This window comes from Schistocerca gregaria, chromosome 8 (genome assembly GCF_023897955.1).
Source record: "Schistocerca gregaria isolate iqSchGreg1 chromosome 8, iqSchGreg1.2, whole genome shotgun sequence".
NCBI lineage: Eukaryota > Metazoa > Arthropoda > Insecta > Orthoptera > Acrididae > Schistocerca > Schistocerca gregaria.
This window is the reverse complement of record NC_064927.1, coordinates 333418991-333491079: the sequence shown is the minus strand read 5'-3', so window position 1 is coordinate 333491079 and position 72089 is coordinate 333418991.

Sequence of the window (72089 nt, the reverse complement as noted above, 5' to 3'; positions counted from 1 at the left end):
GGGGGTTCCCGTGTCGCAAGTGCGTGAGGTGCCTGAGCATTAGTGGTTTGATAGTCGTGCGGTTTATCCCTTAAGATGGAGAAATGAGTGCAGTCATGCGACAGTGGTTGTTGCCAATCTGTCCTTGGTTTCCTTCTTGGAGGATGGGAACACGGAACACGTCATAGTCTTGTGATATAAAGGGCAATCCTTCCAGGAAGCCAATTGGTGGGGGTCGTGAGTGATACCCAAACAGCAGGCGTTTGTGTATTTTTCTGAGGCTGGGAGTTTGCAATCCTCCGACTAATGAGTCGACACACTTGACACACTGAAAAGGCAGTGTTCAGTAATCGCTGATGTGTGACAATCGTTAAGACCTACAACAGATGGAGTGGTCATTGCTGCTTTCATATAACTGAATACACACCTTGGTGCCAATGAGATAAACGATTAGCTAAATATGTTCGACCGCCTCTCTGCTGATAATGGAGAAAACATGTGTGAGCATAGATATTAAATTCAAGGCCTGAGGATCTCTGTTGTTTTATTGATGGACCAATGGATCCAGGAACTTGACATGGAGTATTTCATCCCTGATGTCTGTTTCTCTAACTTCCCATGGAATCTCTTTGAAGACCATTTTTGTTCCTCTGTTGACAGAAGCCTGGTGAGTGTGTAACGTTCGCGTGGGGGACACAATACTCGTTAAAGCCTGTAGTATGGTAAGTGAGCGGGTTTTTTTTATTTTTATTTATTTATTTATTTATTTAACCTGGCAAGATTAGGGCCATCAGGCCCTCTCTTACATCTAACCAGGCATTCTACTTATTTTACAGTCATATGTTTCAGTAGGCATGTTAAACTACATCTAATACAAAAAGTGAGATAAACAATTAGAAAGGTACACCTCGAAAAATACATTATTGAAGAGAAAGATTCAAGATAGGAGTGCTGGCAGCAGGGAGTATGAGGGAGACTCATGGTGAAGCGAGGAGAAGAATAGAGAGACATGATGAAACATAATTAAGGAAAATATAAAGGAAAAGGAGACTGCGTGTCTAATAGAGATAGATGAAGAGGAAGGCATCTCAGGAGCAAGATAGGAGACACTAGCTTTGCTATTTGACAGATGAGAGGATTGGCCTTGCACATTAATTTTGTGGAGAATTTTATGCGGATGATAGTAGGAAATGCTTCAACTTCTTCTTAAAAGCAACAGGAGATTGAATTTTCCTCAAGGTAAGGGGCAGTTTGTTCCAGAGGCGGACAGCGGCAACTGAGAAGGAGTTTGCAAAAGTTTTTGTTTTGTGAGTGGGCACAATTAGGATACCAGATAAGAGTGACCTCGTGTTTCGATTATGATGGCATGACAGGATTTTAATCTCTGAAGCTAGGTACTGGGGTGCTTGCGCGATGAGGAGTCGGTGAAGTAGACATAGAGTGTGGTGGTCACGCAGTTTGTCCGGCCGCAGACACCCTAGCTCGGAGTATGAAGCACTAACATGATCATATCGGCGAATGTTGCAGGTGTAACGCACACAGGCATTCATGGTTAGCTCTAGCCGTCTTTTGTTTTCACTACTCATGCCTTGTTGAATCACATCACAATAGTGGAGGTTCGGTAGAACGAGTGCTTGCACGAGCTGGCGTTTCAAGTCCTGTGGGTATATGTTCCGAAACTTTTTGAGAGCATAGAGACAAGCAGACGTCTTTCGGCACACTTCACCTTATGAGAAAAGATTTTCGTATAGATATCGACCGCGTGTACCTGAATGGTGGCAAATCAAGACTTACCCCACTCTGTAATAAAAATGATCCGTCAAGCAAGTTCTAAATGCAATTACACGTCAGGATGGACCAAACGCAACACTGAAGATGCTACCAATTTAACAATATTACGGTCGCCAGCCTAATTAGGCATTAACTGAGTTTCTTCCCTGTACAAGTTGGTGTATATTCATGCAAAACAACACGTAGTTACACTGCATAATATAGTAGAATTTTAGAACCAGAAAATCTATTGCACTGATAGTCTCACGTTCTGTACTGATGTGGAAAAACCATGAATACATAACACTACCCTATATTGCATACTACAAAACTTTATACTGTCTATTAAGCTGATTTAAATCGGGCATAGGCTACCCTAGAAATAGCACTTTCGAGCCACACACGAGATGTCAATTTTGATAAAGATAAATCACTGATAAATTTTGGCTTTTATATTGACTTTAACTTTGGCTGGTCAAACCAATGTAGAACACTTCACAATTCAAATGAAAAAAAAGGGGAGGGGGGTTCTTGAAACTTTTATGATCACTGTATTAAAAAATTGATTACTGAATTTATTATACGTTCAAGATTTCCAGTATATAAGTTACTACTGTTTTCATCTTATTTACTGCTCATTTAAATAACTTTATATCTGTCTCGAAATAATTAAACTTCATTACTATATCAATATTAAAGTTATCTTTCAACTTCATTAGACCTTCGTTATTCATTTACTGGTTCATTAACAAAACACTTCTTTAAACACCATTCTAACATATCTAGGACTGCAAATAATAATTTTTATTATTAACACACAATTTAATTTTTTCATTTCGGGACACTCGGATTGCACAACATTTGGAAAGGACCCTGTCTAGCTTAGTTGTGAGGATAATTAAATGATGTTATAGTTCTGGTAAAATTCAGGTTGTTATTGAACAATTCACTCTATGGTCCATACGAATACAGTACTAAGAGTTTCAACCTGCTTGTATCGATGCGGTGGTTGGCGGGCGGCGAGATGGCGAGACACAGAGCACACATACAACCACAGCTATTGCTCTTGACGTATCGGCACTTTAATTCTTCTTTGCGTAGCAATACTCTTCCATTTAGTGCCCATGGACTTTTGCCATGCTGTGTGGGCTCAATGAAGCTACGTCTTCCAGGAGAGCCTCCTCGCTCCAGAAGGTGTTGCTCAAACCAGTGCCAAACTCCAACTACTACTGCTGAGCCCGTTGTGCCGTGCAGTGGCCGCATTCATTTTCCCCGCGTTCGCCTGCCATCCACCTTTTACCGCTCCCTTACAGACAGGGTATTCACCCGAGGTTTTGCATTCTACATATCCTAACACATTGCGTACGTATGGACCAGACGCACAGTTACAATTTTAAACAACAGTTTCAACATTTGTTACATTTCAATTCTATTACAATATTGCTTGACATTTGACATAAACATTAATATTCACAGTGAAACTCGTTTACAGTTTTCTTAACACAATGGAATGAAACAAAAAAGAAATGAAATCAAAACATTAGTTACACAAGTTTATCGAAAAATCAGAAGAAAAAAAATTACTTATATGTACAATAGTACAGCGTCGTTGTTGTTACAAGTGTAGTAGCCCATAACCCTGGACTTCGTACAGTTCAAGACCAGCAGATAAACATGCTTTGTGTGAAGCAGCTACTGGATGTGGTCTTTCCTGGTAAACTGCCCACATTTGGCCTGCAATAAGGCGATGCAGTTCAGTGTTTAATTTAATGTAGTTCGTGGGACTGTAAACCGTAATAGAAGTGACCTTCTCCTTCTTTGGTGGTGATGGCACTGTATTCTGAGAAGTGGGGTCAGGAGGCGGCACCAACAGTTGTAGCTGCTCCAGGTGTGGAGGCATCTGTATCCAAATCACGGCCACTGCGATGTGCGTCAGGTGAAGATGTTTAAACATTCAACCATTGGTGGGGGGGGGGGGGGGGGGGGGGGGGAGGTGACCGACAGGGTTGGAGTCCCAAGAAGGCCGATGGCATGGAAGAGACCAAACGGCACCTGGTGCGGCGTCTATCTGTTGTATAAATGTTGGGGGTCTGACACAGCGTGACCGTTATTGGGTGAGAGGTATACCAACAAGCAGCAATGGGAGTCATCGGATGATGACCAGTCCCTCACGAGGGGCTGTGGACAGAATCCACCGTCAGTGATTATCGGTGACTTGTGACGAGAGGCACGTTACACTCGGTCCTTAGCCCATTGGGTGGCTCATTATCAGCGCCTTGGCAGCTTTCCAGGATGGCCATCGATCAGTCATTGTCATATTGCCACATGAGAGGACGGTGGAAGAGACGCATAGCAGCAGATTCCTGTCCTAATTCCTATTCGCGCTTTGCCTCAGATTTACTAAAGTAGCCAGGACTCCGGCATATAAAATATACTAACTCTGTCGCATATAGATGACAATAAAGGGAAAAAAAGCACAACGTTCAGCCTACGCCCGACGTCGTGGGCTGTGCAAGGCGAGTGTGGCGTTCATTTTCAACGCAACTTCCATGTACTGTGCTTATCGATTGACCTATGTAAGCCATGCCACGTTAGCAAAGAATTTTTTACATTACGGCCTTCTGCAGACCCAGATCGTCCTTTACCAAGTCGAGAAGGACACTAAACTTCGCCGGTTGCCCGAAGATTACTTCCACTTGAAGTTTCCTTAGGATCCAGCCGACACTGGAAGAAAGGCTGCCGATAAAGGGAAGGAACATCCTGGAACTGAACAGCACCTTATGTTCTTCATATTGTGGGCGGTCACGATTCTTCCTCCTTACAGCTGGTCACGTTTCTTCCTTCTTACTGCTGCACTAATCTATTGTGGAGAGTAACCGTTGTGCTTGAACACCGGCTGCAGATGTTCTGTCTCCTTTGTAAGGCTGTCTCCATCAGAAATAACATGAGCCCGTTGCGCCAAAGTTTTAAGGACGTCGGTAGTTTGAAAAAAGTGTGATGGCGATGCTTGCAGATAAAGTTCCATATGTGTTGGCTAAGGGTAGACAGAATTTTCTGATGAGCCATCCACTCTCCTCGTAACCAAGACGTCCGAATGTTGTAAGCATCGAACCTTTGCTAATTCCATCATAAACTTGGTGTTCTTGTGTATTGGATTCACATGTTACCAGAAGCGTTACAGCTCTACTTCACCTTGGGGTCACACTACAAAAGTGTCATCTACATATCACCAGAATATTCTTGATTCAAATTCTGCCGAATCCAGCACCCTCTCTTCAAAATCCTCCATAAAAAAGCTTAGTAGCAGAGATGGGAGAAGAATGCCCATGATAACATCGTCAGTCTGCTCAAAATATTCGTTCTTAAATAGAAAGCAGGTTGAGGAAAGCACAGACGAGGAAGGGCTGTTGTATCGGTCTTGAACTTCATGCCGAAAAGTGACAAGGAGTCCTAAGAGGAACCTTAGTGAAAACTGAGATGACATCACAAAGACGAGCTGACTTCAGTATATTGAGTTGTGAACATGATGCGCGCACTTCCACGCAAAAGGTCTCAGTAGAGAAGCAAAGTGTTTACCAAATCATACGTGGGGGCGTCGATGTTACTGACAATCTGCCGTAACGGAACCTCTTTCTTATAAATTTTCGGAAGACAATATAACCTGGGTAGCATAGAACTACGAGATCTTAATCTTTTGGCCACTTCTTGCGGAATACAGGAATAAATTAGCAATGCTGATGTTTTCCTTTCCACTTTTCCTGTGGGTCTTTTTCAGTCCTGTTCTTCTGTTCATAAACCTCATGTAACAATAGCACGGTGGCGTTTCCCTCAATGATGCTCTTCTTTTATATTGAGAAATATAAAACCTATACCCACCTGAAAATTTATTAGAGTACTGTGAAAAAATTGTGGACTCTCGGACGAGAACCTCTGGAGAATATTGCTAGTAACCGCTTTTGTTTTATGTATCATGTATGTACCTGTACACTGTAAACATTTTACAGAAGGGAGCATATATCCGTCTGTACATTTAAAAGAGTATCATGTAAAAATCTTATTTTCGTCAGGAACATTTGGAGATTTTTGTAACAGCCCTTCCCCATTATTTATTGTGTATGTACTTATGTAGCACATATACAGGGTGAAATGTATTTAAACCGACAAACTCTGGGAGTTTGTAGGGGACATTTAAACTAATATTTTTCCCTAAAGTAATTTTTTCCTATGAGGAGTATTTAAAATGGTAGAGGAAGATTTCTCTGGCGGCAAATTAATTAAACCAACAGTTTTCCATTTTTTATGACCAAGAGACAACAACTAGGTAGCAGATACGGCCCAACTAAACAATCCCCAACAAAACCGACCCACACGTTAACGAAGAACCGCACCTGGTGAGCGCTAGTAACTGTGGCATGTGGGCTATCCTCACTTCAAACATGCGAATTGTGCATTTTGAAGACTGCATCACCCCCGAACGTTGCTTCATGGGTAAACAACACAGAGGATGGATATGTAGGATGCATTTCACACTATTCCAGGTACCACTGCGAAATCTGTGCTCTGGGTGGATAATCAACTGGTTCCAGGTTGTGGACACGCTGTAAGTGAAATGAAAATAACAATTACTCTCGAAGGACTGTTCTTACATTCGTTCTGATTGGTCCCCATGTTACGTGCAATTGCGCGGCTGCTCAACGAAGGATCCCGCTCCACATGCTGCAAGACAGCTTCTTCAACTTGTAGTGTTCTTACCGTGCGACGGCGTCCCTGTCTGCTAAATGACCCGGCCTCACCCAGACATTGGTACACAGCAGCAAAGGTCGTATGATGCGGGATACGGCGATTAGAATATAGTTGTTGATAAACCCGCTGTGCAGCTCGTCCGTTGTGGTGCGCTACGTAGTACGCACCAACCATATCAGTGTACTCACTCCATTAGTAAATAGAGACAATGCAGTACTGCACTGGTGGACAGCAGTTGCCTACAACTGAAGATCGTAATACGGCCTTCACCGGTTTAAATAGTTCTCATAGGAAAACATGGTATTAGGGAAAAATATTTGTTTTTATGTCCCCTACAACCTCCCAGAGTTTGTCGGTTTAAATACTTTTCACCCTGTATATAAAAACTTTTATTAGAATGTCGTCTACAAATATGAGCTAAATCGGTCACAAACCTTTCGGGATGTTTTAATACCGTATATATTTTTTAAAAAATTTAGGCTATGCTTTTCCGAATGTGTATTAGAGTCTTGTGTAAAGATATGAAGTAAATAGGGCAAGAACTTCCCGAAATTCTTGGTAAAAATGATATCCTTTTTATATGGTGTAAACTTATTTATTTACCATACACAGTAAAAAGAAAAGTAGCCCATGTCCATCGGAACGTTTATTAAAGCACAAAGTAAAATTTGAAGTAAATCGGTCACGAACTTCCCGAGCTTACTGATAAAAACGTTAAACTATAACGTTTCTTTGTACAGTAGTATAGATTTGATGCCCTACGTGCATCGCAATCGGCAGCTATTAGAATGGCGTGCGCCAGTTGTCTGGAATTGTGCGAACTTTATTCTGTTTGTGACCGTATTTTAACTTCAGTGTATGGCATTTTCTGGGGCGGAAATTCGGGACCCGTCCAGTATCTACTTAAACTACTCTTGGAGATGGCATAGACAACTTATTTATGTTACCTAGTGCACCTGGCAGTGTCCTTAATACGCCACGCGTAATCGATCCGGATGGGGCAGAGGCACCTATCTCGGAAACCAGCGCGCCGCCCGCTACACTACACGAGCATGAGAAACTATTCCCGTCGCTCGCTGTACGGGGTGGTTATAATTAACGCACAGTTACTTACGGAGGTGCGTTGTGCGGTCTTACTATCACATGGTCACATGGAAGCGTCTCTTGGTAGATATGGTAATGGGTTAATGCCGGACCGAACTACGCTAGTAAAAAAAAAAAATAATTCCAATGTTGGCCACCAGGTGAAACCTCTCGCTGTGAATGCGGTAAAGACGTATACTGTAGAATAGATTAGGAACGGCATGTTAGCAGAAAAGTTCAAACAAATGAAATCCCGTTTATATAATTTGCTCAATATGAGCAACGGAGACGTCCACGAGATGCTGCACCCCTAAAATAACGTGATCAACAGTTGCTCGCAGCAATTTGTAACACCGACAATGCGGATAATGCCTTTTACACGATCCACAACTTTTCGCCGTATAATATCTGTTGATAACCTGTACTGTACTTCTGATTCTGAATCCGTAAGCTTTATTGCAGACTCTATACATAATATGCAATGAATGTAATAGTGTATTTATTTGTTAATATATATAATTGATTGTAATTGTCATGTAAATATTGTAAATTGCTGGGTAATAGCCAAGGGTACCTTATTTAAATGTATCACATCAACGACGAAATGGCAGTAGCTGTGCCGTTGTTTAGCTGTCACGCTGCGAGCAAAGAGGAAGCAGACCAGCTTGAGTCGTGAAAGAGTGTGGAAGTGTTTGTTGGGCGCTCCCGCCGACGCGTTGTGCAGCTATGATCGTGCCAGCGCAGGCGTACGTACTGCGTTAACCCGCGAGTGTTGAGAGAACGGTAGGAGTGAACAGGTGGTGGATGCTGAAATTCCAACTACTGTCTGCACCGTAATTATCCGTGGCTCTGGAGACCACTAGAGGTACACAGCAGTTCAGCATTGCGTCGGTTACATTCTTCGTCGTCCGCACAGCTACGTCATCGTAAGACTGCTAATTCACCGAGTACAATAGATGTTGTATTGGTATCACCCAGTGGAATTTTTTCACTAACCTCGACCAACTTTCTTGAATAATAACCTCCAATAGTTTAAACCTGTAGGGCACCTGTGTTGCCTCAGACATTGCTATGAAGCAGGGTCCCTCTCAGTTCCATGCAATCACCGATTGTCGTAAAAATATGAAAATTGGTTAACTATTTAGTGCCAGTTTTGTTTGCTTGCTAATGAGCAGTTCTAGTCTAATGTTTCTACGAGGTAACTTTTCATTGTTGCCTTGCATTACAGAGGCTTAAAGGATTTTCTATTTTGAGCATTAACTTCACTCGCTTACAGTAACGTAAAATTTCACTACCAAAATTAGTAACTAAAGATACAGCAGAAATTAACAGTGCACAATTTCATTTATTCTGTATGTAGCTTAGCGAGTGACATCTGCAGGCTTGGTAAGTACTTTATTGTTCTCATCTTAAAAGCAAAATCAATTGTTAATTTGCTCAGAGTAGATTCAATTCAATGTTTCAATAACGAAAAGTAAATTTCTTGCCTTTTTTCCAAATTGTGCGTTAAGTTACGTTGCGGTTACTAAATGTGTCTTTCTTTACTTAACAAAGATTCAGTTACAATCAGTCATTTATTTAACCAGGAACTTCATTTAACATTGCTTTAAAATTTAGTGTTTCACATTAAGTAACGGCAGACTCAGTGCTTTCTGATTCGTTTATTTTCTAGTGAACTGTTGTGTTGTGGAAAAGTGTGGAAACCGTCAGTTGCCACGCCATTGATTATTTGTTTAAATTTCTTTGCTCTTACCTTTCTTAGGATTCTGCATATTCATTGCCCCAGTGAGCTGGTGTCAGTTTTATTAGCCCTTCCCTGTTAATCAATATTTTCCTGTATTGAGTATTATGTGATACGCTTTATCCACTGTGTAGTTCGTGAGCGATTGCACTAAATTCCACCCATTTAAATATTGTTATCAATATTTAGATTAAGTTTAGAAAAGTTTCTTCCTTCAGAAGTGTCTGTTGTAGACTTTCATGCTACTAACCGGCATTATTTTCATTCGGTAAAGATAGCGTTACTCACAGTTAAATTTCATTAGGCATACGCTATCACTGTCAGGTATACCGCAGTCCAGTAGCCGAATGAGAAGGGGTAGGTTACAAGTTCCGATGGAATCTGAGCAACGTGTTCCAGTATACTGGCCTTCAGATGATAACGAGACCCAACGTGTCCCTGAGAACCACGTTAGTTTAGATATCCCAAGAGCCAAACGTCATATGGATTCCGATCAGGCCATGCACCTACAAAATCTCTGGAGATAACACATTCGTGGAAGGTTGCTTTAATCAGATCTTAAACTGGGAGAACGATATGAGGCGCTTCGTTATCTTGCATGGGCCGTGGTTTCCATTCAGTTTCCACACAGTTGTGCTCTCCCAAAGCAGGAATCAGATGCTGTTAAATGAGGTCTCGACACTGTGCACACATCGCGGTAGACCTGGCAGGCCCTCTGGGTGTATTCTCTTCAAGAGAAGCGGACCGAGCATAGAGGCGCTTTTGAATCCAAGCAACACGGCTACATAGGACGATTGCTACGGCTTTTTTTGCGCAACACGCGGGTTAACAATGCCCCAAATTCGGTAGTTATGATTATTCACCGCACCCTGTAGTGTAAAATGTGCGTCATTACTCTATAGAATATTGCCGAGTCATGTGTAATCAACTTCTGTCCGTGCCAGAAACCGAAGTGCCAATTCAGAACTCTGCTACGGATCATGAAGTTTCAGTTGATGGACTGCCCAGATCTTGTGCGTGTGCTGGTGTGGTACAGACCGCAAACCTTCCCTTGCTATTGATCATATATGGAAAATCTTCGTGACATCGCAAGGACACTAGCGCTACCTTGGACACGTGCTGCATGCTCAATTACAACAGGAACCTCGTCAATGACTTCCACCGAGACAGAATACCATCCTCTTCCAGGTGCCACATTAAGCTCAACTTTGTTTTTGACCTTCATTATCACCTTCTACAAACCATTTAATGCCATCGCGCTTCTCTTCAGAACTTTCTGTCGGCTATTATTTCTCAGTGCAGTGCCACCGTTCACATAAATCAGTTTCGCTAACAACGCACGGTCTCCCCCCGCAGTAACTTATAACTTCTCTCGTGTGTAATCGCATGAAAATAATTTCTGAAAAAAGTGATTAGTTATGCCATGTACTGTGCTGTTGAATGGAACATTGGAGTATTGCCTGGCGTCACAGAGGAGAGTTCTCCACATTTCAAAAAATATGCCAAAATAAAAATAATACAAATTAAATATAAATGAACTATTAAATTTCGACTGAATAAATTATTCAAGGTACTTTAAATCCACTGCAGATTTACATAGCTTGTGAAGCAAAACCCAGAATACGAAAAACGTTTCGACAACGGACATACCGCACTTTCACTGACGTTTACTTTGTATAACAGGAAAAAAGCTTCCAAACTGAATGTAAGATACCTGATCTTATCACTGTTTAACTCTGTCACGATATTGTTCTGCATATAATGTGTAACTGTATGACTGTGTGTTGAATTATTCATGCACTTAGGTCGTACGGTAAAAGTTTTCACTAGAAAGTGGAGCATAGCATGTAGCGTCGCGGTAAAGATGAATTTAAATGGCAAGCTAAAAATGAAATTAAAAGCGTGCAATGCAGACTCAAGCAACATAGGATTTCTTGCATGGGAATTATTTTGGGTTCTAACTTTCTACAAATGATTTTTTTAAAACAATTTTATAGCAGGGAATTACTTTATAACTTCACTTTGAATATCGTGAATAATATGAACTTTATACAAAAATGATTGGTTTTAGAAAGAGTTGTAACTGACAGATTATTAAAAAATTTACTTTGCACAAAGATTAACCTAAAGAAAATGGTCTCCATTTTTTAAAAAAATTGTGTAAGTGGGGGCGGTTCAAATGGCTCTGAGCACTATGGGTCTTAACTTCTGAAGTCATCATTCCCCTAGAACTTAGAACTACTTAAACCTAACTAACCTAAGGACATCACACATACATCCATGCCCGAGGCAGGATTCGAACCTGCGACCGTACTGGCCGCGCGGTTGCCGACTGTAGCGCCTAGAACCGCTCGGCCACTCCGGTCGGCAGTGGGGGCGGGGATGAAACTTTTCCAAGTGAGCAATCCATGGGACAAATGCTTCAATCAAACCTCGGGACGATAATTCATTATACTCCAGAGCACAACTTCGCGCAACTAACAAAAAATGAGGATTTATTGTGAATTGCAATTCTTCACACAACTCGTCTCAGAATCCGTAAATACTCTCGTTGTCGTCTTATTCAACAGTCTCTAGCAAACCAGTATTCATTATTTCGTAGCTCAATTCCACAGAGAAATTTCCTGAGCACTCAATTCCACGTCGGATTCCCTACACACGTTTACTAATAATAATGTCTCTCTGAGCGCCCTCATCCAGAGATGTTGTAACAATACCACCAAAGATCTCAAATCACCATCACTTGCTCTCAGGTATGTTTATATCGAAAGACAAAGGCAGAAATTCTGTATTAGCCAAGATGACATTCACACCTCACAAGCCACACTGTTCACTCTTTTTGTGGCTTGTCAGATGACAACGTGAATGTCATACTGTCTTAAAAACAGCGTAAAGTGCCAGATTTGCACCTGGTGGCCAAAAGCGTAACTAAATCGGTTCGGCCTTAACGCACTGAACATCTACCAAATTTCGCTACCTTACTATGATTCCATCCCTCAATGGATCTCTGTGAGTAATTGCAATTTAAAATATAACCATTCGGTATACGCAAATATTTACAATTTTCAGCAAACTTTCTGTGGTCAATGCTTCTGTTCGACCGAGAGATGGACTAGAATGAAACTATCACATACGTAGTTTGTCCCGAAATCACCTTTGTGACAGTACTAACAATTTACACGATGAAAACGTGAACATGGAAAATGAGTTGCTGCAGAGGAGTTATCAGCTCCGAATAACTTATTAGCCACGCACAGGATCAGATACGAAATTGGATATGCAAGAGGAAATTAAGCTTTTGTATGCACTGAAGTGCTCTTCCCACCGATTATCTTTATCCTCTTTCAGGGATGACGGAAAAGAGAATTTCTTTCTCCAGGCAATAATACGTTTGCAAAGGTCACTTTACAAGTGCGGATGCTGCATTAACTATTGGTGCTGCATTAGCTATTGGTCCCAAATATCAGTCATATCAAACCCAACATTCGCACCGACCTTTCTATCCATGCGCACATCTCCCCTATGTTAATGGAGCCGTAAATGACCCGTACGCCGTTTAACTGGAAGACGTAATGATCTCAGTCGCCCTATTCGCGGCTCGCAATAGGTCGTTAATCAGAGCAATGCTAGTTAACACCGCCGCTTTAATTGTCTTACGCATTGTTCCAGCAGACTACATGCATGTCGGAGCTTAAATTATGGGCGAATAAAGAGACCCTCACTGAATAATGTGTCCCCGCATTCATTAGCATTGTCATTCCACCTTTTCCCTGAATTTATGTAGATGTCATCAACCTCTACTATTGCCCGTAATATGGTCATATTAAGCATATTGCTGTCGCATAGTTCGCTGCCAGTCATTTCTTTCCGATCTTATCGTACCATAAAGCCTTGCTGTAAATCATCTGGTGACTGAAGGACGAACTAGTTAAAAATCTGTTTATCTCCCATGCTTCTAATTTGGAAGGAGCATTAAATTTTTCAAGAAATTCGACACTGCTAATAATCTGGTAGAGATAAGCATTAAATAGTGATTAGAAATTAATGGACGATTTAAATGATCTGTGTGCCTAGCAAGACACAACCTACACTGCTTCACAGTTGTTAAGGAACAATTGAAACCTAATAAGAATAATCGACAATTGCTACAGGACATGCGACCAATGATAGTGGAAGGAATTGTAAGGACTGGGACTTCAGCGAAGTAAGTGCACGAACTCTCCGTTTGCATTCAACAGTTGATGCTGTACAGTGCTTGACGAATTTTGTTGTGAAACCGACTAGTGTGAGATTTCGTGTGATACGGCAACATGTCTGCAAACCGAGCGAGGTGGCGCAGTGGTTAGGACACTGGACTCGCATACGGGAGGACGACGGTTTCCGTGATTTCCCAAAATCGCTCCAGGGAGGGTTCTCTTCAAAGGGCACGGCCGACTTCCTCCGCCATTCTTCCCTAATCCGATGAGACCGATTGGCTCGCTGTCTGGTCTTCTCTAACCCCCCCCCCCCCCCCCAAAATAACACAACCCAACCCATGTCTGCAAGACACCATTTGAGTGCTTACGATCGTGATGAGCAACTGGACGACTCGAAGCAGATCAAAGTATCACTACTGCCGACACAGCAATGTCCAAAATTTTCATCTAGTGATTAAAAGGTGGAAATTCTATATGAAAGCATGCCGGTGGCGGTAGACAGGTCACCACTTGGTTACAGGATCGATACGTAGCCCTAGTGGTGAAAAAGACCGAGACTAATCGATATTGACGACAGATTGGTGGGAGATGTGGAGAAAGAGCTGGCTACAGCATGGTCTGAACAGCGAAGGCAATCTGCGGCCTCGCATTAACATGTTGAAACATGACATCACAGAAACCTCGTAAACGGCTCACAGGCACCGTTCTCATCACGTCAGGGACGATGGACTGCTGTCTAAGTATCCTACTATGTGAACCAGACATTATCGTTGCATCTGCCCAATGACACTTCATATCATCCCGGCAGATGCTGGGCTCAAAGATGATGACATAATCAATGATTGGATACAAAATGGAAACAGCACGAGAAAGGCACGCATCAACATAAATGCAGATGTTAGCCAAGCCTGCAAGTTTTCGCTGTTTTAGTTGACCACCTGTGTAATATACTCAATACATTTCAAGTGCCATCCATGGTCAGAACAGTATTCTGTGTAGTTGTGAGCGCATTTTATCGTTTTGAGTTAATTCAGATGTCGCAAATGGATTGGTGCTTCCGTAACCAAGGAAGCCCGGGGTGTTTTGCATTTCAAAAGACGTCGTGTAAAAGAGCTAAACCGCATATAGAGAAGACACAAAAATTTCATCTGTTAAGACACAACATGGACCAAAAAGTGTGCTGAGTGACTGTGACGGATGGTCATTGAAGAAGGTGGTGACGAAAAATAAGAGGACGCCAGCTACAGAAACCATCGCAGAACTGAATACCACCCTCGCGACCCTGACAGCAACGGATCTTCATGAACATGGAATTCCAGAGTGAGCTGGAATTACAACTCCACTCATCTGTACTGAAAACGACTGTGACATGAAAACGTGGAGCCGAAGCGACAAAACCTGCACTGCAGAGCAATGGTAAATGTCAGTTGGTCGTTTGAGTCTTGTTGGACACTGTTTCCAACTTCTGCGCGAGTTTACGTCTGTGGTGAGAAAGTGGCGGGCGTTTGGTGGTGATTTGGGCAGCCACATCGTGGTATTCCATGGTCCCCATTGTTTCTCGGCCAGGTCGCATTTACTGCCAAGACTTATAAGGCCATTTTGGATGATCAGGCCGATACCATGTTACAATGTTGGTTCCCTAATCGTGATAGTGTGTTCGAAGAATTCAGAGTCCCTGTTCACACAGCTCACGTCTTCCAGGACTGGTTTCGTAATCACGAGGATGAATTATAGCATCTTCAAAAAATGGTTCCAATGGCTCTGAGCACTATGGGACATAACTTCTAAGGTCATCAATCCCCTACAACTTACAAATACTTAAACCTAACTAACTGAAGGACATCACACACATCCATGCCCGAGGCAGGATTCGAACCTGCGACCGTAGCGGTCACGCGGTTCCAGACTGTAGCGCTTAGAACCGCAAGGCCACCTCGGCCGGCTATCGCATCTTCCCTGGCAACCTAGGTCACCCCACCTTAATATTATTGAGGCTTTGTAGCGTATTATGGACAGAGAGGTGAGTGATCGCTATCCACCTATATCATCGTTACTCCCAGATGACAATTATTGCAGCCGGCCGGGGTGGCCGAGCGGTTCTAGGCGCTACAGTCTGGAACCACGCGACCACTACGGTCACAGGTTCCAATTCTGCCTCGGGCATGGATGTGTGTGATGTCCTTAGGTTACTTAGGTAGTTCTAAGTTCTTGGGGACTGATGACCTTAGTAGTTAAGACCCATAGTGCTTAGAGCTATTTGAACCATTTGAACAGTTATTGAACTATATAAAGGAAAACGTAAATTAATTTCAAACTACGGCGTGCACATACCTTATTCAACATGTAAACATCTTCAGATATTCGTATTTAGCTTATAACATTTTCATGGCATCATTGACGATGATGTGGCGCAGACGAATAGCGAAATTCTGTATAAGTGTCGGAACATCAACGTTGTCGATGACCTCCTGAATGGCTGTTTTCAGCTCAGCAATGGGTTTTAGGCTCTGGCTGTACACCTTGTATTTATTACAGCCCAAAAAAAGGCTGTCACGTTTTTTCAGATACGGAGAATGTGGCGGCCAATCGTGGTGCAGGCCAGTAGCCTCTGGGTTCCCCAAAGCCAGAATGGGGTCCCGAAAGTGCTCATCCTGCTTCGATGGAGTCGATCGCCGCCTTGCATGAACCACATGTGGTCGGAATCTGGGTCACTTTGGATATGGTGGATGAAATCATCTTCCAAAACCTTCATGTACCGTTGTGTAGTCACCATACCATCAAGGAATACCGCATCGAAAACTCCGTGACAGGGCACTGCAAACCACACAGTCACCCATTGAGGGTGAAGAGACTTCTGGATCAGGAAATGCGGATTCTCAAATGCTTCAGTTTTGTTTACTGCAAAAACCACCCAAATGAAAGTGGGCTTAGTATATAAACCAAACCATGCATGCGCATACTAATTTCCATCATGACCCGCGGCCAACCGTGCAGTTTGAACGTCGTAACGCAAACCGTTATGGAGTTATGTTCCTTTTTTCAATCATCTGTCTGCTGACTGGTTGCAACCTACGTCCTCAGTTACTTGCATGACGTATTCCAATCTCTGTCTTCCTCTACAGTTTATGCCCTCTACAGCTCCCTCTAGTACCATGGAAGTCATTCCCTCATGTCTTAGCCAACGTCCTATCATCCTGTTCCTTCTCCTTACCAGTGTGTTCCACATATTCCTTTCCTCTCCGATTCTGCGTAATCCTCCTCATTCCTTACCTTATCAGTCCACCTAACTTCCAACATTCGTCTATTAGCACCACATCTCACATGCTTCGATTGTCTTCTGTTCCGGTTTTCCCACAGTCCATGTTTCACTACCATACAATGCTGTACTCCAGACGTACATCCTCAGAAATTTCTTCCTCAAATTAAGGCCGGTATTTGATATTAGTAGACTTCTCTTGGCCAGAAATGCCTTTTTTGCCATAGCGAGTCTGCTTTTGATGTCCTCCTTGCTCCGTCCGTCATTGGTTATTTTACTGCGTAGGTAGAAGAATTCCTTAACTTCATTGACTTCGTGACCATCAGTCCTGATGTTAAGTTTCCCGCTGTTCTCATTTCTACTACTTCTCATTACCTTCGTCTTTCTCCGATTTACTCTCAAACCATACTGTGTACTCATTAGACTGTTCATTCCGTTCAGCAGATCCTTTAATTCTTCTTCACTTTCACTCAGGATAGCAATGTCATCAGCGAATCGTATCATTGTTATCCTATCACCTTGTATTTTAATTCCACTCTTGAACCTTTCTTTTATTTCCATCATTGCTTCCTCGATGTACAGATTGAAGAGTAGGGGCGAAAGGCTACAGCCTTGTCTTACTCCCTTCTTAATACGAGCACTTCGTTCTGGATCGTCCACTCTTATTATTCCGTCTTGGTTGTTGTACATATTGTATATGACCCGTCTCTCTCGATTCCTTACCCCCACTTTTTCAGAATCTCGAACAGCTTGCACCATTTTATATTGTCAAACGCTTTTTCCAGGTCGACAAATCCTATGAACGTGTCTTGATTTTTCTTTAGCCTTGCTTCCATTATTAGCCGTAACGACAGAATTGGCTCTATCGTGCCTTTACTTTTTCTAAAGCCAAACTGATCGTCACCTAGCGCATTCTCAATTTTATTTTCCATTCTTCTGTATATTATTCTTGTAAGCAGCTTCGATGCATGAGCTGTTAAGCTGATTGTGCGATAATTCTCGCACTTCTCAGCTCTTGCCGTATTCGGAATTGTGTGAGTGATGCTTTTTCGAAAGTCAGATGGTATGTCGCCAGACTCATATATTCTACACACCAACGTGAATAGTCGTTTTGTTGCCACTTCCCCTAATGATTTTAGAAATTCTGATGGAATGTTATCTGTCCCTTCTGCCTTATTTGACCGTAAGTCCTCCAAAGCTCTTTTAAATTCCGATTCTATTACTGGATCCCCAATCTCTTCTAAATCGACTCCTGTTTCTTCTTCTATCAGACAAATCTTCACCCTCATAGAGGCTTTCAATGTATTCTTTCCACCTATCTGCTCTCTCCTCTGCATTTAACAGTGGAATTCCTGTTGCACTCTTAATGTTACCACCGTTGCTTTTAATGTTACCAAAGGTTGTTTTGACTTTCCTGTATGCTGAGTCTGTCCTTCCGACATTCATATCTTTTTCGATGTCTTCACATTTTTCCTGCAGCTATTTCGTCTTAGCTTCCCTGCACTTCCTATTTATTTCATTCCTCAGCGACTTGTATTTCTGTATTCCTGATTTTCCCGGAACATGTTTGTACTTCCTCCTTTCATCAATCAACTGCAGTATTTCTTCTGTTAACCATGTTTTTTTCGCAGCTACCCTCTTTGTACCTATGTTTTCCTTCCCAACTTCTGTGATGGCCCTTTTAGAGATGTCCATTCCCCTTCAACTGTGTTGCCTACTGCGTATTCCTTATTGCTGTATCTATACCGTTAGAGAACTTCAAACGTATCTCGTCATTCCTTAGAACTTCCGTATCCCACTTCTTAGCGTACTGATTCTTCCTGACTAATGTCTTGAACTTCAGCCTACTCTTCATCACTACAATATTGTGATCTGAGTCTATATCTGCTCCTGGGTACGCATTACAATCCAGTATCTGATTTCGGAATCTCTGTCTGACAATGATGTAATCTAATTGAAATCTTCCCGTACCTCCCGGCCTTTTCCAAGTATACCTCCTCCTCTTGTGATTCTTGAACAGGGTATTCGCTTTTACTAGCTGAAACTTGTTACAGAACTCAATTAGTCTTTCTCCTCTTTCATTCCTTGTCCCAAGCCCATACACCTTTTCTTCTACTCCTTCCCCTACAATTGCATTCCAGTCGCCCATGACTATTAGATTTTCGTCCCCCTTTACATACTGCATTACCCTTTCAATATCCTCATACTCTTTCTCTATCTGTTCATCTTCAGCTTGCGACGTCGGCATGTATACCTGAACTATCGTTGTTGGTGTTGGTCTGCTGTCGATTCAGATTAGAACAACCCGGTCACTGAACTGTTGACAGCAACACACCCTCTGCCCTACCTTCCTATTCATAACGAATCCTGCACCTGTTATACCATTTTCTGCTGCTGTTGATATTAGCCGATACTCATCCGACAAGAAATCCTTGTCTTCCTTCCACTTCACTTCACTGACCCCGACTATATCTAGATTGAGCCTTTGCATTTCCGATTTTCTAGTTTCCCTACCACGTTCAAGCTTCTGACATTCCACGCCCCGACTCGTAGAACACTATCCTTTCGTTGATTATTCAATCTTTTTCTCATGGTAACCTCCCCCTTGGCAGTCCCCTCCCGGAGATCCCAATAGGGGACTATTCCAGAATCATTTGCCAATGGAGAGATAATCATGACATTTCTTCAACTACAGGCCACATGTCCTGTGGATAGACGTTACGTGTCTTTAACGCAGTGGTTTTCATTGCCTTCTGCATCCTCATGTCGTTGATCATTGCTGATTTTAGGGGCAGTTTCCCACCCCTAGGACAAGAGAGTGCCCAGAACCTCTATCCGCTCCTCCGCCCTCTTTGACAAGGCCGTTGGCAGAATGAGGCTGACTTCTTATGCCGGAAGTCTTCGGCCGCCAATGCTGATTATTTACAAAATTTAGGCTTAGAGTTCAGTAATTGACACCTTTAAAAATTTCTCCAATTTGTCCGAAGAATGGTAAACGTGTTGTCTATCTCCTGTATAATCTTGTAACTTCTGTTTTCCTCCAAGCACATCCGCACAGATACATCCACCAAAATGCTACATGCAAAACCGTGACTCGTCTTTCTAGACGCGTGGTGACACTCTTGTGTACTGTGCTGTTGTGGTGTGCGGCCACTGACGGCGTTCCTTTCTGACTTGTCCTGTCACAAGAATTTACAACAGTTATCGCCCTGTTAAGAGTCTGTGCTACTTCAGACCTCGGCTCACTTCACAAGTGTGTACTAGTTTTGTTGCAAATAAGTCTCTTTCCTCACTCACATTACGATTTTGCATGGCTGAGCGATGTACAAACAGCTTGCCGCGGGAGGAATGGTCACTATTCAAGTATTTGACAGGAACCACCACTAGAAGGAAAAATTTTCGTGTTGACATACTTCTTATTCTAAATGGTTTCCCAGATGGAACACGTTTAATAAACACTGATTTTTATTATTGCGTTTTCGGTACACTGTTATTATTTACAACATACCATAGTAGTCTAGAGGAAGTCGTGGCGAACAGTTCGATATAGGGTACTTGTAGTTATCATGTTGTGGCAAGGTGAAATTTCTTTCCTCCAGCCAGAACTATGGATTCTTTGATTGCTCTGGGGGAAGGCTCATCAAACTAGAACACATGAAATATTAGTTCATATAATTACATTAATGAATTAAAGAGTTATTTAACTTTGACACAATTCTTTTCCACAAGACTGCTGGATAATTTACTACTGTCATGGAGCAGCCAAGCATCACTTTGTAACGTTTTTTTAATATTTTGTTTACTGATTACGTTGAATGAATGTCTCAACCGTAGAATGGATACAAAACTCAAATTATAGGGAGGGTTATTGTAGCAGCAAGTGGTGTGCTTACTCTGTGTTATAGATAGCAAAACTGTATACAAATTGGTTTGGCAATGCAACTCCCAATACCGATAAAGAAATACCGTCACTGCAAAATACATTCAGTCCCTTAGGCACTGAATCGTCCGGTTTTGTTGAAAACTGATAACTTTGGTACCTGTGCACATAACAAATAAATTGAATCGTCGTACCTCTGTATATTCTGGTCTCTTATGAAAAACAAAAGTATGTTAGCTACAGGCTCAGCATTGTACAAGGCTGACCAAAATACTCTGAAATGCCTATGAAACTTTGTTCAGTGATAAACAAGAAAATTTAAGAAAATCCAACTTCCTTAAAAAATATATGACCTGAACAGGGAGGTGGTACTGATTATAGAGAATTACTAACACTGATTTTTGTTTTAGCAAATATATACTACAAGTTAAGTTTGGCTTTTCAAAGAACACATGACAGTAGAATTTGGTCAGAATATTACATCATAATTACCAACTGATTCACAATCAATGACTTAAACAGCAAGTATTATCTAATCCTGTTAAACAAGTATAAATGCAAATCATCAAATTACATATAGCTCTCTTAACAAATCTTAAAAGCATTACCAAAATGGAATATTTAATTAGCCTTTTTATTAAAAAAGTTTACGTACATTATGGGGTTACTTGATAATTACAAATTATCAGCCAACTCATCTACACTAACACGTTGGCAAAAACAAAAATCATAATTATTTAACATCTTTACCGTGCTTGCATGAAGACCTCTGCTTCCAAGTTCAGCAATATTGACGTAAGTAAATTAATCTAACACTTGGTGGCTTCAGACAGCACACCACAATAACTACATATTTCATCGTCTTTCCCTCAGAGACACCTACTTACAACTGTGCTCCAAGCGTTCTTTTACTCCAACACTATAATAATCTTAGACCATAAGCAGTGTCTCTGGGCTTGCGGTCTTAAACAGTCAGCGATATAAAGCATATCAAAGACATACATCGTTTATAAAATCATATTTAGGTTCCACATACAAATGTGCCCCTGTAGACTCCTTTCAGTCTGATGTAGTAGTTAACAAACTGTTATCTTGAGGCACAATGTTCAATATTGACAAATTGTATGTCCATATGACATTGACGAGTGATGGAGCTGAGGTCTCGAACCGAAGGCGATATCTTGCTAGCTCGACACTGTATTGACCGCAGCATGTCGGGGCCTGCCTTTGCCGCGAGGGGCTTCGTCGAGCACCTCCTACACAATGAGGTGACAAAAGTCATGGGACTGCGATATGTATATGTACAGATAGCGGCAGTATCGTGTACACAGGATGCAAATGGGCATTGGTACTGGCAAAATAGTCCTTTGCACTCTCGTATAATAAGTATGACACACTGAACAAAATTCGAGATTGATCTGAAGGTGACTTAGTAATGATCCGAACCTGTAAACAGTAAGGAGAAATTGAGATTCTTACGTAGGATTTTCATCCACACATGTTTCGAATCAACAGATTGCGTATTTCTTCCACCCTCCCCATCCCCCGCGTCCCACATTTATAATGTTAAAGAGTACCACATGAAAAGGTTCCCGACGTGACTGCGATCGCACGAAAGAATTAACAGATTTTGAATGCGGATTGGTTCATGAAGCTCTGACCACTGTAGGACTTAATTTCTGAGATCATCAGTCACCTGGAACTTAGAACTACTTAAACCTAACTAACCTAAGGACATCACACACATCCATGCCAGAGGCAGAATTCGAACCTGTGACCAAAGCAGTCGCGCGGTTCCAGACTGTAGCGGCTACAACCGATCAGCCACCACGGCTCTCAGCGGTCTGGTAGTTGGATCTAGACGTATGAGGTATTCCATTGCGGAAATCGTTAGGTAATATGGAGGTGCACTGAGTCTCGATATGCCAATTCAGGAGCTACTCGACCGAATAGTAGCGGCTTCGGTCAAGAATACCACCATAACGACCGGGAGAGCGGTGTGCTGACCCCACGCCCCTCCTATCCGCATCCTCCTCTGAGGATGCACGGCGGTCGGATGGTCCCTGTAGGCCACTCGTGGCCTGAAGACGGAGAGTTAGGTAATACGAGAAATTACCGCAGAAATCAATGTGGAATGTACGACGAACGTATTTGTTAGAGCCGTGCAACGAAACGGAGTTAATGGGCTGTGGCAACAGACGACCACCGCGAGGGCATCTGCTGCCAACACGTGTCTCCTGGCCTCGTGACCAGATCAGTTATCTTACACGACATGGAAACCGTGTCTCGTCAGACGGTTCTCAATTTCAGTTGGTGAGAACTAATGGTATGGATAGAATTTTGCGCAAACCACACGAAGCCAAGCTGTCAACAAGACATTGCGCAAGCTGGTGCTGGCTCCATAATGGTGTAGGCTTTGTTGAAATGTAATGTACTGGGTCCTTTGGTCCAACTAAATCGATCATTGACTGAAAATCGAGTGCTCGGCTGCTTGGAGACCATTTGCAGCTATTCATGGACTTCATGTTTCCAAACAGCGATGGAATTTTTATGGATGACAATTCGCCATGCCACCGGACCACAACTGTCTGCGATCGGTTTAAAGAACATTCTTGACAGTTCGAGAGAATTATTTGGTCTCCCAGATCGCCCGACATGAATCCCATCAAATATTTATGGGACTATCATCGAGACAACAGTTGGTACACAAAATGCTTCACCGGCAACACTTTTGCAATTATGGACGGCTACAGAGGCAGCACGGTTCAGTATTTCTGCAGGGTGGTTCCAGCGACTTGTTAAGTCCGTGCCACATCGAGTTTCTATAGTACGCCTGGCAAAAGGATATCCGACACGATATTAGGAGGTATCCCATGAATTCTCAGTGTATGTCGTGAACTGCAGTCAGTCCTCGCCAATATCTATGCCACTGATTCGCATTGTTATCTTTGGTGGGGCAATGCGAGCTCTGTACAGCACCACTCTATGAGGTCGGGAAAATACGAAAAACTTCCTGAGCTGCAGCCCATATGCGTGACGTGAAAAAGTCAATGCCATTAATATTCTCTCGTTGTCTTCATGAAAACTATTTGTTCTAGAGAGAAAAATGAATACGTCGATTTTTGTATAATATGTAAGGTGGTTTAATTTTCTAGTATGACATGCCTTCGCTTGGGGCCGCAAAATTTCGAGGAGTTCAAGAAAGATGTACAAAAGTTGCATTAATTTGTGTGAATCTCTGAAATGGGGCATTTGCCCACTTCTTTTTTTGTTTCGAATGGGTGTTCCTGTCATGTACTTTAATATTGACCATTCCTCCTGGGACAAATGATGTATGTCCTGTTGCACGTGACTTCTGAGATACAGCTTGATGTTCGGTATGTTCCTCCTCAACTCATCCATTCAGCATGAATCGCATCGTGTGTGAGGACAACTAGTCCCAAAATTAAATATTTTCCTTTTTTCCCGTTCTCTGCTTTCTGGATCAATACAATGCATTGTTAACAGCTAAAAGAAAACATGTTTGCACGATAACATGGGTCTGACAACGCTGTCAGTTTTCCATCACTGCAGATAGGGAACCAATCCGGAATACGTTGGTGCAAGAACAAAAGATGCTATTCTGTGGATGATGTTGAACTTATAAAACATTCGTCTGCAAAGGTAAGAAGTTTTATATTATTGGAATGAAGGTGGGTTCTATAGTTCCTGGTGGCGTATATTCTATCAAAGAACCCGACCGTGCGTAACGATACTTACGCTTCAGTTTGTATGGTTCAAATGGCTCTGAGCACTATGGGGCTTAATATCTGAGGTGATCAGTCCCCTAGAACTTAGAAGTACTTGAACCTAACTAACCTAAGGACATTCCACTCATCCATTCCCGATGCAGGATTCGAACCTGCGATCGTAGCGGTCGCGCGGTTCCAGACTGAAGAGCCTAGAACCGGTCGGCCACACCGGCTGGCGCTTCAGTCTGTATCTCTATATTCATACATAGTAAGCAAGCTACCGTACGATGCGTGGCGGAGGATACCCTATACCGCTATTAGTCATTTCCTTTCCTGTTCCACTCGCAAATCGAGTGAGGTAACGACGACTTTCTACATACCTCCATTAGAGTCCTATTTCGTTGCATGCTATATTCGTGGTCCTTATGTTAAATGTATGTTGGTGCTCTCAGCTTCAATTGCCGATTCTCTACATTTTTTCAGTAGTGATCCTCGAAAAGAACGTCTCTTTCTCTCCAGTGGTTCCCATTCAAGTTCTCTAAATATCTCCATAATATTTGCATGCTGTTCGAACCTACTAGCAACAAATTTAGCTGCCCACTTCTGACTTGCTTCGATGTCTTCCTTTAATCCGACCTAGTGCGGATCCCAAATACTCGAGCAGTACCCAAGAACAGGCCGCAGCACTAGCCTCCTACGTGCAATTCTGTTTTTACAGATTAACGACACTTGCCCAAAATTGTTCCAATAAGCCGAAGTAGACCATTCGCCTTCCCTACCACAATCCTCGCATGCTCGTTTTATTTCATTTCACACTTCAACGTTACATCCTGATATTTAAACTGTGCATGTCAAGCAGGACACTATTAATGTCGTATTCGAAAATTCTGTTTCTTTTCCTACTCTGCTGCATTAACTTACGTTTTTCTGCATTTAGAGCTATCTGTCTTTCATCAATCTGAATAGTAATTTTCTCTCTCATCTTGTACTTCCCTACAGTCACTGAACTTCGATCCCTACCCGTACACCAGAGCATTATCACCAAAAAACCTCAGATTGCTGCCCACCCTGACCGTCTAGTATTGATGTAGATAGAAAATAATAGCGTTACTAACGCACATCCCCAGGGCAGTGCCTGAAGTCGTTCCTAGGCACCTGAAACGGGTTCTATTTCGAAACAGCATGAGATGAACGTTTCAGGTGAAATTCCGCTTACTGCTACATGCAAATTGAATATTTCTGGTTTAACGATGCACATTTTTAGGTTGATGGAAACGGTGAAATATTTTGCCATCAAAGGAATGACGTCAAAAAATCTTTGGCCTAAGTCGCTCAAGACAAGATGCAGCGTAGAAATCCCGTCACGTCATGGTCGACAATGGCATTTAGAGAAACAGATGAATAATGCAACTATGCAAAACGAGAAATATTATCCAGAAATTTGTAACAAACAATCTGTTTACAATAAAAGATATTCATATCTTCCATTCTATTTTAAAACAAGAAACTTATCCCTAAAATTAATTTGAAAATGTAGTGTACTGCAGAAAGTGAACATGGCCAAGACTAGTATTCCTCTTACGCCATACTTGACTGTCGCATGTATGTAACTTATCGAGTCACGTTATTGTGAGCACTTGTCAGAAGTCTTGGTAACGTCTTTTGCAGTGCGCGCTGCTGCAACACGTGCAATAAACGAGTCAGTGAGGTTCTGGAAGGTACCGACAGGGACGTGGATTCATGCAGACTACAGTCTCATTGCCAGCTGCGCTAAGTTTCTCGGCTGTGGATCTATGGCGCGAAAAGTCCAATCGTGGTGGTCCCACAGATTTCAGATTGGGTTTTAATCTTGAGAGTTAGGTGGCCAGGGGATACGGTAAACTCACCCTATTGCTCGTCGAACTACGCACGTTTACTGCGTGTTACGTGACACGTTGCATTGTCCTGGTGACAGGTGCCACTGCGCCAAGGAAAAACAAACTGCATGTGGGGAGTACAAATGGTCCCCAAGTATAGAGTGATACATTGTACTTTCCGGAATGACAAGCTCACCCAGGGAGCTCCACAAAACCTTCCCGAGACCGCAATGCAGCCTTCGCCAGCCTGGACCCTTCCGATGATCCAATGAACACCTGTCCAATCGAGCATAAAGCACGATTATCTGTAAAGGCCAGTTGTTGCCACTCAGTAGATGTCTAGTTGCGTACTGGAGTGCAAATTCCGCCCTTCGTCGCCGATGGACAGCATTCAGCACAGTTGCATGGACCAGGCGTCTGCTGCAGAGAGCTATACGTAGGAAGGTTCGCTGAACTGTTGTTTGGGAGACGTCGTTGGTAGCCACTTGGTTCATCTGGTCGGTTAGTTGCTCAACAGTTGCACTTTTTTTTCCCGTACACATCACCGCAGCCGTTGTTCATCCTGTCATCTGTGGACCGTGGTGGACCACAGTTGCCTCGACGCTGTGTTAGGATGGCGCCATTTTGCCATACACGGTATACTTTAACCACAGCGACACGTGATCAGTTTTCAAACTTAGCCGATTCAGAAATGGTTCCACCCTTGGTCAGAAAGTCAGTGATCATGCCCTTGTGGACGTCAGGTACATCGCGCCGTTTCCGCATTACGACAGCACCGGCACTGTTTTCCACATAACCCCGGCAAGCTTTTTATATACCACAGCATCAATGGCGCTACCTGTAGTCTGCGAGTGGTTATTTCACGTCGAAGTCGAACATTGGCGGTAGTCAAATTAATGTGAGCGGGCCATGTAATAAGAAAGAATGCCTTAACCAAGAAACCAAAGGTACATCTCAAGAGATATAAGGCCATAAACCGCTTTTATTCAGTTTTATATCCCTCCTGTAAAAGTAGGAAATGTGTACATGTATCCTTTCTACAGTAAAACGGGAGCAGAATTTCACATGAATTCAGATCAGCTGATAATGCAGGCCAAGCATCTGGGAAACATTGGCGATAACTCGTTCGTAGGTTGCATTAAGCAGGTTTATCACTGGGCGAGCGACAATAGGGGTTGGGCTGTCTTGCATGAAAACAGTTGTTTCGAAATAGTTTCGTCCCAGAACAGGAACCATGCGCTACACAAGGGGGTCTGGGTAACGTGGAGACGTCACCGTAAAGTTAACAGGCCTCTGGGTGATTATCTTCAAGCAAGAATGGAGCGTGATGCTTGTGAATCCACACAGGCACCTATGGGGAGTGTAATTGATCTACGTGCACAACACGTGGTTTAATGATACCCCAAATTCGTCAGTATCCTGTGATATAAAATATTGCCAAATAATCCGTACTGTAGGATGGACAATTCTCGCGCACTTCCCGTGCATTAGCACTACTTGGAGCACGAGATGCATAGTCATTTACAGCAACAGCAAACTGGCCACTCGGACAGTATGCCATGCTTTTCCAGGGCGCACAAAACGCTCACTCATGTTTTCGAATTCCACTATAGCCAACTTTAAACCATTTAATGACAATGGGCCTCTCCTCTGACCTTGAGGCGGCGATTCTCTATACATGGAACACTCTAATACTAGCGTTCATACATCGACGGAATTAAAAAAATCGCAGTACCAAGAAGGTGTCGGGCGATAGAAACGAAAGCTGACAGACATGTTTCTACATCTGAAAGATGATATCTGTTCGAATTTCGTGTCAGTCTAATTAGAGGATTTGCTTGATAGCCACGGTGTAACGCTCGTGGGCATTACTTAGTTTTTTGAAGCTGGATGTTCCTTCCGTGATATTTGGAGAAATAGTTGATAGCAGTGTAACCATTCTACATGATTGCTGGCAGTGGTGGTCACGCTAATAAGTGATCAGAAGAAGACTGTGCTCCGCACGGCCACGTAGAGCTATCGATGAGTATCTATGGTTGTGACGCATTGTACTGCATCTGCGACAGCTATATGAGCAGAATTTGTCTCCACAGAACCACGCGAATTGCTACAAAATCAGTTACTTCAAGGACAGCTCCGAGCCAAAGGCCCCGCAGCGTGCATTTCACTGACCTCAAGCCAACGTCATTTGCGACTTAAATGGTCTCAAGCGAGAGCTCGTTGAAGAGCAGGATGGAGGTCTTTTGTGTTTCCTGATGAAAGTTGGTTCTGCTTCGGAGCAGGTGGTTAGGAGGTGGCCAATTGATGGTCTGCAATCAACCGGTCTGCGTGCAACAAGCACAGGACCTATACTTAGAGTGCGGTTTCGTATGACAGCAGGCGCATTCTCATGTTTATCCTAGACCCCCTGGCTGAAAATTTCTACGACGATCTGTTGAACTGACCTGTTTTGCGGTCACTATTGAAAAGCATTTCAGGGCGTGCTTTCCAAAAGGATAACGCCTGTCCACATACCATTGTCGTAACCCAACATGCTCTCCAGAGTGTCGTCACGTTGGGTTGACGTATTTGTTCAACAGATCTGTCACCAATCCAACACATAAGAGACATCACCGGACCAAACTTCCAGCGTCATCCACAAACAGTATTAACTGTCCCTTTATTGACCGACCAAGTGCACAGGCATGGACCTCCATCCCACAAACACATCCAGCATATTTACAACACAGTGCATGCACTTTTCTACTTGTGTTCAACATTCTGTTAAATCGGTTTGTAATGTACCGGCAGTTCTTATTTGCAATGGCTTATCTCATGCTTACATTAACCCGTCATGTCATTGGAGCAGAAGCAGTAGGAGGTTAGGAATAGCTGTGTCTAACAGGTGAATCACGGTATTTTACGAGCCCAACAACAAATTTATTAATATCGCACCTACACCTCATCACCGATTTCGTCCTAATGAAGCCGGCCGCTGTGGTCGAGTAGTTCTGGGCGCTTCAGTCCGGAACCACGCTGCTGCTACGGTCGCAGGTTCGAATCCTGCCTCGGGCATGGATGTCCTTAGGATAGTCAGGTTTAAGTAGTTCTAAGTCTAGGGTACTGGTAATCTCAGATGTTAACTCCCATAGTGCTTAGAGCCCTTTGAGCCATCTTTCGTCCTAATGGGTGGTGTATGCACGGCTTGGACAGACATGAAATTGATAGAAGATGGATCTCCCGATGGCAAAGCGTTTTGAAAAACAGCATTTTTTATGCGGGTCGGAGGAGGTATGAGACATTCGTGGTAGTATGGTCGCCTGTCAGCGGTTGCTTCAGAAATGGTTCAAATGGCTCTAAGCACTATGGGGCTTAACATCTGAGGTCATGAGTCCCCTAGACATAGAGCTGCTTAAACCTAACTAACCTAAGGACATCACACATATCGATGCCCGAGGCAGGATTCGAACCGTAGCAGCAGCGCGGTCCCGGACTGAAGATCCTATAACCACTGGGCCACAGCGGCCGGCGTGATCGGTTGGATCAGAGGAAAAAATAGCGTAACGGTTATCCGAAGGTCGTCAGGTGGAATCCCTATGCGAAAGCAAATAAACCAAAAAAATGCTGAATGTGTTGTATTTATTAATATTGTCCATAAATGGCATGAAAATCAAAATTTGGGCTGCAAATAAATTTCAAGGAATGGACTGTATAGCGTACAGAGTTTGCATATAAAATTATATACTTCTGTTATTTTGCAGTTAACGTTACACATGTTCTGGGATTATATTCAGCGTAAAAACATGAGAGGCAGTAATTTTTCCGGCATCCTGCACACTTTATAAACGCCACATGTTTACAATTACAGCGTTGTTTTAAAATTTATGTACAACAACAAAAACTCAATTTAAATTTTTAGAAGGTTTTCTCTCAACGCATAGTTTAACATTCCATCCGATGTTGACGAGGATCGCTGGTGGTGTACCATGAAATGTATTTTGGTACAGTCTTCTAGGGCATGTCTGTATTTTCATTTGTACTATCGAGCAGTTTTGATCGACTCAATATTTTTCACTGTGTTCTCACAATATTCTCCAAAAATTGGAACTAAAAGTGTTGTCGCAGGTTCGAATCCTGCCTCGGGCATGGATGTGTCCTTAGGTTAGTTAGGTTTAAGTAGTTCTAAGTTCTAGGGGCTGATGACCACAGATGTTAAGTCCCATAGTGCTCAGAGCCAATTGAACCTTGAAGTGCTGTACGCTTTAATCACAATCCCATCTTGTAGAGTTATTTGCTGTGTCCTTAAAACACCGAAAGTACAGTTCTTTCTTGTAAATTCATTTGCAGACTGAAACTTTTCGTTTCTTCTTCTTTTCATGCCTTCAACGAAAATATTAATAAATACGATATATTGAGTATTATTTTGAATTATTTGCAGAATAAGTAACTTAAAAACTGAAAATAAAAATGTTTCCGTAAAGGCACTCGACCCAACGATTCTGGAATTATATTTCTGTACCCAGTCGACTGCGACAAGAAACCTAGAAACCTAAATGCATTGTAGTCCATCCAACGCGCGCCATAAATTCTGTTTTTTTCTAAGAGATTGTCCATCCGTAGCTCCCACTGCTTTCACTTTCTTTTCAGGTGGTGATAAGTTCCTCTGGGACCAAACTGCTAAGGTCATTGGGCCCTAGGCTTACACACTACTTAAACTAACTTAAACTAAGGACAACATATTTCTCGTCATGCCCTACATATACCATAAACTTGAACGAAATCTTTGATGACGAATAGGCACGGGTGCCTTGTAAGAATGATGATGCTGATGTTTAAGGATGATAAAGTTTTGTGAGCGCACTACAGCTATCCCTTTAGCGCCTATGCTATAATGTAATGAAACGAGTGTGGATGAAACTCATAAAATTACTAAAACGGGAACTATAAATAAAAACCGAAAAGAAATCCTGAAAACTTGAACACGAAATTTTCTTTGTCATACGTGACCCACAGTAAAAACGGGGAAAAGAAGTGGAAACTATCAAAAGAAGAAAGGAGCACTAGCTGCTGACTGATCTCTGGAAGAAAAGGATTTGAGACAACCACTACGCAACCGGTCCCAAGGTAATAATAAAATTATAAATACACGAAATCTGTACCAATTACAAGCAACAACACTAATTAGCTGTTATAAGAAAAGAACCCGAATTTAAAGAAACTTTCGAGCCAGAATGGCTAATGCAAAGGCCTCTAACGGCATCTCAGTGCTGCACTGCTACGAAGAGGAAACACCTTTTAAAGGCTCATTTGTAGGATGGGCGTGGAAATATAGCAAACACGTAGATATAAAGTAAGAATATAAACAAAAAATTTAATAGATATTAATTAGTATAAGCGGTTGTTTCGATTGTGGTGTGCAGCCGCTGAAAAATTAGAATAATTACGCAGTTCTGTTTTCTTGCCAGAAGACGTCACCTTTCTTGTTCTGGAAGCCGTCCCGATCGAAAACATATCTCACATAGCTGCAGATAATTACTGGACACACAGCTATTATTATATGTATTGAGACGAAGTCTCACTAGGCATACTCATAGATGCTCATAGTAACAGAATTAATGTGAGTGTGTGTGTTATTCAATTCAGTATAATAGTTTTTGGATGCAGTGATATTATTTAATCTTGTGTTTCATTTACGTTGAAAAGCTACTGTTCCATATAAACGGCGTTATATCGAGGCTGAGGGTTCCGTGTTACAAATTATATCAAAGGTCCAATACGAACCAAAGGTTGGGAATTGAACAATCTACTAAGTCCGATAAAGAATTACACACCGCTACACCTATACAATGAACGGTCCTTACGCAAATAGTCATTGACAAGCGCGCAATGTTTGTATAAACTGATCACTACTGTTGTTAATAATAACAGTAATTATTTATCTGTTGTCTGATATTCACAAACCGGACAAGAAAAGCCACGGCGAGAAACATCAAACCCTTCATTCTAAATTGCAACAAAACCACAAGTATTAGCTGAACTCGGCGTGAAAGCTGCATGTAGATTGTAAAGATTTTAATGGCAATATTTTGTGAGTGGTGGCCCAGTCCTGATAGAATTTGCCATAATTTTGAATTCGTAAACTTATACTTTGCAACTGTGGGGATTATCGTGTGCATAATTCGAAATAATTTTGAATGCTCGATCTGCGACTTGAATATTTATGCTTTGGGGCTGTGGATTTAAGACCTGATAGACTAAAGCTACATATCAGACTTCACAGATATTTTCAGTTTTGTGTTGTATAGATTAGCAAGAGCTGCTGTCCTGCAATCACTCCAGCACGCTGGAAGTTCGTAAAAGAATTAATTATTGCCCATTGTGACCACAATTAAGTGCTTACCAGTAGGAGACGTGTTGACTGAATTAACTGTTGTACTCTAGATTAATTCGTCGTTTGTCGACTGAGGTCAACACACAGAAGGTACTGAATTTCTGTTTCGGGTACACAATGCGGTCATCAGTGATCGGCATCAGACGGCCGGCGGATCACAGTTAATTGCAGTGCTCGTTCGTTGTTACACTGGTATATCGATAAGTTTCCGAGGAGTTAATTTGCAGCACTGATACGTATGTCGTTCGTGGGGTCATATTATGTGTATCTAGTATCCCGATACTGCGTTTCCGTCAGCGATTGGTTCGCAGGATGAATGACAGATAAACCTCGAATTTCATTGACTTTTCCCATAGGTCTGTTTTGGGAGATCTATGTTAGAGATGTTATACTGTGCTTGTCGATATATTCGTTCGTTGTATGCCTACCCAAGAACTATGGAAGAACATCTGAATGTTTTAAATTTTCCTTCTACAACTGTGCCGTTACAAACATCGTCTGTTTGCAAGATTTAATACTCTTAGTTTGCGACTACCTTACGATAAAGTAAGTTCAGTGATATTTTGAGAAAATATTCATCAGCTAAAGTTCTCCGTCGTCGTCCTTCGCAGTTTCTCCAAACTCGTAAGCTATTTTTCCCTTGCACTGTCACACAGTTTGCACAAACTGTAATATCCTCACCTCAAGTTATTTCTCTGCGACTGAATATAAGAGACTCATGCACGAAACATGAGCTACACCGTAATTACGCATCTTTACATCTCAAGTCGGCGCATACAAAAATGCTTTTACTTGCTGCGATACCAGGTATAAAATATGCCCCCTATTTTCACAGTCAACAAAAGAAACCTGCTATTGATGGTAGATGAGAAGGTAGGACAGATTACGGTGGAGCTTTCTCCTTCCTATAGACATAGAAGGGACGACACTTGAATTCGTGCTATCTATGGCAAGGTGCTGTGCTAGATAATAGATAATACAGTACAGTACAGGGGGTAAATGGAAGAAGTACGCTACGAGAGAAACAGAAATGGTACATTTGCTCAAAGAAAATTATATGAAGTCACCACGATTTAAGTTGTTTCCTACACGCTATGAAAGGGGCTATGTGGTTCTAAATTGAGCGTGTGATCGCGACGGATGGTAATGCATTCCCAGCAAAGTGCTCTCATCCTGGTCGAAACGTTGGTAAGGAGTTAAGACACAAAAGAATTAAAGACATTAGCTGCCAGTGTGTAGTTTTTTATATAAATGGGCCAGCTGAAACTTTTTAACCTTTTTCTCCTGCACACTAAGCAAATGCCCTGACCACTATGCAATTAGTGGGCAACACAACGGCACCGACTATACACTAGCACGTCTCCCGTCGCTCCTAAAGTCTCAATTTATATGACACACTACTGATATACTGAACCAGCTCTGATGACTGCTGGGCGGTATTTAAGTAATTTTTTAGAGTATACCTTCTTTATTCAAAACTTGCTACTTAAAGATAACAGTCTTTTTGAATTTTTCTTACTGGAAACTGATGCTATCAAGTGTAGTGTGACTTTGTATAGTTGCTGTCCACTTATATTAGCCTGGTTTATAAGTTAGTAGAATCTATGATTATGACGTTGTTATCCCTATTGCTGTGGGTTCAGTTGTCGACTGTAATTTTTTATTTGTAGTACGCTGTTGCTTTCTGAGTTTACGTATGGTAATTTTGATATTTGAGATGGTGAGTAGAGCTGTGGGTGCTAGAAAATGGAGTACCAAGAGGAGAAATCAGAACATTTCTGACCTTTTATTCTGTCTGAGTTCAGTAGAGGCGTGACAGCAGCTGCGGCAGCCAGCAACATTTGCGCCATGTGTTTGGAACACGCCGTAGGAGAGATTTCAAGGAAATAATTTTCTCTTGTTAAAGATTGTTTTGACATTACTAACTCTGTACACTCAGGAAGACTTTTTGGGTTTGATGAAGATCATCCACGTCAGTGTACACGAGGACTGGATAATGTGATGAACTGTGATCATACCGCCATCGTGCGATATCTGCATGCAATGAGCAAAGTTCAAAAATCGCGTATGTGGGTACCACACGCTCTTAACCGAAATCACAAAAACTGGCAGGTGGTCTTATATGCATCTCGTTTTGTTCGTCATCAATTGGATCATGAACAACAGCGATTATTCCTATCCTGTATCACTACTAGTGATGAGGAATGGTGGTTTTACACTAGCATGAGCAAAAAAAAGGAATGTTGCAATTTAAACGAAGTAGCAACTCCCCTTAGTATGATCTGCGTGCGTCCGCAATAGATAATATTATGCATCTGGTAGAACAGTGAAGGTGTGCTGTTCTACGAATTACTTCCCCAAGGTGTAGCCATCGCTGCCGACATTTATTGTCAACAACTGAGACGTCTTGCAGATGTAGTCGAAGAACAGCGACTAAGAAGACTGCGTGAAGTGATGCTACTCCACGATAACGCCCGCCCATATTCTGCTACACTGACCAAAAGACTCTACTGGAGTTGGGCTGAGAAGACATTCCGCATCCACCTTATTTGCCTGATCTCAATTTCTCCACTGTCTATCGAACAACCTTTATGAAACTTCCTTTATAGAAGAAAGTGTGTTCTGAATATGGCTCCATGAGCTATTCGCCTCGAAACTGCATGATTTCTACAGTTACGAAATCAAAAAATTAACCCAGCGTTCACAGACCGTTGTAAATACTTACGGAGGATATTTTATCCATGACTGAAATTTCTCTTATGTGTATCTGTGGTGTTTTTTGAATTTTTCAAACGCAACGTCAGAATTGCTTCTCTGGTGCCTTTACCTTTCCTAAAGCCTAACTGACTGTCATGTAAGACATCCGCAATTTTCTTTTCCATTCGTCTGTATATTATTCTTGTATGGAACTTGGGTACCTGAGCTTTCAAGCTCAATGAGCGATAATTCTCACACTTTTCAGCTCTTGCAGTCTTCGGAATTGTGTGGATGATACTTTTCCAGAAGTCAGATGGTATGTCGCCAGACTCATACATTCTACACACCAACTTGAATAGTCGTTTTGTTGCCACTTACCCCAATGATTATAGGAATTTTGATGGAATGTTATCTGTCCTTTCTGCCTTATTTAATCTTTTCCACAGCACTCACAAATTCTGAGTCTAATACTGGATCCCCTAACTCTTCTAAATCGACTCCTGTTTCTTCTTATATCACATTAGACAAGTCTCCTCTCCTCATGGAGACATTCAATGCAGTCTTTCCAACTATCAGCTTTCTCGTGTGCATTTAACAATGGAATTCCCGTTACACCTCTTGCTTTTAATTTCACCACCGAAGGTGGTTTCAACTTTCCTTTATCCTGTGACAGCCCTTCAACAATCGTTTCTCTTTCAATTTCTTCGCGTTTTCCATGCAGCCGTTTCGTCTTAGCTTCCCTGCACTTCCTACTTATTTAATTCCTCAGCGACTTGTATTTCTGTATTCCTGAATTTCGCTGAACATTTTTGTACTTCCTTCTTTCATCGATCAACTGAAGTATTTGTTCGCATTTACCTTCTTTGTACCTATGTTTTTCTTTCCAACATCTCAGATTGATGTTTTTAGCCATACCCATTCCTCTTCAGCTGTGCTATGGTCATCCATTTACGGCGCGCCATGTTTTATTGTTCTGCCCCCGTTTTCTTCACTCAAGTGTTGTCCCGTGTCTGCCGTCTACCTTACAGGAAGTTTTAGCTGATGACGCTTGAGCAGCTGCTTGTGTCCTTAGTTTTATTGCATTGACGGACTCGTCCAAAGAGATCTAACTCTTTGATTTTGTTTATCTGCGTCTTTGTAAGTTCTTTCTGGTTTTGTCCTCTTGCGTTTTTGTACGTTATTAGTGCACCAACGTTTGTGACTGGGCGCTAATGACGTTAGTAGTAGAGCACCCTAAACAAACAAACAAAAAATGGCGTGTCTATAGCCTTAGAGAACGTCAAGCGTATCTCGCCATACCATAGCAATTTCCTATCCCACTTCTTTGCATTTTGATTCTTCTTGACTCATCTCTTAAACTTCAGGCTACTTTTCATCACTACTCAGTTATTCTTTCTCCTACCTCATTTCTTGTCGCAATCCCATATTCTCTGGTAAACCTTTTCTTCTACTCCTTGAAATACAAATGCATACCAGTCCCCCATAACCATTAGATTTTCGTATCCTTTTACATACAGTATTACCCTGTCAATATCCTTATATACTTTCTCTATCTCTTCATATTCAATTTGCGACGTCGGGATATATATCTGTTTCCTACTTGTGGCGAATCATTCTCCTGTTATGCCATTTTATGCTACTGTTGATATTATCCTATACTCATCTAACCAGAAATCATTGTCTTCTTTCCATTTAACTTCACTGAACCCTAATATATCTAGATTGAGCCTCTGCACTTTCATTTTCAGTCTTCTGACATTCCACTCTGACTCGTAGAACGTTATCCTTTTATTGGTTACTCAGTCCTTTTCTCATGATCGCCTGCAGCTTGGCAGAACCCTCCCAGATATCGGAATGGGGCGCCTTTTCTGGAACAGAGAGGTCATCATGACACTTTCACAGTTACAGGCCATATGTCCTGTAGATACACATTATGTCTCTTTAATGCAGTGGTTTTCACTGCCTTGTACATCCTCATGCCGTTGATCATTGCTGATTCTTACACTTTTAGGTGCGGTTTCCCACACCAGGACAAGCGTGTGCCCTCAAGATTTGTCCTCCCTCTTTGACAAGATCGTTGGCAGAATAAGCGTGACTTCTTATACCGAAACTGTTCGGCTGTCAATGCTGTTTACTAATCAAAATGTATGCAGTGGCGGGATTCTAATCTGGGACCGAGGAAGTTTTATTTGGCCTCAGGTCAGCAGAATTCGTTTTTATCATGGCACCGATCTGTTCCACACTGTATCCAACTCCTACCTATCCATTTTCCTTTTTAAATTTTATCGATTAAGGATCTAACATTTCACTCTCTGACCCGTAGACTGTCAGCTTTGTTTTTCCTGGCTACAGCATCCCACTGAGTAGTTCCACATGGAGATCGAATGTGAAACTATTTATCTTCGGTTATTTTACACAAGACATTTAGGCATACAGAAAAGCTATAGGTCCTAGGGCAAGCAACGGAATTAGTTTCCTCTTGCTTTCAGCCGTTTGCAGTAGCACCACAACAGGTACATGTTGGCTGATGTTACAAGGAAAGATCAAAGATTTATCCAGACGGTTGCCTCTGCATTTTATTAAAAGAGACAGGTTAGCCATCCTACCGACATGGTTCATCACGGTACTGTTGTATGTTTCATGAATCGATCTTCTCACGTGAGCGCGTATTTCTACTAATCCTTGCCTGTCGACACCTGCGTGTTCTCTTTTGAAACTAAGAGTGCAACAGTCTCTGCTTCCTCACCGTTTTCCAAATTTCGTTGTTACATCAATGTGGAACTTTACCTCCACTAAGACACTTAGTTGGTACATCCATCCCCAGAGCGCGATTTATAATCAGTTCAAACTTTGTCGTATTAACAGAATCTTCCGTCGGTTCTTGGTACAACAACATTACAATAAATGAAAAGCACCAGTTTGCTTTTGTTCTACAATATCACCTTTATTGTTAACCGGTTTTCGGCTTACAAGGCCATTTTCAGACATTTACCAAAGAACTTAAATGTTAGCAAACAACATTGTAAGAGAAGTAACACATCTAGACTGAAGAAGAAATATACAGTAAGTAACATCTTTGCAATGTAAAAGTAAAAACAGAACAGTACATAAATAGCAATGAGGTAGACAGGAAAACAATTAGCACAAAATTGGAATAGCGTGCCTACTTAACAGTTTCTATTAATAAACAAAACTACAAAAATAAAATAAATTTAGTACTAGACAAGTGTGCATCAGGAGGTACGAAACATGGAGAGTGATACACAACCAATTAAAAGAAGAGACAGTTATCAATGTAAATTCAGAACACATAAGGAACTTAAGCAATATCAATAAGATAAACAGAAATAAATATGTGCACGAAAATTGAGGTGTTTGAGGGAACCTACAGATTGAGAGTGCGGTGGTACTGCATTTTAACATTAACATTATAATCAGAGCAGTGGCTGTGGAACAGTTTTCATTAATAAATGAACAAAGAAAAGTATGAACAGTATTTGATGAGACAACTACAAGGGGTCTTAAACATGGACCCTGTATTCCACGTAGACTGTAGTTTCTATACTAAGGCTTTCTTTTAACTGGTCCATGTATTACCGTCCATGTTTATCACCCCTTGTAGTGTTCTCATCAAATACTGTTCATATTTTACTTTGCTCATTTATTTAACGAGAACTGTTACACAGCCACTGCTTTGATTATAATGTTAATATGCAGTACCACCACACCCTCAAACTGTATGTCCCCCCAAACATCTCCATTTTCCTGCATTTACTTATTTCCGTTTATCTTATTGATATTGCTTAAGCCGGCCGGTGTGGCACAGCGGTACTAAGCGCTACAGTCTGGAACTCCGTGACCGCTACGGTCGCAGGTTCCAATCCTGCCTCGGGAATGGATGTGAGTGATGTCCTTATGTTAGTTAGCTTTAAGTAGTTCTAAGTTCTTGGCGACTGATGACCTCAGATGTTAAGTCCCATAGTGCTCAAAGCCATTTGAATCATTTTTATATTGCTTAAGTTACTTATGTATTCTGTAATTACATTGATCACTGTCTCTTCTTTCAATTCGTTGCGTATCACTCTCCATGTTTCATACCTCCTGACGCAGCCTTGTCTAGCACTAGTTTTATTTTGTTCTATTAGTTTTGTTTATTAATAGAAACTGTTATGTAGGCATACTGTTTCTATTTTGTGCTAAAGGTTTTCTTGTCTACCTCATTGTTATTTATGTACTGTTCAGTTTTTACTTTTTCGTTGCAAAGATGTTACTTACTGTATGTGTGTACTTCAGTTAGATGTGTTACTTCTCTTCCAATGTTGTTTGGTAACATCAAACTTTGTCCATAATTCGTCTACGACCATTGTATCGGAAATGAATTAATTCCATTCTTTGTCTAAACTGGATGCTAAGACCTTCTTACTGCTTTTATTAGCATAAATACTTTCCAGCCTTGTTTAGCAATCGTCGTTATTATAATGGCATCATGATCACAAATGTCTTTCTCTATTCGGACATCGTACATAAGGTCAGGCCTGTTTGTAGCGACTAGGTCCAATATATTTCAGCTGTATGTGGGTAGTTGTCAAAGACGGCTTTCGGGAAACGTGTTTAAAATTTCTTCACGAGACCATAGCACCTGCAGTGAGTCCATAGAATCTCAGTCTATAATTGCCTATACTGAAATCGCATTATCTGGTCATTTCCGTGCTGCTTACCGTAGACTTCCTTGGAATGGTCCTACTACCGATACGGCACGATCGGGTTGAGTGCACCTAGACCTGCTATTCGTGTCAAGATAACTTAGAATTGTAAAATGTAAACTTTCACAGCTGGAAGTGTCACAATTAATAAATTATTCCGGGTTATTATGCCGTGGTTGAAGGAATTTCACTTTAAAACCCGTTTCGTCCCCGTTTGTGAGGAACATTTTCTAAGGGGATCGTAGCTTTGTTGAATGTCCGATTCACACCCTGGCTCGCTACTGACTACAGCCAAATTCTGTTTCCGGGAGCTTCTGCGCAGTGGCATGACATCACATGTTTTGAATACGCGAGCTCAGTTGGCCGTTGGTGACTGCCGTCGTCTGCTGTTACTATCATTTCTTGGAGCAGAACTGGTACACATCTTCTTCGGTCACAACTTCACAGTCAAATCACTTTCGACCTCTGTTGTCACGATATTTTTGTTGACGTCTAATGTGACTTTTCGCTGTATTTTCCATGCATCGCTTAATTTTTTGAGCCTTCTCTTTCGGGTCTCATCCAGCTCTCGGTTCCCAGAATAATTTGAGTGCGCAAATTTTCTCGGAGGGTAGTAAATTTAGAAACTTTGCTATGAACATCTCGACAACTAACAGTTAAAATTTTAACAGTCGAAGTGTCTATACCTTATAAGCGATCTGCGAATCGACTGGCGAGGTCACATCACGGAACCTCAAACTATCACCTAGCCTAAACAAATTCCCATGTACACACCACAAGTACTCTGCCACCCTATTAACTGCTTCCTCTGTGTGGTTTACCTCTGATCTATCTAGGGGAGTCGTACAGGTATCCACCCGATAACGCAAGTCTAAAAGTACGCAACAGAGGCCGACTGGGGTGGCCGAGCTGTTCTCAGCGCTACAGTCTGGAACCGCGCAACCACTACGGTCGCAGGCTCGAATCCTACCTCGGGCATGGATGTGTGTGACGTCCTTAGGTTGGTTAGGTTTAAGTAGCTCTAAGTTCTAGGGGACTGATGACCTTAGAAGTTAAGTCCCACAGTGCTGAGAGCCATTTGAACCATTTGATCGTCGTAGACTCCACGGTGTCCTTGGTTGAGATCTTTCATTTGGTTCCAAACCTAAAGGACCACTATTGTCTCTATTGAAAATTCTGGGTGGCAGGCGTAGCCGTGCGTTTCTAGGCGCTTCAGTCTGGAACCAAACGACCGCTACAGTCTCAGGTTCGAATCCTGCCTTAGGCCTGGATGTGTGTGCTCTCCTTAGGTTATGTAGTTTTAAGTAGTTCTAAGTTCTAGGGGACTGATGACCTCAGATGTTAAGTCCCACATTGCTCAGAGCTATTTGAACCATTTTTTCAAAGTTCTGATTTCTACATGCACAGCGCTAGTGAGGCCAGGAGTCTTCGTCATTTTCGCCAGCGGCTCATAGGAACTGAGGATGGCCCAAGAACCCAAACGACAGGCGTCATTGACGCCGACATGAGCAGCAATTTGGAGAGTATTGCACGCTGGCCCCTCAGTAAAGCAGGCAGGACTCCGCCCACATCTACATCTACACTTATACTCCGCAAGCCACCCACGGTGTGTGGCAGAGGGCACTTTACGTGCCACTGTCAGTACCTCTGTTTCCTGTTCCAGTCTCTTATGGTTCGTGGGAAGAACGACTGTCTGAAAGCGTCCATGCGCGCTCTAATCTCTCTAATTTTACATTCGTGATCTCCTCGGGAGGTATAAGTAGGGTGAAGCAATATATTCGATATCTCATCCAGAAACGCACCCTTTCGAAACGTGGCGGGCAAGCTACACCGCGATGCAGAGCGCCTCTCTTGCAGACTTTGCCACTTGAGTTTGTTAAACATCTCCGTAACGCTATCGCGGTTACCAAATAACCCTGTGACGAAACGCGCCGCTCTTCTTTGGATCTTCTCTATCTCCTCCGTCAACCCGATCTAGTACGGATCCCTCATTGATGAGCATTACTCAAGTATAGGTCGAACGAGTGTTTTGTAAGCTACCTCCTTTATTGATGGACTACATATTGTAAGGACTCTCTCAATGAATCTCAACCTGGTACTCGCCTTACCAACAATTAATTTTATATGATCATTCCACTTCAAATCGTTACGCACGCATACTCCCAGATATTTTACAGAAGTAACTGCTACCAGTGTTTGTCCCGCTATCATATAATCATACAATAAAGGATCCTTCTTTCTATGTATTTGCAATACATTACATTTGTCTATGTTAAGGGTTAGTTGCCACTCTCTGCACCAAGTGCCTATCCGCTGCAGATCTTCCTGCATTTCGCTACAGTTTTCTAATGCTGCAACTTCTCTGTATACTACAGCAGCATCCGCGAAAAGCCGCATGGAACTTCCGACACTATCTACTAGGTCATTTATGTATATTGTGAGAAGCAATGATCCCATAACACTCCCCTGTGGCACACCAGAGGTTACTTTAACGTCTGTAGACGTCTCTCCATTGATAACAACATGCTGTGTTCGGTTTGCTAAAAGCTCTTCAATCCAGCCACACAGCTGGTCTGATATTCCGTAGGCTCTTACTTTGTTTATCAGGCGACAGTGCGGAACTGAATCGAACGCCTTCCGGAAGTCAAGAAAAATAGCATCTACCTGGGAGCCTGTATCTAATATTTTCTGGGTCTCATGAACAAATAAAGCGAGTTGGGTCTCACACGATAGCTGTTTCCGGAATCCATGTTGATTCCTACAGAGTAGATTCTGGTTTTCCAAAAACGACATGATACTCGAGCAAAAAACATGTTCTAAAATTCTACAACAGATCGACGACAGAGATATAGGTCTATAGTTTTGCGCATCTGCTCGACGACCATTCATGAAGACTGAGACTACCTGTGCTCTTTTCCAATCATTTGGAACCTTCCGTTCCTCTAGAGACTTGCGGTACACGGCTGTTGGAAGGGGGGCAAGTTCTTTCGCGTACTCTGTGAAGAATCGAATTGGTATCCCGTCAGGTCCAGTGGACTTTCCTCTGTTGAGTGATTCCGCATCTACGATGCGGCTCCATCCCAGCAGACACAACGAGTGCACGGTGGATTTCTTTCCAGCCCCGAACGCTATTATCCCTAAGGTATCCCAGAACGAGCCTAACATTGGATAACCCGATAGGTAGTAAATCCTTCCTTCGTGTGCGTAGTCGGAGTCTCCGAAAACCACACCCCTGGTCCACCACATAGGGAAGCACCATTGAGATAAAGATTTCCCCCCCCCCCCCCCACCATGCCCCACCGAGGAAGCTCTCCAATACATACAGAATACTGGTTGGACCCAAGGGTTCTTTCATGTTTACTTACTGATAGAAGTCATGGAACACTTCCAAACATTGTTCGGGCCCTCATTGGCTTGGCAAAAAGCAGCGACTCGACATGGCATGGAAACAGCAAGTCGTTGGAAGACCCCTACAGAAACTTTGAGACATGCTGTCCTTATAGCCGTCCATAGCTGCGAAAATATTACCGGTGCAGGATTTTGTGCGATAACTAACCTCTCGATTATGTAGCATAAAACGTCGAAGATACTGGGCGATCTAAGTGGCCAAATCATTCGTTGGATTGTCTAGAATGTTTTTTTAGGCCAATTGCACGGAGCATTGTTATCTGTAAATGTTCCATAGTTGTTTGGGAACATGGATTCCATGGAAAGCTGAAAGTGATCTCCAGGTACGCAAACACAACTATTTCTAGCCAAAGATCGGTTCAGTTGGACCAGATGACTCAGTCCATTACATGTAAACACAGCCCATATTATTTTGGAGATAGTACCAGCACGCTCGGTATGTTGATGACATTTTGGGTCCCTGTCTTCACTGGGTCTACGCAACACTCGATCCCTACCATCAGCTCTTACAAACTGAAATCGGGGATAATCTGATCAAGCGCTGCGTAAGATACCTTGCTGTCACGTAGGTCATCTACTATCCCAAGCATGCCAAATGTTGTCGCTTGCAGATACTTTGGTCGCACATCCCAAGTTGATTTCTGTTGTTATTTCCCGCAGTTTTGCTTGTCTGTCAGCACAGACAACTCTACGCAAATACCGCTAATTTCAGCCGTTACGTAATGGCCTTCGGTCACTGCGTTGTCCATGGTGAAAGGTAACGCCTGCAATTTGGTATTCTCGGCACGCTCTTAACAAGGTGAACGTTAGAAAATTTGCTAACGATTTCCGGAAGGGAATGTCCGCATGTCTAGTTCCAACTACCATTCCGCCCAAAGCCTGTTACTTCTCGTCATGCGGCCATAAGCGCGTCGGAAATCTTTTGACATTAATCACCTAAGTACAAATGACACCTCTACCAAGGCAGTGCCCCTTTATACTTTTTGTACGCGATACTACCGCCATCTGTATATGCACTGGCGGCTGCCATGTAAGAGCATAAGAGCACGTGAATACCCTAACTTTTGACACTTGTGCATTCTTTGGTTATTTTTCTTTGAATGCAGCTAAACGTAATGTAGATGCGGTAATCTGAAATACACGGAACTAGATCTACCACGCTATGCCAGTCTAGAGTTCGTGAAATTTGACGTTAAGGTTGAGGGCACACCTTCAGTTTGTGCATGTTTCAATCAGCTCTTGCGCATGATGCACTGGCACGTCGTAATTGGCTTAGCGGCGAAGTATTTACGGATGTGCAGAATACATGGCGTGCACAGGTAGCCCTTACATCTGAACTACTTGTTTACGTCAGTGCCACAAGGTGGTAGCACACTGCAGCAGACTTTTATCCACTTTCCCCTGCCATAAATCTGGCTAGACGTTACCACGCTCCTCAGATCTGCGAATTCCCTCACTATTTAGTAAAATTAGTTCGGATGTCGGTATATGTTGTCGCTATACTAAGAGGAAAACCTATTTTGTGGCTTCCTGAATGAGATATAATGTATTAAGTTTTGAATTTTATGTTATAGTAATCCACTTGAGGTGCTGACAACCATAGAGCACATCATCGTCGATTCTGTGATTGTGGCATTTATTCTTGCTTCTGGCATTTGTTGATCCCGTGGTGGCGGAGGTGCATTTGTACGTCTCACTAGCTTGTCTGACACTCACTAAAATATTGGATCGACGACGATTTGCTCTTGGTCCTTATGGTTTTCAACGTCTCATTTATATTCTAGTCAAGTGACCATGCTGGTACACATTACTACCTGAATTTAATCATTTCCACTAAAGGCAGTTTACTGTTGGTTGTTTACTGCCGTGCGTAGTTCAAATGGCTCTGAGCACTATGGGACTTAACATCTGTGGTCATCAGTCCCCTAGAACTTAGAACTACTTAAACCTAACTAACCTAAGGACACCACACACATCCATGCCCGAGGCAGGATTCGAACCTGCGACCGTAGCAGTCGCGCGGTTCCGGACTGAGCGCCTAGAACCGCTAGACCACCGCGGCCGGCCGTGCGTAGTGGTCTCGCGGTTAAAGGCGCAATGTTCCGGATCGCGCGGCCCCTCCCGTCGGAGGTTCGAGTCCTCCCTCGGGTATGCGTGTATGTGTTGTTCTTAGTATAAGTTAGGTTAAGTTAGTTAAAGTAGTGTGTAAGTCTAGGGACCGATGACCTCAGCAGTTTAGTTCCCTTGGTATTCACACACTCTGAACATTCGATTGTTTACTATGCTGAAATCGGCTTTCATGTGCAGTGTCAACATGATCTCTGTTGAAACTGTTCGTGGTAACTTGGAAGAAAATCACCAGGATAAGTTAGTCGCATAGGAACTAAGGCGTCGCACACCAGATCCGTTGACTCAGGAAGTGATGAAATCAAATAAGCGTGCCTACAAGCGAACATTTAACGACGATGTGTTTAAGAGGCGTAAGTCGTTGTGTAGGCGCAACGTAAGTGAGCTGTGGTAAAAATTGCTGTTTTGAAGAGCGCGCGGCAACGCGTAGTGTGAAGCAGTATCCCTCCGTTTCTCGCGGTGGCGCCGCTGTGGCAATCGCAGCTTGGGAGTCTCACTCTCGTGGGAAAGGGGAAAGGTTGCCTGTTCACGTGCATTTAAGGGGCGCTATGAGATCTCCAGTCGCTCAGTCTGGATGTCTCTCGTCCCCAGCTTGCTAGTCTGTCTCATTTGTTAGGGAGTTCGTGTCTGTTTGTCGCTTGGAGTGCTAGCATGTCTGTCGTTCGGATCAACCTTTAAAGCCGGCAAAAGGAGAGTCTCTCCACTCCGCGAGTAAGAGAACTCAGCGAGTGTCGCCCGGTTGGGCGTTTGTTCTTGCATCAAAGTCTGCGCGTTAGACCGCCAGTCTGCTCGAGTTTGCTCAGGCAATGGTCATTGGCCGTAGGATCGATCGGTTGGTCGGTCGCGCACTGAGACATAAGATGACTTGTCCGTCTTGAGCGTCGGCGCATTTGAGGTCGCCACGTGAGCCCAGTGGGCCGCGCCGTATAGCGAGGGGTAGTGGCTTTCCTTGTCGACAAGAGAGCAACAGGAGTCAACCCACGATAGCGGTCCGTTTTTCCCTTGTGGAGTAGGGGCGGGTTAGAACAACGTGCGATTCGGTTTGTTCGGTAATCGCACTATCGATCTATCGTAAGTTAGTACCTGCCTCTGTCATGTTTGTCGGTTTTTGTGTGTTAACGAATTTATTGCTTGGAGTGTAACGGCCTAATACCTGAAATATGTTTGTATCTTTGGAAACTTTGATATTATTACCTATGATTTTGAGAGACTGTATCTGTGTACTGTAGAGCATCTTAACTGTTGTTTGGCCAAACTTGTAGAATTTTATATAAGATTGCATTTCATCGTCTTTTATTTAAATGATCATTTTAGTATATAAAGTTGCCACCCTTTCACCGTAAGACTTTTCTTAGAGGTTAAAATCAAGTGGCACCTTCGGTGGTAAGGTTAATATATTAATTGTTAGTGTTTTGTATCATTTCCATCCCTCCTTCCGGGGTGCATAGTTTGTGTGCTTGAGCAAATTGTTAAAACTCTTAGTATAAAGTAATCTGGTGTGTTGCAGATTTGTACCAGTGTAGTCTTTCAGAGGCGGTTGTGAGCGGTCGTAACTGCAGCTGTGTCAAAAGGGAGCGGCAAGGTTCTCTGCCTGAAAGCTCATACAGTCAAAACATGTTTCTTTCTGCCTCTGAATAAATTGTGACTTTCATATTTAGAGGCTGCTTTCTGATTATAATTTTAAATCTGTTTTATTTTTAAATGCTTTTAGGCACTATTAGAGTGAATAAAATTCCCATTTGTTAAAAGGAATTTGGTTATTATTTCATCGGTTACTCCCTGGCAACTACTTCCATGCTTACACAGTGTGATTAAATGTGTTAATGTTCTTGGTGAATCGCTGGTAAATAAAATACATTCTTAAGAATATTCGTTGAAAATAAATCACAGTTCAGTAAGATTTCTCCGGAAGTTAATTCTTGGACTAATATGTATGTCAAGAACATTGTACACTTGTCTGGAGAAAAAGCATGAAAACTCATCTTACACAATAATATGAAACAGGAAGTAGAGAAAGCTTAAACATTGTTTAATTCTTGTCGTAAACTGTACTTAATTATGAACAAAACAACAAAATTACATAAAAACAATTATTTCTTTGTCAGACAAGTTATACTCATTATTACTGTCATTATTATTGTTATTATTATTACTGGTAGTCGCCCTAGTTGTATAAACTGGATGGTAAACATAGCTGTTATACAGAGGATGGCTACACTCCTGAATTTATCTGGATCTAATCTATAATCACGAGCTCCTAATGTGTGTATGTGCATATCACTGTCCCATGACTTCAGTCAAGTCAGCGTGCAACCAATAATGCACCACTATAACTTCGTCTTTTCAAGACTCCCAGGAGCAGGACCTCAAGATTGGCTCGTGCACTAACAAGAGTTTGTTAATCACGCTCGCGTCACACCTGCTTCTGGACTCACTACTTGCTCACGGTCTTAACGCAACTTGGACGGAAGTCTCCACTGACGCCCACGCTTCGACGCGGCACACCACGGACAACCGCAGTGTCGGTTATTAAGTTGAATTATTGGCGACCCGCGCGGCGTGCAGACTAATTGCGGCCCGCGACTGCTAATTGAGGCGACCGGGAACGGCGGTCCCCGCGCGCCGTCTGCGCCGCGCTCGCCGCGTCTGCAGGGTGGCAGCTGGCCGCCCCAGCGTGGAGGGGAAGCACGTCACAGCGGGCGCGCACCCAACTTTGTAGACAGCGGCCGCTACCTGGCTACCTGCTACGGCGCGATTAGTTTTCCCTGCACTGCGGAGACCGCAGGCGGGCGTTTCTGCTAGCGTAGCACCCCTCCTTCTCTAATCTCGATTCCATATTCACTCTCCTCTTCTGCACCTTTGGCTTTTCAAACTTTGTTACAAGGGGAAGGTTTAAGTTACACAACTACACTAACGAGCAAAAGGATGAAAGTAAGTGTCACATAGTGTGTCACTGCCAACATGTGTTTCCACATTTTGGCGTGTGGGAGTGTGTAATTGTGGGGATAAGCTGGGCTTTAACCGTACCATTGTAATGTTGCTAACAGCCTGGTGACCTTTATTGTGCACATACAACTCCCCATAAAGCAATGTGAATTATTTAACAAAAGTTGCCCAATGCAAATATTACTAGGGGGCCTTCAAAACAGTATTGCAACATTATTTTCAACGGCAATTTCGGTTGAAAATAATGCGAAATTTGTTGTGAAAACCGTGGAATATTCCCGTTTTCCAGTATGTGGCGGTGCGATACGTAGCCTTCAACATGGCGTCTCTAACGCAGGTTCGTTCCAAGCTGAGCGCTGTCGTTATCTTTCTGCGGATAACCAAAGCATCGCAAATATTCATAGGTGCTTTGCGGAACGTCTACGGGGATCTGACAGTGAACGAAAGCACGGTGAGTAATTGCAATAAGGTAGCGGAAATCTTTCCGCTATGTGGCGCGCCGGCCGGCCACGTTCAGCTGTGATTCCTACAATGCTGGCACGTGTGGACACTCTCATTCGACGTTATCGACGGCTAACAGTTAAACATTTCGCTAGTGAACGGGACGTTTCTGTTGGTAGCCCGACACACTCGTTCAATCCACGTGGCGTACCCGCGAGGTCAGAGACGCCTTGTAAGGTTCGCGTGGCACCCCCCCCCCCCTCCCCCCGTTGGAGGTTCGAGTTCTCCCTCGGGCATGAGCGGGTATGTTGTCCTTGGCGTAAGTTAGTTTAAGTTGCACTAAATAGTGTGTAAGCCTAGGGACCGATGACCTCAGCAGTTTGATCCCGTAGTGCCGCGAATAAATTACGAATAGGCGTATGTTAAGCTGTCTGTGAAGTTACTGTCCTGTGACATAGCAGTAGGAGCCGCTGTTATACGCATTAAAGTGATTCGACAGATCGAAAGCCTCTACACAAGGTTAGTACACAACGGAAAGAGCCGGTGCGGCGTAGCGCCTGATAACAGGAAACTTCCACTCAGAGCGGCTACGTGACAGACTCGGGGATTGGAGGGCAGCCAGAGCGATGGAAGATTCTCCAAGCATCATAGTAACGTCACAGGAGACTATATAAACGGCAGCTTAACAGCCTGTCATAGATTCCGCTAGTATTCGGCCTCCGACGTGGTCACTGCGCTACTCTGCCTCAGGGGCGTGACTTACACTCTCGCGGCATCTAGTTGCACGGAGTAGTAGATACACCTCCCACAGTTTAGTTCAGGTGTCAGTGCCTCGTAATCTTGTGTAATGTTTACTCCAAATCTCTCTCTTCTTCATTAGAAGCTTATTTACGATCACACCGAGTTCCCTTTGTTTAAAAGTTATCCCAGCTCTACAGATTCTGCTCCAGAACTACGAGTTGGACGAACCCACTCCACCTCAGCTAGGTTAGTGTCTAGCTCCCTCTTCCTGATCCGCTCGCAGGAAACAAATCAGACACGACAATAGGAACGTACCATCACACTCGTTCAACAGTTGGGGTACTCAATGGGCTAATCAAAGGCGTCTGCTCGCTGGGTTCCACACCTGCTAAAAAAAGACCGCAAAGAGCAAAGAAGGACGATCTGTGCTGAGAAGCTTGGGCCCTACGAGTCTTGTCGTGACATTTTTTTATCGAAAATCCTCACTGATGATGAAACATAGGTTCATCACTTCGAACCAGAAACGTAACGGCGATCGGTGGAGTGGCGTCTTACTGCTTCACTTTCGACGCAAAAGTTCAAAGCTGCAACCTCAGCCAGTACAGAATGGCGACGGTCTCCTGTGACTTTGAAGGGGTAGTTCTCTTTGATGTCCTCCCTCTTGGTGGAACTATCAACTCTGTACTGTGCTATTCTCACGAAAATATAGCGACGATTCAGTGTTGTTGTCGCCAATAAAATGAAAAAAAAAAAACTTCTCCATAACAACGCAAGGCCTCATACAACTCTGTGCACCAGAGAGGAGGTCACAAAACTTCATTGGCCGTTATTTATCATACACACTATAGCCCAGATTTTGCTTCTTCCGTCAGTTTGGCCCAGGGAAGAATGAACATTGTGGGAAGCACCAGGGCGTTGACTCTAACGTTGGCCAGATGGGCAGTACCATGCGGTCATACAGGTCCTCACAGTAAGGTGACGTAAGATCGCCGCACTGAACGGAGTTACGTTTAAAAATGGTGTTTTGTGGACAAAATATTTGGGAAGAATATGGTGTATTGGAATTCTGAATAAAAGTAATCTGTTGCTAGAAAAAAAGAGTTCCATTACTTATTGAAAACCTCTAGTATATGAGACATGTGAAGTTAAACAGGGTAGCCCAGTCATACACAAGAGCACCATACCTCACAAAGATACGTGTTGGGTTTCATCCTGCTTTGGAATGAAACGAGGGGTCACAATAAAGTCCAGTTTCTTACTTAAATGCAGGAATTTAACTTTTGAACATAGGATGGCTAAAAGAAGTAACTGTTACAAGTCGTAAGTTTACAAATGATTATATCAACGTATATAATAATACTTTGGCAAAGGTGGATAACATGGGATGGAAGTGATACCATGTAGAGGAAAGGGGAAACTGTCGTGTGATGTCACGTGTGCTGGACTGCTGTTCAAATGTCTCGCCAATATTTTACAACATTTTATACTTGAAATACATATCTTAATGTTTATTTGTATTAATATTAGCTGTAAAGTATATTATTAGTGAATTTTCATTCATCTCAGTATTTTTTTCTGTGTTATTGATGCGAGTGGTCTGTTAATCGTGAGTGTGCTTACGTCGTTCATAAAAGTCTTAGGCCTCAGAAGTGTGTTTACATTACGCGGCGAGCGGTTGCAGTTGTAGCGGTTCTGAAGCTAAGTACTGACAAAGTTGTTTGTGCACTGTATTAGAATATTAAATTTAGTACTTTCCAATCGTTCATCCGAATATGAGGAGTGTGTTTCAATTTCATGGCGTGCACGTGCATCTGACAAAGTTGTTTGTGCACTCTTCTACAATCATTAAATTTAGTAATCTTCAACGGTGCCTTGAGCTGTTTCTGGTGAAATAACGGTATAAAAAACTTTCGAAATCTTTCGCCCACTGAATTTTTTAGAGTTGTTTGTGCGATGAACTCGTTCAGTAAATTTCATGCGGTAGTTTTCAGTTGAAGTTTCTTATTGTTTCTAGTGAAATACTTCAATACAATTTGCTTTCACTGTTTTAATTTCGTTGAGTGTTCTAGTGTTCGCTTGAATTTTCGGTTTTAGCTAAGAAATTGTGTGAAGTTTTTGGTGGTATTGGTATTAGTTGTGATTTAGTAGTATTAGTAAAAGTTGTTGCTTTCTTAGTAGAGAAAGACTTTCGAGAGCACTATTGTTAGTTCTCTAAATACGTAGTTCTACTGTTGTAATTGAACTTAGGTAACGTAGACGTTTAGTATTTTCAGTAACTTAAAATTTTACCGTGAGTGAAAAGCGCGGGCTTTATCGCAGGTTTAGAGTAGTGGGTTACATGGTGGGATTTGTTCGAAGTATTTTCATTGGAGTGAATACAGTGGGGAAGACAGTAGACATTCTAGCAAGATCCTCTCCTGGAAATGTAGAATCTGTAGCAGAAATAACTTGATAGACGAGTAGGATCGTAAGATCTGTGCCCTTGAAGTGCAGTTATAAGACGCAGAGGAGGAACTAGATAGGTTGGGGAGGGTGAAGGGTGCCAGGAGTGGGAACTGGTAATTGGTAAGAAGGCAGATAGGAGGAAGAGATAGTCAGACAGTTGTACTTTGTGTATAAGCAATAGATTTTTACCAACTGTCAGAGTTGAGTAAGTTGAGTAGAGAGGAGCCTGTTGTATTTTTAGGTGTAGGAAAGGTGCAGCCCTCCTCAGCATTTAAGAAGCCAAAGTCAGGTGCAAATTCTAACGTAAAGAAGGTTCTGCTGCAAGGTAATTCCCATGACATAAGCTTTTATGTGGCTCACAATTGTTTCTAGTGTCTCTGTACTTGAGGTAATCAGTGTTACGATCATCTTTTAATTGGTGTCTCATAAAACTGAAAGCCCTTACTGTTCCCCTCAAATAGTTTAAACAGACATAGCTTACTGATTGCCTGTTAGCCGGCCGCGGTGGTCTAGCGGTTCTAGGCGCTCAGTCCGGAACCGCACGACTGCTACGGTCGCAGGTTCGAATCCTGCCTCGGGCATGGATGTGTGTGATGTCCTTAGGTTGGTTAGGTTTAAGTAGTTCTAAGTTCCAGGTGACTGATGACCACAGATGTTAAGTCCCATAGTACTCAGAGCCATTTGAACCATTTTTTTTTTTATTATTGCCTGTTAAAGGGCTGCTAGACCTTCATGGTAAGTGACTGTGTTTTACTTATGTAGTTCATTGCGTCGATAGCTTGAAGTGACTTCCGTCACTTTTAAAGCTCAGTTCTGTTTGTTTTACGCGAAATAAATTTTGGATTTGTCTATGCAGTGTTATTTGCCCTGAGGTTCTTTCTTCCGGTTCTGAAGCGGGCCGCTGGCCGTTATAACAATTAACTGTTACTCGTGAGAGTTGTCTAGAACTTGGTTACGTCTTAACCGAATTACTGGTTGTATTTAAAACTTGTTAAAGGTCAGTTAATCTACAGAAGTAGTTGTATGACCGTGATTGTAGGAGAAAAATAATTTACTTGAATCTGTACCTTAATCTTTTGCCTGTAGATTGCTTCCCAGTTTTGAATATTGATACTGGTTGTATAGTAATTGTTTCAAATTTTCCATTTTGATTCATCCTTTATTTTTGTGTCAAGTGTACTTTAATTGATGTTTTAATAAAGGATGTAAAATTATGATTCCTCACTCACCTCACGCGCCTCCTACCTGATAAAAAATGCCATTTATATTCGCAGGCAATTGTCGACATGCAAATAATCAATGTTTATCGATATATACAATTTCCATGCAAGCATAAGTCACGTCTCATCTTCTAGTGCGGCCGAGGCTAGCTGGGCCTTAGGTGACTTCCTAATATCGTGTCACGGAGGGAGGTGGCAGAGTGGTTAGCACGCTTGACTCTCATTCGGGAGGACAACAGTACAAACCAGTGTCTGGTCCTCCAGATTTAAGTTTCCTGTGATTGCAAGCCGGTTCAACAAACTGAGTTTTGGCAGTAAAACGAATTAAAAATGACTCTATAAAGGCACTAACAATTCCCAAATATGGATAAATCTTTAAACATACAGAAGATGGGAACCCAAAATACAGATAGAATAACATCTCACACCACTGATCGTGGCTGACGGAAAGCTCTTAACAATTTATAAACCATAATGAAATCTCTTAAGCATTAATGTGCACAAACCCCCAAAATACAAGAAAAGCTGGGAAGACATACAATTTAAATCCGACTCCCAGCTGGTACATACCAGCAGAAACATTAACAACGACCCTTAAGTAAATATGCAGTCCAACAAAATACAAGAAAATGTGGCAAATTACAGCAGACGGATGTCACGGCCAATAGGCAGGCAGCAGGCAAGCTTCACAATGAATGGTGTTAGCTAACCACTGCAGATAAAAACGGAAAACTCAACAGTTCTTATTCATAAGTAAAAGGCTTCACGACTTAACACGCTCCAGAATAAACAATAAGGATGCAAGGCTTAAACAAGTAGTAAAAGAGCAAATATAGTGACAAGGAACACACCTCAAGGAATATGTACTTAATGGATTCACTATGCTGAATAGATCAAGGCGTGTGTATTTACTGGATTCACTATACTGAATAGATCAAGAGTTCCAGTATTAATTGGCGATACTCCGCCTTGGCACATACCAAACAATCAAATTTACATAATTTGAGCCAACATCAAGGGGGGTATTAAAGACGCAACACTGCTGGCCAACACAGACGGCGTGCGACGTCAGAAGGGTCGCTGCAGCAGGAAGAAAACACGTCTCCACTCTGGGCACAGGAAACAAGAACTACCCTCTCAACACAGATCAGAAGAGATCAGTAATGTTACCAAATAAGGCTGCAAACGGGAATGCCTAAGATATAGGATATAGGCAATAATAACTTAAATCGAATTACTAGGGCATACCCCCCCCCCCCCCCCCCCCCATGAACCATGGACCATGCTGTTCGTGGGGAGGCTTGCGTGCCTCAGCGATACAGATAGCCGTACCGTAGGTACAACCACAACGGAGGGGTATCTGTTGAGACGCCAGACAAACGTGTGGTTCCTGAAGAGGGGCAGCAGCCTTTTCAGTAGTTGCAAGGGCAACAGTCTGAATGATAGATTGATCTGGCCTTGTAACAATAACCAAAACGGCCTTCCTGTGTTGGTACTGCGAACGGCTGAAAGCAAGGGGAAACTACGGCCGTAATTTTTCTCGACGGCATGCAGCTTTACTGTATGACTAATTGATGATGGCGTCCTCTTGGGTAAAATATTCCGGAGGTAAAATAGTCCCCCATTCGGATCTACGGGCGGGGACTACTCAAGAAGATGTCATTATCAGGAGAAAGAAAACTGGCGTTCTACGGATCGGAGCGTGGAATGTCAGATCCCTTAATCGGGCAGGTAGGTTAGAAAATTTAAAAAGGGAAATGGATAGGTTAAAGTTAGAGATAGTGGGAATTAGTGAAGTTCGGTGACAGTAGGAACAAGACTTCTGGTCAGGTGACTACAGGGTTATAAACACAAAATCAAATAAGGGGAATGCAGGAGTAGGTTTAATAATGAATAGGAAAATAGGAATGCGGGTAAGCTACTACAAATAGCATAGTGAACGCATTATTGTGGCCAAGATAGATACGAAGCATACACCTACTACAGGAGTACAAGTTTATATGCCAATTAGCTCTGCAGATTACGAAAAAATTGAAGTAATGTATGATGAAATAAAAGAAATTGTTCAGATAGTGAAGGGAGATGAAAATTTAATAATCATGGGTGACTGGAATTCGAGTGTAGGAAAAGGCAGAGAAGGAAACGTAGTAGGTGAATATGGATTGGGGCTAAGAGATGAAAGAGGAAGCCTCCTTGCAGAATTTTGCACAGAGCACAACTTAGTCATAGCTAACACTTGGCTTAAGAATCATGAAAGAAGGTTGTATACATGGAAGAACCCTGGAGGTACTAAAAGGTATCAGATAGATTATATAATGGTAAGAGAGATATTTAGGAACCAGGTTTTAAATTGTAAGACATTTCCAGGGGCAGATGTGGACTCTGACCACAATCTATTGGTTATGACCTGTAGATTAAAGCTGAAGAAACTGCAAAAAGGTGGGAATTTAAGGAGATGGGACCTGGATAAACTGAAGGAACCAGAGGTTGTACAGAGTTTCAGGGAGAGCATAAGAGAACAATTGACAGGAATGGGGGAAAGAAATACAGTAGAAGAAGAATGAGTAGCTTTGAGGGGTGAAGTAGTGAAGGCAGCAGAGGATCAAGTAGGTAAAAAGACGAGGGCTAGTAGAAATCCTTGGGTAACAAAAAAAATATTGACTTTAATTGATGAAATAGAAAATAGAAAAATGGAAAAAATGAAGCAGGCAAAAAGGAATACAAACGTCTCAAAAATGAGATCGACAGGAAGTGCAAAATGGCTAAGCAGGGATGGCTAGAGGACAAATACAAGGATTTAGAGGCTTATCTCACTAAGGGTAAGATAGATACTGCCTACAGGAAAATTAAAGAGAACTTTGGAGATAAGAGAACCACTTGTATGAACATCAAGAGCTCAGATGGAAACCCAGGTCTAAGCAAAGAAGAGAAAGCAGGAAGATGGAAGGAGTATATAGAGGATCTATACAAGGGCGATGTACTTGAGGACAATATTATGGAAATGGCAGAGGAAGTAGATGAAGATGAAATGGGAGATACGATACTGTGTGAAGAGTTTGACAGAGCACTGAAAGACCTGAATCGAAACAAGGCCCCGGAGTAGACACCATTCCTTTGGAACTACAGACGGCCTTGGGAGAGCCAGTCCTGAAAAAACTCTACCATCTGATGATCAAGATGTATGAAACAGGCGAAATACCCTCAGACGTCAAGAAGAATATAATAATTCCAATCCCAAATAAAGCAGGTGTTGACAGATGTGTAAATTACGGAACTATCAGTTTAATAAGCCACAGCTGCAAAATACTAACACGCATTCTTTACAGACGAATGGAAAAACTAGTAGAAGCCGACCTCGGGGAAGATCAGTTTGGATTCCGTAGAAACGCTGGAACACGTGAGGCAATACTGACCTTACGACTTACCTTAGAAGAAAGATTAAGAGAAGGCAAACCTACGTTTCTAGCATTTGTAGACTTAGAGAAAGCTTTTGACAATGTTGACTAGACAGTGTCTTTAGAGGAGTATATAAGATGAACATCAACAAAAGCAAAACGAGGATAATGGAATGTAGTCCAATTAAGTCGGGTGATGCTGAGGGAATTAGATTAGGAAATGAGACACTTAAAGTAGTAAAGGAGTTTTGCTACCTGGGGAGAAAAATAACTGTTGATGGTCGAAGTAGAGAGGATATAAAATGTAGACTGGCAATGGCAAGGGAAGCGTTTCTGAAGAAGAGAAATTTGTTAACAGCGGGTATAGATTTAAGTGTCAGGAAGTCTTTTCTGAAAGTATTTGTATGGAGTGTAGCCATGTATGGAAGTGCAACACGGACGATAAATAGTTTGGACAAGAATAGAAGCTTTCGAAATGTGGTGCTACAGAAGAATGCTGAAGATTAGATGGGTAGATCACATAACGAATGAGGAAGTATTGAATCGGATTGGGGAGAAGAGGAGTTTGTGGCACAATTTGACTAGAAGGAGGGATCGGTTGGTAGGACATGTTCTGAGGCATCAAGGGATCACCAATTTAGTATTGGAGGGCAACGTGGAGGGTAAAAATCGTAGAGGGAGACCAAGAGATGAATACACTATGCAGATTCAGAAGGATGTCGGTTGCAGTAGGTACTGGGAGATGAAGAAGCTTGCACAGGATAGAGTGGCATGGAGAGCTGCATCAAACCAGTCTCAGGACTGAAGACCACAACAACAACAAGAGGGCATACTCATCTGTAAAATGTGCCCTGCCTTCACAGACTTTGTCGCAATTTTAATTTCATCAGTTCAATTTATAACAGAGATCGCTCATACACTTGTACGGAGTATTGCCTGGAACTACAAATTATTATCAGTTACATTGACCGAAGACCACCCACACAATCACTCAGAGGCCCATTAGTATCACAATTATAGTTCCAATTAAACACAGACTTTGCCTCACGATAAAAGTACCAATAAAAAGAAAAACTCCACTCAGGTGTGAAGCAGCCGTGACTTCCAGTATATTATTGCCTGTAGTCTGTACAGTGGGTCTTCCAGGTGCCGCAAAATTTGAGGTTGCCCAGTTGGTCGGAAACTTGCCGACAAAGTTGCACGCGTCGTGCGCTGCTCTTCAGGCAACTCGCCGCCATCAGTCCTTAATCGAGCTACCTTGCCTCCGACCGATGTAACCACTCGCGGCTTCTCCAGTCCCGTAACACACAGCAGGAGTCCCCCAATACCAACAACTTACCAGCCACGTGATCTCTAGCTAATTTTCCGTACCTGCGCCTGCCACAAACAGACAACACACCTAACGCCCTAGCCCTGGCATACGACCAGGCTCGATATCGACCGTTCATGAAGTTAGTGGCGCCAGTGGAGTGGCATGCACAAAAAAATTAAAGCCGCCGAGGGTCAGTCACGTTGGAAACTTTTTAAGATGAATTATCAGAGTACAAACACCACCAATGCACCAATTCACAGCCCTTGCATACCTTTTGTAGGCGACACTACCACATTTTGTATGTGTGCATATCGCTATCAAATGTATCAAATGGCTCTAAGCAGTGTGGGACTTAGCATCTGAGGTCATCAGTCCCCTACACTTAGAACTACTTAAACCTAACTAACCTAAGGACATCACACACATCCATGCCCGAGGCACGATTCGAACCTGCGACCGTAGCAGCAGCGCGGTTCTGGACTGAAGCGCGTAGAACCGCTCGGTCACAGCGGCCGGCCATATCGCTATCCCACTATTCTTTTCCACCTCAGTGTATAATGAAAGTGTCTTTTAGAAAACTGAAGGACATCTTCTGTCATACAGTGAGATAAAACTTGATTCAAGATGTGAGGCCAATGTGAATTGATCACCTCAAAGAATACAGCTAAGTAAACGTTTAGTTAAACCCCACTTGCTGTATGTTTGCCGTGGTACCTGCAAACCGTAGGGACAAAATGTCAGTCTTGTGTAGATGTATGACCCACTAAACTCTTAGGAATAGGAGGTAGAAGATTGATTTATAAAGCGCAATCCTTTATGAGGGTCGGTAACATTAGGGACGTCATGCTTTGTCTTATTTCAACCTGTATGCTCGTTCAGCCATCCTGTTACAACTACACCCAGTTGGGGCACACAAAAGTTTTTCTGCGTTCATGTCACGATGAAAATATATAAATAAATGGACCAGGAGAGACATAACTTTGTGCTGAAAACCTACGCAGCTTGATTAACTATTGAACTAATTCCAAAAGGCATCTCATTCTTTATTGGAGTCCTATTACTAATATCGCATAAAGCTCTATCTACATACAGTTTGACAAGAGAGACTCTTCAAGTAATTTATTTTCCTTTCCAAACCAAGTCACGGTGTTCACGGTATTTTCTTCGTTAGGATTTGAGCCATCAACATCTTTTCGTTGAGTACGTCCCCACTAACGTGTTCTGAGTCTTGCAACTTCTACTGATTTCATCCAAAACTACACATTCGCATACGCTGACAACGGCCACTTGGTAAATATGACATTCTGGCCCTGTTCTCCTAAGCGAGGTTCTGGCGCTTGTTATTTGCCGTTTTGTTTCTTCTTATTTTCTTAACGTGTCACTGGTCCCTGTCATGTGAGTGTCATGAGGTGACAGAGCTGCTCCACTGCTTCAAGTTGTGTTTGTGTTGCTACCTATGAGGATGGAATAACGTACGATAATACGACCAGCCCGCATCTTGTGGTCGTGCTGTAGCGTTCTCGCTTCCCACGCCCGGGTTCCCCGGTTCGATTCCCGACGGGGTCAGGGATTTTCTCTGCCTCGTGATGGCTGGGTGTTGTGTGATGTCCTTAGGTTAGTTAGGTTTAAGTAGTTCTAAGTTCTAGGGGCCTCATGACCATTGATGTTACGTCCCATAGTGCTCAGAGCCATTTGAACCATTTCTTTTTTTGATAATACGACCTATTCCAGAGTTAGAGGTGTTGAATCTTTGGCAAGACGTCAAATTAGCAGATCTCGAAGGAATTGAGAGACGGCCTATATGGATCGTTCCAAGTTGCTGTAGTCCATAAACTAATTGAGATGCTGAAACTAGGGAAGCGGGAGTATTGAGGAGTATTGAGGATATTGTCAAGAAAGGACTGTGGAATGATTGTATTATCTCCATTGTTTCTCGTGTTTAGGTGCCAGTGACCGAGGTGAGAGAGTTTCGTGAATGTCTGTTGCCATGCGTAAGTACAGTCCTTCTGCTTTCGCAGAGTCCAGACAATCTATAGATGGTTCAAATGGCTCTGAGCACTATGGGACTCAACTACCGTGGTTATCAGTCCCCTAGAACTTAGAACTACTTAAACCTAACTAACCTAAGGACATCACACACATCCATGCCCGAGGCAGGATTCGAACCTGCGACCGTAGCAGTCGCACGGTTCCGGACTGCGCGCCTAGAACCGCGAGACCACCGCGGGCGGCACAATCTATAGAGCTCAACATGGTTTTGACTAATGCGAAGATGTGTCACCACTGACTCTACTGCGGAATGTGGAGTATATATCAATGTTTCAACATAAAGGAACCTGATTCCGTGTATAATACGTAGTGGTCGATGGACAGTACATCTGGGCCACAGATCACCATCAACATGTCTGGACTCCATGTGATACTGAAGAAAGGACTGAGATTACAGTGTTGATGATGGCTCTGAGCACTATGGGACTTAACATCTGTAGTCATCAGTCGCCTAGAACTTAGAACTACTTAAACCTAACTAACGTAAGGGCATCACACACATCCATGCCCGAGAAAGTATTCAAACCTGCAGCATTAGCAGTCGCGCGGTTCCGGACTGAGCGCCTAGAAATGCTAGACCACCGGGCCGGCCGATGATGGCTGAAGATCTAGTTATTATAAGCGTGATGCCACCGAACATTTTCCTTCTTTTGAACCTCTGGGTCGAGTGTCATCCCACCAGCACCCACTAAACACTTCATCTAAGTTAATAAGCGTAGTTTTCTTATTTTACAGCGGTGTTTTACATGAATTCAACAAAATTCATTAGGGCGGTTTTCTTTTCACATTCGCGGTGCGTCAGTTTCGCTCTAAACGTGACCGTAGGTTTTGTTTGCTTGTACTTGAGTCCCAGACAGTTGACCTTTGTTGAGTGCGGTACAAACTAATCTACACTGCTCCGATCCGAAGTACGTCTTGTGAAGTCACAAGTGTCATTCCAGTACAAAGTGCGTCAGAGCGGCACAAACTCGCTGACACTGTCTGTTACGCAAGGCATACGCATTTTCTGACCTCTTTCTTTGCCCTTGACGTTACAAGTAGCAGAAGCATTCTTATTGTTCAAACAAAGACGTTTATCCAGAATTAAGAGTATCTGGAGTAGAACTAGTCACTTATGATTTGCATCGTTATCATCCACAGAACAGAACGTTACAGAGGTGCAAAGTACAACGAAAGGGTTAAGTTTATAGTTGAGTAGGAACGTCCTTTTAGAGAATAGTGCATCTTACGAAATGGAATTGCGTCTAGGATCTCTCTCTGTTGAATGTAAATGTCTTGCGTTAAGCAAGGTTGGCCAGATATTGGCTCGTATTAGGGTGCGCTGTAAACTTTTTACAATGCCTCTGTAACACTATATTCTACTTCAACGCTCTACCACATAGTGAATGACTTGGAGTTTAATTTACGTAAGAGCATAGGTTTGAATACATTTCCCTCACACAGAACTTACGTAAATGCCGTGAACATCGGCGAAGTATTTCAAAATTTCTAAGATGCTAAATTTCAGATTTGTTGAACTAGAAGACTGGTCCCATAAATCTTTCTCACATTTGTGGGCAGAAGGAGCTCAACGTCTGCTGATATGGCACTTTATGTGAAGGATGTAATGTAGCTTTTGTAATGCATATTACATAATAAATTCTCAAAGCAGAGAAATTGTGGCGAAACAAGCGTTGTATCATTGGGAGAGATACAGAGGCGAGTAAATATGCCGGGACGTATCCCAGTTCAATGCTACCAGCACCTACGTGTAGCATACGAAATATTGGCCCATGATCTAAGAATGAAATGAAATAATGAGATTACTTTTCCAAACTTTGTCAGTGTATACGTCAGTAGATTAATGTTAGAATGGTTAAATCTCAGAATGTTGAGATGAATAAGTTTTGATAAATATGTTATTTTAAGAAAAAAAGTCCTGGCACAAAATAATGAAGCTCGGAAGTCAAAAGAAAGTGCAAAAGTATGCCTCAGTCAAAAGTTACAATTCTCAACTGACCGGGGTAATATTTTGGTAAAATCTGCATTTTTACTAAAAATTGGAGGTGGTAAGTATTAGAAAGATGAAAATACGTATTTAGCCTCAGTTTCATACAAAATGATAAAACATTTGACTCCATTAAGCTACCTCTGTTAGTTTTCAAATAATTTTGAAGAGAAACGTTCCTATTCGCATTAGATTGTCAGTTGTAATTGTTACAGAAATTTCTAATTGCAGCACTCTATTAAACTAAGGAAATAATACATCTGTACTGAGTTTCAGAACTTTAGTGTAAATTATAATCAATACTAAGACTCGCAGAGAGGTTGATCAGAGGTGATGTCCTACGGTCGTTTCCGTTTTAAGAATTATAGCCAGACAAGTTTGAATGCAGTCAAGCTGAAACTTTTTCAGTAACTAAAGCCACTTAGCTTCATTCATATAAAAATTAATCAACTGAACTGAATGCTATATAGCGGGAATAGACTTTCATCTGTCAGCAAACATCAAGTGTATTACAGTAATTACTACTGTACAACCAATATATTGTATTTTACTTATTCAGAATATTTCCTTCCTAAATTACACTCTGTCCGCTACGGTAGTGAAATGAAATGATCGTATGGTATTGTTGGCCGGGGTGTCCCACTCGGGGTCAGCCGCCAAGTGCAAGTCTTATTTCAGTCGGCACCACATTGGGCGACTTTGGGAGCGATGAGTATGAAATGATGATAACACAACACCCAACCCCCTAGTGGAGATAATCTCCATCTCAGTCGGGGATCGAACCCGGGTCCAGTGCATGGGGGACAAGCACGTTCCCACCCAGCTAAGCATGCGGACTGCTACGGTACTCTAAAGCATAGATAAATTGATTGGTGGAGAAACGAGGGAAATTGCTGTCGATCAAATGTTAAGACATGTTCAGCAATATCACAGTGGGAGAAAAGCAGAACTCAGTTACCTTCTGTGTAGCATCCATTAATATAATGGCAGCACCAGCAGTCATTGGTGCAGTTTATCTTTTCCTAAGGAGAAAAATAGCGAAAGCAGAGTTAAAGCTCACACACGAGATATTACTCTATATTTAAGTTTCTTGTTTTTCGTAAAAATAGTACACGGCACCAAAACGGGTTAAATTTTCAAAGTCCTGGAGTGAATCTATCTCGCTACATTACGGCAATGTCGTCACGAGGCGACCGCAGGGAAAACATTTCGATACCGAGACCGGGTCAGAGTAGAACCCAACATTGGCGTTTCTGGCTAGCCAGACAGCAGACTTCAGCGGGTCAGAGCAACCCAACAGGATCATGTCACTTTCGTTACGTGGAGTAAGGAATGATAAGGTGAATGCAAAAAACGGTACAAAGAGTTTTACCAACCATTTCTATGCTAGAACAAACTAGTGAAGTAAACACGGCAGAAGGAAAACAGTTGATACCTTCTGTAACAGCAAGCCCTATTTGGTAATGAAGAATGACATCGGGTAAACATTAGCCACTACTTTGCTCCATGAAATACCGTGTAATTAGTCTCATAATGCAGTCGGTCAGACGAATCGATGGCGTGCATGACGTTCGCACTCTATTCACTAACTGCAGCGGTATGACGTCTGGCACAAGTATGTTGTAGATTTCCTGCACGCTACGGACGACCACAGCGGCTAGTGGGAGAGATGGCTACCTCCCCATAGTTACCAGTCGCAGAGTTCAACACCACAGTCTGCCTCTGTCGCAGACAGGAAGGCCTGGAGGTCCTTCCGTCCCACCAGGATCGGGACACCAGCGTTCCTGAGATTCCGGTGGACTGAAAGGGCCTACCCGGACGGCAGGCCCATATGGTCGAACTTCATGGATACAATTCAACGGTCTTCGCGGTACCACGGATGACGAAGAAGGGTGGTGATCGGGAGTGGACAGAGCACCTCCTAAGTCAACGTGTGTGGGTTCAGTACACGCTCCGCCGTCCCTCACTGCCGCGGGGTCGCGGTGCAGAAGGAGCAACGACCAGCGCTAGAGGCGAACCGCCAGTGCAGCAGCCGGCTGGAACGAAGTGTGCGGTGTCAGCTGCCTTGTGCGGTCTGAAGGCACCTTATGACGCGATTCCTCAGTGGGCACTGACAGACGATGCCAACCACGACCGATGACGCTACCTGTAATTTTAAGTAAATAAATAATTAATTTTGAATCTTTTTTCACTCTACCTACCGGCTGCCACATGTCACTGCTGAGGAAATGTGGCAAGGAGCAACTAGGAGTGTGCCTTCTCAGAGAGAACCAACTCTACTTACGCCCTCCGAACAGTCGCCTCTTGCAGTATAATGTATCCGTCGGGCAGAAGTGAGCAAGTATGAAAATGATCAAGTTAAATGAATGCAGTGCATGCATTAAAGGTTTTAAGTCGTAAGGAGAAGCGATATCATGATGCACTGTATTCATATTCAAGAATCAGAAAGATATTAATTATCTCATTCAATATTAATGCGAAATTCTACACTCCCGGAAATGGTAAAAAGAACACATTGACACCGGTGTGTCACACCCACCATACTTGCTCCGGACACAGCGAGAGGGCTGTACAAGCAATGATCACACGCACGGCACAGCGGACACACCAGGAACCGCGGTGTTGGCCGTCGAATGGCGCTAGCTGCTCAGCATTTGTGCACCGCCGGCGTCAGTGTCAGCCAGTTTGCCGTGGCATACGGAGCTCCATCGCAGTCTTTAACACTGGTAGCATGCCGCGACAGCGTGGACGTGAACCGTATGTGCAGTTGACGGACTTTGAGCAAAGGGCGTATAGTGGGCATGCGGGAGGCCGGGTGGACGTACCGCCGAATTGCTCAACACGTGGGGCGTGAGGTCTCCACAGTACATCGATGTTGTCGCCAGTGGTCGGCGGAAGGTTTACGTGCCCGTCGACCTGGGACCGGACCGCAGCGACGCACGGATGCACGCCAAGACCGTATGATCCTACGCAGTGCCGTAGGGGACCGCACCGCCACTTCCCAGCAAATTAGGGACACTGTTGCTCCTGGGGCATCGGCGAGGACCATTCGCAACCGTCTCCATGAAGCTGGGCTACGGTCCCGCACACCGTTAGGCCGTCTTCCGCTCACGCCCCAACATCGTGCAGCCCGCCTCCAGTGGTGTCGCGACAGGTGTGAATGGAGGGACGAATGGAGACGTGTCGTCTTCATCGATGAGAGTCGCTTCTGCCTTGGTGCCAATGATGGTGGTATGCGTGTTTGGCGCCGTGCAGGTGAGCGCCACAATCAGGACTGCATTCGACCGAGGCACACAGGGCCAACACCCGGCATCATGGTGTGGGGAGCGATCTCCTACACTGGTCGTACACCTCTGGTGATCGTCGAGGGGACACTGAATAGTGCACGGTACATCCAAACCGTCATCGAACCCATCGTTCTACCATTCCTAGACCGACAAGGGAACTTGCTGTTCCAACAGGACAATGCACGTCCGCATGTATCCCGTGCCACCCAACGTGCTCTCGAAGGTGTAAGTCAACTACCCTGGCCAGCAAGATCTCCGAATCTGTCCCCCATTGAGCATGTTTGGGACTGGATGAAGCGTCGTCTCACGCGGTCTGCACGTCCAGCACGAACGCTGGTCCAACTGCGGCGCCAGGTGGAAATGGCATGCCAAGCCGTTCCACTACATCCAGCATCTCTACGATCGTCTGCATGGGAGAATAGCAGCCTGCATTGCTTCGAAATTGCCTACATCATGCTCTGTTGCCTGTGTCTATGTGTTTGTGGTTCTGTCAGTGTGATCATGTGATGTATCTGACCCCAGGAATGTGTCAAAAAAAGTTTCCACTTCCTGGGACAATGAATTCACGGTGTTCTTATTTCAATTTCCAGGAATGTATAATGATAATTCGCCCTTTCGGACTAGTGAGTGTATGAGGCCATCCGGTGCTGATGAATGCACCATTTCTTTACTTGAACCTTCCGGGTGTGTATAAAACAGGAAAGAGGTGATAATTAGAACAAATTTGGATGTCAACGTTACACCATAAGAATGACGATCGATTACGTTGAATCGCAAAAGTTGGTATTAACGGAAGTAATCTTGTAGCCGACGTCATGTGATGGACTGTAGTGCCCTCTACACTGCCTATATATACGAGTTCTGGTTGCAGTACTCCACTTTAACGCTGAATATGTACACCGCAGACAGAGATGAAACGTTAAGAGAAATTTTTTATAATTCGACCCTGAAATGCCACCTCCGGGTTTCCAAGAAAGTCAGTACCGGCCATAAAAGCTTACATTAAGTGGTCGAACATGTCTGATAAGCAGATTGTCTGTGGAAAATCTTTCTTTAATGTCTACCTCAAATAGTGATAACAAAACTGAACCGAACTTCCTATCTAAAGATGCAGGTTCTGTACGGAATACAATGTTCAAAGAGCAAGACGCGATCCCCCATCGGTCTGATTGCTGACGAAGAAAGTACGTCGCCCATTCTGACACACCGTCTCTGAAATAGAAAGTACACAGCATAACAACGTATATGTGGAATGTATTGAAGAGTACATTAACGGTAGACGCTTAATGTCACAGGTTGTTATTAAATCCAATATAAACCAAAAGACGAGCCATATACTCATATCTACACATGCACTGCAAGACTGGACAAACGAGAGTGGTTAACGCAAAAGAGCTTCTACCCTGAACAACCTTCTACGGTTTATATATCGATGCCTTTATCTAATTGTTATTCACTTACCTAAATAGTTCTTGCCTGTTTACTCTTACTGAAGTTTCTATTATAATTTTATCTTATCTTGGATGGGTGTATTTCATTATGACAATATGGATAAATAAAAGCCACAATATTTTATTTCTTAAACATGAATAGGGATCATCTTTCATTACGAAAATAACCTGAGCTTGTTAGCCTAACTAATACATGTGTCTCATACTTTTCAAACATTAATGTTATTTAGTTAAAGAATGAAAAATGTCACTATGAAATGATAACAGGTCAATTCGAACTACTGTTGGTTTATTGTTCCATTTGCACGTAACGCACGAACTTAAAAATGTATCCAGTCTCGAGTTTCTCCTGTACCACCTTGAAACTACTTTTCATCAAAATGGTTATAGTGAAAGACATAGAGAAAGTGCTTTGCGCTAGCTAGAAACTGTGTATCGGGTGATTGATGACCATACCGAGTCGACACCTCAGTCTACTGCATCTTTGCCTTACGTAGGAACCACTTCCAACAAGATCGGTCGTTTTTTACGGAAATATGATGTGAAATGTGTTTTACGAACTCCGTCTAAAATGAGAATGCTTTTTGGTTCCGTTAAAGATGATCTTGGTTTGCGTAAGGTGGGAACATATTGTGTTCCTTGTACCTGTTGTTGTTGTTGTTGTGGTCTATAGTCCTGAGACTGGTTTGATGCATCTCTCCATGCTAATCTATTCTGTGCAAGCCTCTTCATCTCCCAGTACCTACTGCAACATACATCATTCTGAATCTGCTTAATGTATTCATCTCTTGGTCTCCCTCTATGATTTTTACCCTCCATGCTGCCCTCCAATACTAAATTAGTGGTCCCTTGATGCCTCAAAACATGACCTACCAACCGGTCCCTTTTTTTTGTCAAGTTGTGCCACAAACTCCACTTCTCCCCTTTTCTATTCAATACCTCCTCATTAGTTATGTGATCTACCCATCTAATCTTCAACAGTCTTCTGTAGCACAACATTTCGAAAGCTTCTATTCTCTTCTTGTCCAAACTATTTATAGTCCATGTTTCACTTCCATACATGGCTACACTCCATACAAATACTTTCAGAAAAGACTTCCTGAAACTTAAATCTATACTCGATGTTAGCAAATTTCTCTTCTTCGGAAATGCTTTCCTTGCCATTACCAGTCTACATTTTATATCCTCTCTACTTCGATCATCATCAGTTATTTTGCTCCCCAAGTAGCAAAACTCTTTTACTACTTTAAGTGTCTCATTACCTAATCTAATTCCCTCAGCATCACCCGACTTTATTGGACTACATTCCATTATCCTCGTTTTGCTTTTGTTGATGTTCATCTTATATACTCCTCACAAGACACTGTCCACTCCATTCAACTGCTCTTCCAAGTCCTTTGCTGTCTTTGACAGAATTTCAGTGTCATCGGCGTACCTCAAAGTTTTTATTTCTTCTCCATGGATTTTAATACCTACTCCGAATTTTTCTTTTGTTTTTCTTTACTGCTTACTCAATATGCAGGTTGAGTAACATTGGGGAGAGGCTACAACCCTGTCTCAATCTCTTCCCAACCACTGCTTCCCTTTCATGTCCCTCGACTCTTATAACTGGCATCTGGTTTCTGTACAAATTGTAAATAGGCTTTCGCTCCCTGTACTTTACCCCTGCCACCATCAGAATTTGAAAGAGAGTATTCCAATCTACATTGTCAAAAGCTTTCTCTAAGTCTACAAATGCTAGAAACGTAGGTTTGCCTTTCCTTAATCTAGCTTCTAGGATGAGTCGTAAGGTCAGTATTGCCTCACGTGTTCCAGTATTTCTACGGAATCCAAACCAATCTTCACGAGGTCGGCTTCTATTAGTTTTTCCATTCGTCTGTAAAGAATTCGCGTTACTATTTTGCAGCTATGGCTTATTAAATTGATAGTTCGGTAATTTTCTCATCTGTCAACACCTGCTTTCTTTTGTATTGGAATCATTATATTTTTCTTGAAGTCTGAGAGTATTTTGCCTGTCTCATACATCTTGCTCACCAGATGGTAGAGTTTTATCAGGACTGGCTCTCCCAAGGCCGTCAGTAGTTCCAATGGAATGTTGTCTACTCCGGGGCCTTGTTTCGATTCAGGTCTTTCAGTGCTCTGTCAAACTCTTCACTCAATATCGTATCTCCCATTTCATCTACATCTACATCCTCTTCCATTTCCATAATATTGTCCTCAAGTACATCACCCTTGTATAGACCCTCTATATACTCCTTCCACATCTCTGCTTTCCCTTCTTTGCTTAGAACTGGGTTTCCATCTGAGCTCTAGATGTTCATACAAGTGGTTCTCTTATCTCCAAAGGTCTCTTTAATTTTCCTGTAGGCAGTACCTATCTTACCCCTAGTGAGATAAGCCTCTACATCCTTACATTTGTCCTCTAACCATCCCTGCTTAACCATTTTACACTTCCTGTAGATCTCATTTTTGGGAAGTTTGTATTCCTTTTTGCCTATTTCATTTATTGCATTTTCATATTTTCTTCTTTCATCAATTAAATTCAATATATCTTCTGTTACCCAATGATTTCTACTAGCCCTCGTCTTTTTACCTACTTGATCCTCTGCTGCCTTCACTACTTCATCCCTCAAAGCTACCCATTCTTCTTCTACTCTATTTATTTCCTCCATTCCTGACAATTGTTCCCTTACGCTCTCCCTGAAACCCTGTACAACCTCTGGTTCTTTTGGTTTATCCAGGTCCCATCTCCTTAAAGTCCCACATTTTTGCAGTTTCTTCATTTAATCTACAGGTCATAACCAATAGATTGAGGTCAGAGTCCACATCTGCCCCTGGAAATGTCTTACAATTTAAAAACTGGTTCCTAAATCTCTGTCTTACCATTATATAATCTATCTGATAACTTTTACTATCTCCAGGGTTCTTCCATGTATACAACCTTCTTTCATGATTCTTCAACCAAGTGTTAGTTATGACTAAGTTGTGTTCTGTGCAAAATTCTACCAAGCGGCTTCCTCTTACATTTCTTATTCCAAATCCATATCCACCTCCTACGTTTCCTTCTCTCCCTTTTCCTACTCTCGAATTCCAGTCACCCATGACTATTAAATTTTCATCTCCCTTCACTATCTGAACAATCTCTTTTATTTTATCGTACATTACTTCAATTTTTTCGTCATCTGCAGAGCTAGTTGGCATATAAACTTGTACTAGTGTAGTAGATGTGGGCTTCGTATCTATCTTGGACACAATAATGCGTTCACTATGCTATTTGTAGTAGCTTACCTGCATTCCTATTTTCCTATTCTTTATTAAACCTACTCCTACATTCCCCCTATTTGATTTTGTATTTATAACCCTGTAGTCGCCTGACCAGAGGTCTTGTTCCTCCTGCCACCGAACTTCACTAATTACCTCGATATCTAACTTTAACCTGTCCATTTCCGTTTTTAAATTTTCTAACCTATCTGGCCGATTGACGGATCTGACATTCCACGCTCCGATCCGTAGAACACCAGTTTTCTTTCTCCTGATAACTACATCCTCTTTAGTAGTCCCCTCCCGGAGATCCGAATGGGGGACTATTTTACCTCCGTAATATTTTACCCAACAGGACGCCATCATCATTTAATCATACAGTAAAGCTGCATGCTGTCGGGAAAAATTACGGCCGTAGTTTCCCCTTAGTTTCAGCCGTTCGCAGTACCAGACAGCAAGGCCGTTTTGGTTATTGCTACAAGGCCAGATCAGTCAATCATCCAGACTGTTGCCCTTGCAACTACTGTAAAGGCTGCTGCATCTCTTCAGGAACCACACGTTTGTCTGGCCTCTCAACAGATACCCCTCCGTTGTGGTTGTACCTACGGTACGGCTATCTGTATCGCTGAGGCACGGAAGCCTCCCCACCAACGGCAAGGTTTACGTTTCAAGGGGGGGCTTGTACCTGTGGCATGGCATATATTGGTCAAACTACCAGGACGGTGGAGGACAGATGTACTGAGCATAAACTACACACACGATTACAGCATTCAAGTAGATCTCCTATTGCCGAACATTGCTTGAATACTGGTCACCCTACGTTATACAACAAAACCGAGATATTGGCATGCACGTCGAGTTATTGGGACAGTGTTACTAAGGAGGTAGTTCAGATTAAATTAGCGAGCAACCTTTTAAACAGGAATGGAGATTCGTGCTGTAGTGTAGCGGAATAGTAAAGAGTTGAAAACGTGGAATATTGTCAAAGTTTCGTTGCCTATGCTGGGAGCCAGAGGCAATAGTTTAGCACATGTATCGGAATTTGTCGTCACGCAGGGGCAATGGCCTGGTTACACACAACAGGCGAGAGAGGATTGCTTAGCAAGCGGGTTTGTGTTAGATGGAGACTTTCGTAGAGGTGCAAAGCAGTGGTATAGCGTCAGCTATACTGCATTTCACAACTTTGCGTAAGTCTGCCGTAACAACACGTAGCTCTGTCCCAAGAACACCTAAGGGGCGAGTGCGACAGATGAATCAGTAGTATAAGTGGAACGAATGCATTCATTACAAACGGTCATGATATCGCAAGGGGCATCCGTCGGGTACACCGTTCGCCTGGTGCAAGTCTACTGAGCTGACGCCACTTCAGCGACTTGCGTGTTCAATAAAAATAAGTTGACAGCAAATATAGCCGTACTCTTTACAAACTTCCTGTCTTCATTGTTGTAGAAGGTTTAGGAGAGTGAAATCCAACGAATGTTTTCGAGACACTCTTCAGCCGTTTCCAGAAGGATTCTAATCGTAAGTCCTGCTCAAAATCCACTCACAGTTACCAGTCTATGAATAAACCGGATGATCGGTCTGACTGAAGAGAGAATCGGATTTCAGCAAGTTATGCTTGAATACAGTAAGCAGTGAAACAAAGATTCGTCCTTTTATAAAGGCGTCAGTCTCTCTCAATAGAGTGAATGTGTTTCAAATGTCTGCGAGTCGTGTAACTAAGGCGGAACGTGGGGACCAGCCCAGTATTCACATAGCGGGATGTGGAAAACCACTTAAAAACCACATCCAGGCTCTCGTCATCAGTCCGCCGGGCGGATTCGATCCGAGTCTGGCTCGCCTACCCGATTCGGGTATCCTGGCAGACTTATAAAGGCGTCAGTATAAAACAATAATTTTACAAGTACTGAGTTCGCAGTCTAACGCGTCCAAGAAATTCGTCATTCTGCTTCGAACAGTGGCTACAGCATTTATAAAACACTACACAGCTAGTAAATGTGCGTTTCACTTGAGA